This window comes from Triticum aestivum, chromosome 2B, assembly GCF_018294505.1.
Source record: "Triticum aestivum cultivar Chinese Spring chromosome 2B, IWGSC CS RefSeq v2.1, whole genome shotgun sequence".
Taxonomy (NCBI): domain Eukaryota; kingdom Viridiplantae; phylum Streptophyta; class Magnoliopsida; order Poales; family Poaceae; genus Triticum; species Triticum aestivum.
The window spans coordinates 442295502-442367590 of record NC_057798.1 but is presented as its reverse complement, the minus strand read 5'-3'; the positions used below and the strand labels follow the sequence as shown (position 1 = coordinate 442367590).

The following is a 72089-nucleotide window of genomic DNA, read 5'->3' as shown; positions in this document are numbered from 1 at the left end:
CAAACTATGAAGAAGCGATGATGAGCCCAGTTTCTGACAAACTTGAGGCCATGAAATCTGAGATAGGATCCATGTATGAGAACAAAGTGTGGACTTTGGTTGACTTGCCCGATGATCAGCGAGCCATAGAGAATAAATGGGTCTTCAAGAAGAAGACTAACGCTGATTGTAATGTTACTGTCTACAAAGCTCGACTTGTTGCAAAAGGTTTTCGACAAGTTCAAGGAGTTGACTACGATGAGACCTTCTCACCCATAGCAATGCTTAAGTATGTCTGAATCATGTTAGAAATTGCTGCATTTTATGATTATGAAATCTAGTAGATGGACGTCAAAACTGCATTCCTTAAGGATTTCTTAAAGAAGAGTTGTATATGATGCAACCAGAAGGTTTTGTCAATCCTAAAGGTGCTAACAAAGTGTGCAAGCTCTAGCGATCCAACTATGGACTGGTGCAACAATCTCGGAGTTGGAATATACACTTTGATGGGGTGATCAAAGCATATGGTTTTATACAGACTTTTGGAGAAGCTTGTATTTACAAGAAAGTGAGTGGGAGCTCTATAGCATTTCCAATATTATATGTGGATGACATATGTTTGATCGGAAATGATATGGAACTTCTGGATAGCATAAAAGGATACTTTAATAAGAGTTTTTCAATGAAAGACCTCAGTGAAGCTTCTTATATATTGGGCATCAAGATCTATAGAGATGGATCAAGACGCTTAATTGGACTTTCACAAAGCACATACCTTGATAAAGTTTTAAAGAAGTTCAAAATGGATCACTCAAAGAAAGGGTTCTTGCTTGTGTTACAAGGTGTGAAGTTGAGTCAAACTCAATGCCCGACCACTGCAGAAGATAGAGAGAAAATGGAAGTCATTCCCTATGCCTCCGCCATAGGTTCTATCATGTATGCTATGTTGTGTACCAGACCTGATGTGTGCCTTGCTATAAGTCTGGCAGGGCGGTACCAAAGTAATCTAGGAGTGGATCACTGGACAGTAGTGAAGAACATCCTGATGTATCTGAAAAGAACTAAGCATGTGTTTCTCGTTTATGGAGGTGACAAAGAGCTCGTCGTAAATGGTTACGTCGATGCTAGATTTGACACTGATCTGGATGACTCTAAGTCACAAACCGGATACGTATTTATATTGAATGGTGCAGCTATCAGTTGGTGCAGTTCCAACCAAAGCGTCGTGGCGGGATCTATGTGTGAAGCAGAGTACATAGCTGCTTCAGAAGCAGCAAATGAAGGAGTCTGGATGAAGGAGTTCATATCCGATCTAGGTGTAATACCTAGTGTATCGGGTCCAATGAAAATCTTTTGTGACAATACTGGAGCAATTGCCTTAACGAAGGAATCCAGATTTCACAAAAGAATCAAACACATCAAGAGACGCTTCAACTCCATCCGTGATCAAGTCAAGGAGGGAGACATAGAGATTTCCAAAATACATACGGATCTGAATGTGGCAGACCCATTGACTAAGCTTCTTCAACGAGTAAAACATGGTCAGCACCAAGACTCCATGGGTGTTAGAATCATTACAATGTAATCTATATTATAGACTCTAGTGCAAGTGGGAGACTGAAAGAAATATGCCCTAGAGGCTATAATAAAGTTGTTTATTTTATATTTTCTTATATCATGATAAATGTTTGTTATTCATGCTAGATTGTATTAACTGGAATCTTGATACATGTGTGGATACATAGACAAAACATTGTGCCCCTAGTAAGCCTCTACTAGACTAACTCATTAATCAAAGATGGTTAAGTTTCCTAACCATAGACATGAGTTGTCATTTGATGAATGGAATCACATCATTAGGATAATGATGTGATGGACAAGACCCATCTATTAGCTTAGCATATTGATCGTTCAGTTTTATTGCTATAGCTTTCTTCATGTCATATACATATTCCTTTGACTATGAGATTATGCAACTCTCAAATACCGGAGGAATACCTTGTGTGCTATCAAACGTCACAACGTAACTGGGTGATTATAAAGATGCTCTACAGGTACCTCCGAAGGTGTTTGTTGGGTTGACATAGATCGATATTAGGATTTGTCACACCGAGTATCGGAGAGGTCTCTCTGGGCCCTCTCGGTAATGCACATCATAAGAAGCCTTGCAAGCAAAGTGACTACTGAGTTAGTTTTAGGATGATGTATTATGGAATGAGTAAAGAGACTTGCCGGTAAGGATATTGAAGTAGGTATGAAGATACCGACGATCGAATCTCGGGAAAGTAACATACGGATGACAAAGGGAATAACGTATGTTGTCATTGCGGTTCGATCGATAAAGATCTTCGTAGAATATGTAGGAAACAATATGAGCATCCAAGTTCCTCTATTGGTTATTGATCGGAGATATGTCTCGGTCATGTCTACATAGTTCTCAAACTCGTAGGGTCCGCACGCTTAACGTTCGATGACGATTTTGTATTATATGAGTTATGTGATTTGGTGACTGAATGTTGTTCGGAGTCCCGGAAGAGATCACGAACATGACGAGTAGTCTCGAAATGGTCGATAGGTAAAGAATGATATATAGGACGATATTATTCGGACACCAGAAGTGTTCCGGAGGGTACCATGTACATATTGGGTCACCAGAAGGGGTTCCGGGTACTCCCCGGCAAAGATATGGGCCTAATGGGCCAAGAGGGGAAACGCAGCAGGCAGCAGGGGCTGTTGCGCTCCCCATATGGGCCGCACCGGAGGAGAAAGGAAAGAGGGGAAGATAGAAGGAAGGGGAGGGATTCGGCCTCCCCCTTCCTTCCCTCCTCCCTCCTCTTTCCTCCCCCCTCCGGTGAAAAAGGTGTTGGTGTACAGAAGTAGGGGTTCTACTTTGTACCCCTTTACCTGTGCACGGGCAGTCAGAGCCATGCCTGCGGCCACACTTAGCAGGACAGAGGAGGGAGGCTGTTGGGGATATTACCACTGGGCGTAAACCGGCTTACTTGGGCCGGGTTAACGTCATAGTGGTATAAGCAGGTGAAGGCCCAAGGCCTATAGTCGGTTTAGAATCTGTATCAGTAAAACCGACCTGATGTATAGCTTGTATTGTAAGTTAGGAATAGAGAGATACCGACCGGGATACGAATATGAACCGGCTGGGACTCTATGGACCGACGGGCGTCACCCGTGTATATAAGGGGACGACCCGGCGGCGGTTCAGGGGACAACGACAACTCGGGCCTAGGCGAAGCTTGTTTGCTCCCTAGCCATCGAGACCACATCAATTCTATCACAACTAGACGTAGGCTTTTACCCTCATCGAAAGGGGCCGAACTAGTATAAACCCACGTGTCTTTGTGTCCGCTTTAACCCCTTCAAGTAAACTCGTAGCGATGGCTCCACGACTAAGTCCTTTCGCTAGGACATCTGCCGTGACAAATCCACGACAGTTGGCGCCCACCGTGGGGCTATCGCATGATGGTTTGGCGATCTTGGAGGGCAAGCTCAAAGGACTCGAAGGCTATGTTGTGGGCCGGATGACCAAGAGTCGTCGGGGCAGGATCTACATCGATGATGCAGGATGGGGTCCGGAGGCCGATTCAATTGAGTATGGTTACCGGGTCCCCTTTGGCAGCGTACACATCTTCATCGGCAAGATCGGTGAGCCTGGGCCTGAGCCGGACATCTACACCAACCCCGTCGAGACGGCTCAGCAACACTCACCCAGTCCAATGGACAGGCAGAACGAGCTAATCAGGAAATCTTGCGAGGCATCAAACCCCGGCTTTTGGTCCCATTGCAAAGAACACCAGGATGTTGGGTTGAAGAGCTGCCATCTGTATTATGGAGTATCAATACTACGCCAAACCGGTCCACAGGATACACGCCGTTTTTCATGGTCTATGGAGCAGAGGCGGTTCTCCCTAGTGACATCCGGCACGATTCGCCTCGTGTGGCAGCTTATGTTGAGGTAGATAATGAGATAGCACGACACGATGCTTTGGACCTATTGGACGAAGAGCGTGATATAGCGGCTGCCCGTTCGGCGATTTACCAGCAAGATCTTCGTCGCTATCACAGTCGCCGGGTTAGAACCAGAACTTTTCAAGAAGGAGATTTGGTGCTTCGATTCATCCAAGATCAAACGGATATGCACAAGTTATCCCCACCTTGGGAGGGACCTTTCGTAGTCAGCAAGAATCTGCACAACGGGTCGTATTATTTGATTGATATTCGAGAGCATCAAGACTCACGTACATCATAAGAGGAGACCAACAGACCATGGAATATAGCTCATCTTCGGCCTTACTATACTTGAGCCATTGGCTCTATTTATGTACATATCATGACAATGTATATATTATCTTTGATATATCAAACCGGAGCCTCAGCCGAAGCGGGGTCTCTGTCTTTCTCATCATGCGAGGTTACACGGAGTGGTTCTGTCTAAAGCGGCCTCCGGTTTACCCTTTGACATTTGTTTTATATCACTGGGGGCTTTGGTCGTGTCCGAACCAACGAACACTCTTTGATAGGCGACAGCCACCAGATCATTTGGGGACTGAGTCAAGTTTGAACCAGTAATGCCTCTTGGTCGGCCTAAGGCCACAATATCACTGGGGGCTTTGGTCGTGTCCGAACCAACGAACACCCTTTGATAGGCGACAGCCACCAGATCATTTGGGGACTGAGTCAAGTTTGAACCAGTAATGCCTCTTGGTCGGCCTAAGGCCACAATATCACTGGGGGCTTTGGTCGTGTCCGAACCAACGAACACCCTTTGATAGGAGACAGCCACCAGATCATTTGGGGACTGTGTCATGTTTGAACCAGTAATGCCTTTTGGTCGGCCTAAGGCCACAAAATCACTTGGGAGCATGGTCGGGCCCGAGCCATTGCTATGCCTCCTGATTTGGCATATATGCCACGAGTCATTTGGGGACCTGGCTGACTTGAATCATTGTCACCCCTATTGGGGGCCTTGATCCTTTCTGACCATGGTAATGCCATCTGAACAGCTTAATAGCATATTTTTGCGAATGGTTTTTATCATTACTTTCATTTCCATCTTGTTTTCATGGTTTGTTCGTTTTTGTTTTTGCTGGATTTCTTTATGTCGACAAGTATATTTTTTCCGGTTCAGCCAATGATTTTTGATCCCCCTTCTAATCCGGAGGAGTCTCCCGGTTTACTTTTTCCCTGTTACACTCATGGAATAACCAGGGGGCTTGTATTAAGTCAGAACGGTTTGTACGGGGGCTACTTTCTCCCTTTTTTTTGACGGTATTGGTTTATAAAACCACCGCTTCAGGGTTGGGTAAACCAGCTTTATACCCAAACATGGAAGGTATTTGTGTATCATGTGTTTGTTATATTTCTGATACACATATCAAGATCATAATCCGGCTGCGGTATAACCGCTACCGAAGTTCAAATTTTTTCTGATTGCAGGAAATATGAATTAAAGTTTCCAAGCAAAAGCTTTAGTACTTATGCACGAAGGCATATCCCAGGCAGAAGTTTTCACTATCCTATTACAAGGCAGCATGGTGCCCAAACAAAATCGTTGTTTCTGTAGAAGGATGTTTCAAATAGCACTTCAAACCGGCTTCCGATTCAAGCTTGCTCCTCGTCCTCCGCCGCTTCAGCTTCCTCGTCTCTACCCATTGGCTGGAAATCAACAGTGGTCCAGTCGATTCCCATTAAAGCTTGGAAAACAGCTTCTTCATGGATCAGGGAAGACGGTTCAATATCAGGGGCGTAAGTGTGCTTACGGATTGGAGGAATCAGATTCTCCGCTTCAACAGTTGGGGCAGGCACTCGCTTGTTTTGATCATTGTATTGCGCTTGATAATGCGTCAAATCCGCCTCTTCAGCTAGCTGGCAAGCCAGAGGGCGCACTGCACGGTTTATAGCCCTTAAATCTTCTTCGTCGAACTCAGAGCCGTCTTCTTTCAGACTGGGATAGCCTTGAGCTGCTTCCACAGGATCAAAGTCGGGCACCCATGCCTTTGCCCGGATTAAGGCATTGATGGCTCCGGTTCGGGCAGCGGATTTTTTCAGCTCCTCAATCCGGGCTGGAAGCATTGACAACTTGCTAAGAGTGTCCTGGATTAAAGAGGGCGCCGGATTGTTGTGAGAAGCTGTGCTGATGATCCGTTGGGCTCCAGTGTACAATTGTTCTATCAAGGTGTAGGCAGCTTTCAGTTTCTTCCGAACATCATTTCCTAAGTGCCCAATACGTGTGCCTACAAAAGGATTGGAATGGTCTCAAACCGGACTTATGATACAGCAGATTCAAATTTATTACAGAAGTTATAAGGAGCTTACCAAAGATAGCAGCAGTCATGGAGTGTATTTGCCGCTGTACGGCCGTCAGTTCATCTACCACCGGTTTAAGGGCCGCTTCAGCATTTTCTGCTCTTTTGGTTAAACCGGCCTTATCAGTGGCCCAGTCAGCTCGCTCTTTCTTGAAATTTTTCTTCAGCCGTTCAGCAGTGTTCAAAGCGCTGGTTAATTCTTCCTTGGCTTTATCTGTTTCAGCTTGCTGGGTCTTCAGGGCCTCCTGCAAATCGGCAATTCGGTCCTCCTTGATTTTAATCTCAGCCTGCATACAGATGACATTTTAAAAATTTCACAGTCAAGACAAGAAATTGAAGTACCAACCACATAAACAAAGTTATATGCCTGATACTTGGGGGCTAATGTATCTTCAATTTTTTTTGTATATTGCTCAACTACAAAGTCCCAAGCTCAATACAAGTATTCAACTTGGCACTTGGGGGCTAATGGCTATTTGATCAAGTTCTGTTTTAAGGACAGCTTTTTAGCCCCGGTTTGATTATGCTAAACCGGCCCTCGAGGGTTATACCGATGGATTTCAATAATTATATATTCAGGATCAAGTCCCGGTTTGACCAAGGTCACAAACCGGCCCTTGGGGGCTACCGGGATGAATGCAAGAGCAGAAGAGAAAGAAGGAATTTACCTCAAATTTATCCCTCATCATTTTGACCAGGCCAGCTTCACAGTCACGGCTAGTGTAAAGCCGGTTTAAATAGCCAGAATGAAGATCTTGCGCATTCAGAGCGGCATATGTTTCCAATTCGACATCCCATTTTCCTTTGTTCAAAGAGGAAGAATCCTCTTTGATGGTATGCCTGGTAAGAGTGGCAGGATTCCCGGGTTCAGAACGGCCTACACCGGTAATCACAACATCATCATCTTTTGATTCGCCGGTTTGGGTTGGTGCGGCCGTTTTGTCAGCAGGAGTGTGGGATTTTTCAATCTGGACAGAACTGGCAGGCGGATCAGCAGACGCTGGAGCATTAGTAAGACCTTCTTCAGGGATAATGTCATCTTGCAGAGGAGGATCATTGGGGATATCTTCAGAAATAAACACTTCATGATCCGGCGCTTGGTCATGTTCCGGGGCCACATTTTCTTCAGCCGCTTTATCCAGGCGGGCTTTCTTGCTTGGTTTCGGTTTAGCCCTGGAAGAAAAGATAAAAATTAAGGAAAAGTGTAAACCATTGCGTAGCATACTGGAAGCATATGATCGGTTGAACTTACCCAGCAACTGTTTTCAAAGGTGGTAGCTGGGTGGCTGACGATTCACCAGATGAGGAATGAGAAGTGACCTGATAATCGGAGTCGGATGGATTAAGAGGTTGACGGAAGAAACCCGCTTTACAATTTAAATCAATAAAAAGGTCGGAGACCTCGGAGCGGCGTTTTCGAACCGGACTGTTTGGTAAACCGGCAGAGGTAACTACCTGGCCACTGTGCCGGGTTGTGCGGCGAGCTTCGTGTTGCTGGGTCTTCATAAGAAATTGGGAATCCAGATAAGCAAGAGGATGAGAAAATTTAACTTTCCGGTTTGCCCGGCGAAATTTTGGCAAAGGCAAGATTTCTTAATCGGAAGAGAGAATGGTTACCTCAACGAAAGCCGCATTGCTGGCTTCAGCATCATCCTGACAAACATCATCATCAATAAGGCGTGTAAAAAGTAAGCCAAGTGAATCAAGTTCTATCTCAAGATCCGGTTTACCCACATCATCATCAATGGCCGGGTCAGACGAAGCGGTGGTTTTTCTCTTATGAGCTGGTTTCTTGACAACCTTGGTCTTGGGCCGGGTTGGCCGTCCTGCCTTTTCCGTTTTGTCTTGAGGAAGTTTCTTACTCTAGAACGGATTATCACCCTAGATCAGCAGCAATTAAAATGTTGAACATATAAAATAGTAACTCGGATCAACAATAAAGCAATTGAAATATTACCGCTGGCGGTTTGTTGGTGGTGCAATACGGAAGCAGACCGGTTTGAGCACAGAGGTGCTCCGGTTCATTCAGCATCTTCTTCATAGATTCTGTGACTTCATCCTCAGGGAGTTGGATTTTAGTGTGTCGGAGTGGGTCATCGACACTATCAGTATACTCACACATCAAATTCGGGCGCCGGCTTAGAGGAAAAATACTCCATGATATCCAGCAGCGTGCACGGTCTATTCCTGTTAAACCGTTGGCCATGAAGGCCCGGAGCTTGGACAGTTGAGGAGCATATTTAATTCTCTCCTTGGCGTTTAGCCTTTGTGGAAAGGGGTGAGTGTTGCTGAGCCGTTCTGGATGGAAGCCAGGCAAGGGATTTTCGTTGTCAGGAGATGTATCCTTGCAATAAAACCAAGTTACGTTGTTAGGTGATTTCTTTCCTCTTCTGAATGGCCATACCGCCCAGTTCGGTATTAGGGCCGTCAGTGAATTCAGTACGACGGTTCAGATGAAAGAGGTCTCTGAATAACTCGACGGAAGGCTCCTCTTGAAGGTATGCCTCAGAAAGTACTTGAAAGTGACATAGGTTGGTGACGGAGTTGGGGCCAATATCCTGTGGACGGAGTTGAAAGTTGGCTAACACGTCCCGATAAAATTTGGAGCCGGGCGGTTTAAAGCCCCGGGCCATATGATCTGTGAAGACCACGACCTCTCCTTCCTGGGGTGTAGGAGGACATTCATCTCCAGGAACCCTCCAATGAATCGTGTCTTTGCTATCCAAAGCACCAATCAGGACTAGGTCGTTCAGCTGTGATTCTGTGACACGGGAGGGAACCCAATTGCACTCGTACACTTGTTTGGCCATGACAAGATCTACAAGGAATAAATGATTCGGTTCAAGCATATGCCGGATAAAACGGTGGTGATCTAATTACGGTAAACCGGGGGCAGTACCATAAACCGGTCTTCTACAACGCAGCATCAGATGGATTCTGGCGGTTTAACCAGGGGATTAATGACATATATACTAGTCTAGCTATTTTTTCTCTATGGTGAAGTTAAACCGCCTGGCCTAAGTATCGGAAGCAATCGAAACTATGGATAACTAGTTATGCAGAAACAAGTTTCACAAAGTTATGTTACAGCCACGGATCTACAGCAAGCTCATAAAAAAACAGGAAGTATTTTGAAGACTAAGACGGAAACAGAAGTGAACCATTGAGTGGATAGATGCGGGAGATCTATAAGTCTGGATGAGAAATGGTAAGCGGATGCTAAAGGGATCGCTACTAAACACAGCAAGAGTTCACGGATGCATTCAAGATCAGAGAGCAGCTATGAACGCGCGATGAACATAGCAGGAACATGGAACCCTAAGAATAGATCTAGGTTAAGAGGGAGAGAGAACTTACCAGGAACGGAGAGGATGCGGAAAGACGCCGCGACACTCTGGTACGTGCAGGTTGATGCAGCGGCCTGAGACGAGGCAGAGGTCGACGGTGGTGGCGGAGCTCCAAGGCCGGCGACGTAAGGAAGAAGAAGAAGAAGGGACGAAGGGGAAGAAGAAGGAAATGACCCTTCGGTCTTATTTATAAGGCAACTGAGCTAGGTCAAACGCGCGAATCCAGGAGCTGTCATTAAGAGGGCGTTATGAATTTCATAATGACGTCATGCCGGTTTATAGTAGCCAAAACTGATGACGTCATGCCGGTTTACAGTGACCAAAAATGATGACGACATGGAGATTTGCCAATTAACAGAAGACATCCAAGACGCAAGATGGTGTGAAGGATTGACATGAACCAGTTCAAATCAATCTAGGGCCTAATGTTGGGGATATTACCACTAGGCGTAAACCGGCTTACTTGGGCCGGGTTAACGTCATAGTGGTATAAGCAGGTGAAGGCCCAAGGCCTATAGTCGGTTTAGAATCTGTATCAGTAAAACCGACCTGATGTATAGCTTGTATTGTAAGTTAGGAATAGAGAGATACCGACCGGGATACGAATATGAACCGGCTGGGACTCTATGGACCGACGGGCGTCACCCGTGTATATAAGGGGACGACCCGGCGGCGGTTCAGGGGACAATGACAACTCGGGCCTAGGCGAAGCTTGTTTGCTCCCTAGCCATCGAGACCACATCAATTCTATCACAACTAGACGTAGGCTTTTACCTTCATCGAAAGGGGCCGAACTAGTATAAACCCACGTGTCTTTGTGTCCGCTTTAACCCCTTCAAGTAAACTCGTAGCGATGGCTCCACGACTAAGTCCTTTCGCTAGGACATCTGCCGTGACAAATCCACGACAGAGGCCGAAGCCACGACACGATCAAAGCAACGCCAAGACAGAGGCACAAAGAGCAAGAGGGCGAGGTGGACTCCCTGAGGGAGTCCTGGATTAGGGGGTATTCGGACAGCCGGACTGTGTACAACGTCCGGACTATTGAAGCGTGAAGATACAAGACTCAAGACTTTGGCCCGTGTCCGGATGGGACTTTCCTTGGCGTGGAAGGCAAGCTTGGCGGTCCGGATATTGTGTTTCCTTCCTTGTAACCGACTACATGTAAACCCTAGCCCTCTCCGGTGTCTATATAAACCGGAGAGGTTGGTCCTTAGAAGGCCGATCACAATTACATTCATACCATCATAGGCTAGCTCCTAGGGTTTAGCCTCTACGATCTCGTGGTAGATCGACTCTTGTACTACCCATATCATCAATATTAATCAAGCAGGAAGTAGGGCTTTACCTCCATTGAGAGGGCCCGAACCTGGGTAAACATCTGTGTCCCTTACTTCCTGTTACCATCAGCCTTGACGCACAGATCGGGACCCCCTACCGAGATCCGCCGGTTTTGACACCGACATTGGTGCTTTCATTGAGAGTTCCTCTGTGACGTCGCCGCAAGGCTTGATGGCTCGACTCGTCTTCAAGGACGATATTACTTCGGAGGGAGCTCTGGCTGTAGGCCAGACGCTCCAGCTCGGCGGCTTTATCATGGCCGCCCCGTCAGCGACGGAGCCGATGATGGCCTCTCAGGTCATCAATCATAACCTTCGGGTCAGTTTGGAACTTGCCGAACAGATGGATCCAATGGAGCTCTCCTCCTTTAATGAACTCTTGGATCGCATCGCGGCTCTGGGAGTCGCTACGAATTATGACCTGATTGGGCTTAAACCCGACCGAAGGGACATCAGATCCCCACCGGCCACCCATGAGATGGCGATTGTGGAAGAACCACACGCGGATCGTCCCCCCACTTTGAGGAAGAATTATGTTCGGATCGCCGAACTCCTTGAGCCGAAAATCTGCTCAGAGGACAACCTGCCCCAGGTCCCGGACATAGAATCGGGCATTGTGCCAAAGGAATTGGGTAACACTCCGGATTCCGAGTTGCTGGGCTCGGAACTGCCCGCGCCCTCGGGCGTTAGATCGGATCATAATCCAGATTCTGCTAACAATACCTATTTGGACTTAAACTGTCTCTCCCGCATCAGGCAAGAGCCCCAGGAGACGGTGCATCATTACTGGGCCAGATTCCTCCTTGCGCTTAACAAAGTTAAGGACTGCCGTGAGGAGAACATGGTCTCACTCTTCTGCAAAAACTACATGGACGAAGGGCTCCTCAATGCTATAGGCCACCACGAAATAATATGTTTCACGGGCCTGGCAGTCATAGTACGTAAGTGCTGTGCAATGGAGAGCGCTTGGAAGACCCAAACAGAATTTTGGGATAGTACCGCTCTCACCAAGACCTTTGTCCGAACCAAACGGAAGAAGTCTCGTAGGACGTCCGATCCAATCCCGAAGAAACTAAAGCCCACCCCTAGGCGGGGATCTGTATTGGAAGGATGGCTCGACGGGCCATGTAAGCTCTACGGTACGCTGGATACAATGCAACTCATAGCCTTAGGGCATGTTGGATACTCCGGCAGGTGGCAAAAAGCGGCGAGGATCTTCTTGCGAGCCATAAAACGGAACAATATCCTGCCCGCGGACACAATACGATGCTAACAGTCTTCGAGACTTTCGCCTCGAACAACAGGCACAAGCGGGCTCACCAAAGCTCTACAGAAATTTGCCGTGTGGCAAGATAAACCCCTGGAGCGACACGGCTATAACTTTCAATGCCAGTGACGAACCTCGATTCCAGACTGTTCAGGCACCGGCCGCTCTGGTCCTTAGCCCAATCGTGGACGGCTTCCGACTCACCAAAGTACTCATGGACGGCGGAAGCGGGTTAAACTTGATCTATGAAGAAATGCTCAACAAAATGGAGAGTGATAGAGGCCGCATTGAGCAAAGCGGCACCACCTTCAGGGGAATCATCCCTACTCGGGAAGCATGGTGCGCGGGAAAAATCACACTTGATGTGGTGCTCGCCACCCCGGAGAATTATAGGTCCGAAGAAATCACATTCCAAGTGGCTCCTTTCAGCAGTGGATACCACGCCCTTCTAGGGCGGGACGTATTCACGAGATTTCAAGCTGTACCCCATTACGGGTACATGAAGCTTAAAATGCCCGGGGCCAACGGAATCATCACTCTAGCCAGTGATCCAGACGTCGCGCTCCGCGCCGAAAACAAAACCGCAGCACTAGCCCTAGAAGCATTATATGAAGCCCTAGCAGCCGAAGAATTAACAACACCGCGGGCCACCATGGACAGGGACGACATGATACTCGTTAAACGACCCAAGTCCACCTCATTTAAACCTGCAGATGAGATAGTCAAATTCCAAGTCCACCCAACGGATCCCACGAAGACAGCATCCATCGGAACACAATTGAGCCCCGTGATGGACGCCGCACTACGAGATTTCTTACGCGAGAATTGGGACATTTTCGCCTGGCACCCTTCGGACATGTCGGGCATCCCATGCCGGCTAGCCAAACACAGCCTCAATATACTAAAGGGATACAAACCGGTCAAACAGACCCTAAGGCGGTTTTCAGAACCCAAGCGGCAAGCCATGGGGGAAGAGCTAGCCAAACTGCTTGAGGCCGGATTCATCAGAGATATTAAACATTCGGATTGGCTGGCGAATTTGGTAATGGTGCCAAAAAAGGACCAATCCTGGCGCCTATGCGTCGACTTCAAAGACCTCATCAAGGCTTTCCCCAAGGATCCCTTTCCCCTCCCTCGCATCGATCAAATCATCGATGCCACAGCTGGACATGAATCGCTGTGTTTTCTCGACGCATACTCTGGATACCATCAAATAAAGATGGCAGAGTCTGACCAAGCTGCAACAGCTTTTATAACGCCATATGGCCCTTTTTGCTTCAACACTATGCCCTTCGGGCTCAAGAATGCCGGTGCAACCTATCAATGCATGATTCAAACATGCCTGGAGAAACAAATCGGCAAAACAATGGAAGCATATGTGGACGACGTTGTCATAAAAACAAGACACGTCGAAACCCTGATAGATGACTTGAGGCTTACATTCGATAACCTCTGGACATACACATCAAGTTGAATCCAGAAAAATGTGTTTTTGGTGTCCCTTCGGGGAAGCTCCTGGGCTTCATTGCTTCCAATAGAGGAATAGAAGCGAATCCAGCAAAAATCCGAGCCCTGTCGTAGTTGGCCATACCAACCGACCTCAAGCACATCTAGAAGCTAGCAGGATGTGTGGCCGCTTTGAGCCGCTTTATATCCAGGCTAGGAGAAAAGGCGTTGCCTCTTTACCGCCTCCTTCGGCGCACCGAACATTTTGTATGGACGGATGCAGCCGCGGCCGGACTAGATGAGATAAAGACCTTATTGGCCAGTAATCTGGTCCTAACAGCGCCAAACATCGGCGAACCTATGCTGCTATACATAGCTGCAACACATCAAGTGGTAAGTGTAGTGCTCGTCGTCGAACGAGAGGTGAACGGATACAAATTCCCGCTTCATAAGCCGGTTTACTACGTATCCACGGTCCTCACCCCATGTAAATCCCGATACCCACACTATCATAAAATAGCATACACAGTCTTCATGGCATCTCGAAAGCTAAGACACTACTTTCAAGAGTGTTTGATTACCGTCGCCTCTGAAGTACCACTCAACGACATAATTAATAACCACGATGCTACGGGCCGGATTGCTAAATGGGCCATCAAGCTCCTGCCGTTCGACATAACATACAAACCGCGGCGAGCCATTAAGTTGCAAGTATTGGCTGACTTTATTGCCGAATGGACAGAAGCCGAACTCCCTAAAGAGTACGGCGCGTACTCCAACCGGATCATGCACTTTGACGGCTCCAAAATGCTGGCCGGACTGGGAGTAGGGGTAGTCCTAACGTCTCCCACCGGGGACACGGTCCGGTACATCCTACAAATATTATACACAGACTCCAACATTGCGGCCGAATATGAGGCCCTGTTACATGGTCTCCGGATGGCAGTCTCTATGAGCATCCAATGCCTGGAAGTGCGTGGGGACTCGAACCTCGCAATATCACAAATAAACGGAGACTTTGATTCCAAGGATCCGAAAATGGCGGCCTATCGTAATGTCGTCCTAAAGATGTCAGCTCGGTTCGAGGGGCTCAAATTCCACCATGTGGCTCGAGAAAACAATCAAGCGACGGACGTACTTGCCCGCATCGGCGCCAAACGCGACCCTGTCCCAGCTAATATATTCCTGGAAAGGCTGTTCAAGCCATCCATAGTATGGGAAGGGGAGTCCAGCAATATCAGCATGGATCCGAATACACCCCCAGACTCCGAACCATCCGACACAATCGGAGGCTCTGCCACCGAAATAACACCTTCGGCCCACGAAATCATGACCGTAATCACCCCGTGGACCGAGCTGTTCTTGGCCTACCTAAATAGGCAGGAGCTCCCCGAAGACCAAAATGAAGCATGCCGCATAGTCCGGTGTTCTAAAGCTTACAAGGTCCACGAAGGGGAACTCTACAAGAAAAGCGCGACCGGAGTGCTCCAAAGGTGCATCTCCGAAGAGGAAGGGCGGCAACTCCTGGCTGAAATTCACGCCGGACTGGGCGGACACCATGCAGCAGCTCAAGCGCTAGTCAGCAAAGCCTTCCGTACAGGCTTCTATTGGCCGACGGCCCGAGCAGACGCACAGGACCTTGTCCAACATTGCATCGGCTGCCAGCTCTTCGCCAATCAGAGTCATATGCCCCCTACGCTCTCCAAACAATCCCCATAACTTGGCCCTTCGTGGTTTGGGGGCTGGATATGGTCGGACCCCTTAAAGGGGGAAGCCATAATAAAAAAGACCTATTGGTCATGGTGGACAAATTCACCAAATGGATCGAAGCCAAACCAGTTAAAACGGCCGAATCCGGCCCAGTAATAGATTTCATATCCGGGGTTGTACACTGGTACGGTGTCCCCCATAGCATCATCACTGATAATGGCTCAAATTTCACAGCCGATGAAGTGAAAACTTGGTGCAGCAAAATGGGCATTAAGCTCGACTACGCTTCCGTCTACCACCCGCAAACAAACGGCCAGGTCGAACGGGCAAATGGTCTTATCATGAGCGGCATAAAACCCAGATTAGTGCGATCTTTAACAGAATCGGATACGCACTGGGTAGAGGAGGTCGACTCCGTACTTTGGGGGCTCCGGACCACACCGAATCGAACCACCGGATACACACCATTCTTTATGGTGTACGGTGCGGAAGCAGTACTGCCTTGCGACATAATACATGATTCGCCACGTGTACGCATGTACGAAGAGAAGGAAGCCGAGTTAGATCGACGGGATAACTTGGATGCCCTGGAGGAGGAGCACGATGTTGTAAAAGCTCGTTCCGCATTCTATCAGCAGCAGGCTTGGCGATATCAAAGCAGAGAAGTGCGGGCCAAAACTTAGAACATTGGCGAGCTCGTTCTACGCCTACCGGAGAAGAAGGACAAACTCAAACCCAGATGGGAAGGTCCCTTCGTCATCGACAAAGTTCTTACCGGAGGAGCGTACCGCCTACGTAATGCATCTGACAACAGACTCGAGCCGAACCCATGGAACGCGGCTAGACTCCGGAGATTCTACGCCTAACGCCGAACGCAGTGTTCGTCTCCTCACCCCTCCTTTTTAAATTATGCTCCACCACTGTTTCTCTCCTTCTCGACCCTCTTTCCGTTCACACAAAGTGTTTAATACAGTGTGGATTCCCGGATTATCCCGGTCATACCATGTGTGCAAGCTGTATCTGGGGGCTTCCTATTCGGAAGCTAGACATAATTACTTTGATGGCCTTTTTGCCCATCACATATGCGTTCTTTCTCCATATGTGCCTTTTCTTCACCATTATATGCATCGATATGACTTAAGATGTGACCAAGCTGGGTTGCCTGGCTCTTGTGTTTATGCCCTACGTTCCCGTTAATTCGGCTAGGGCATAAGGGGAGCACCTCTATGATTGTTACTGCCGGTTGAGCCGGATGTGTACCTCAGACTGGGTGAAGCCGAAAGCTAGTTTCCTTAAGAGAATATTCGATCGGTGAACAAAGGATGTATTCGTTTGTTACAACAAGGAACCCCAGAAGCTTTGTATCCTGCGCCATTGTGCGTAGTCCGGACATGTGCATCGACACATGGATACCTAGGGAAAGGAACCCTTAATGGAACTATTCTCCCTAGAAGATGTTTCTTGCTATCCATGCAATATAACATAACTAGTTGGGTACTTGTCTGTTCAAGCACCTATGACCCCTACGCCTGGTATCCACGCATGCCCCGATTTTCGCATAACCGAGCGGGTATTCGGACACACCCCGGACTATAGGATCCGGGGGCTGAAGCGAAAAGGTCCGCCATGACAAATGATTTCAACCCGGCTAGAGGCTACTTATGCCAATCAATCCGGGGGCTGAAGCGAAAAGGTCCGCCATGACAACTGAGAATGACTATATTCCTCTTCTATACCATCTAACAGGTTATCTAGCCTACAATCCTGCTGAGAATACTTAGCGGCTAATGCTACCTGGTCATACACCAGGCTCACGGGAATTTCTTGCCCATCGGGCCCCGCCGGTCCCACTTCGGCCATATGGTTAGGGTCCAGCTTGGTATAGCGCGTCTTTACCATCGCCCAGGTTTCTCTTGCTCCTTGCCGGCAGGCTGATATCTTCCCCAGATGGAAGCGCCGCCGGGCTCCTTGAAGCAGGTCCGCAAGCTCCCCCATGCCATTCGGCAGTAGGCTTGAGGGCCACAAGGTCTGAGCAACGCCTTGCAACACCTGCCGAGCACGATCGTGCATCTGCGACTGTTCTTGCAGCAAATCACCTACAGACGAGGGCATCTCCTCTTCAGGGTGACCCGTTAGCATTACTGCAAGGAAACAACTTTTTAATAAACTTTCTCGCCGAACTATCAAACAGTTCGCTTGAGTTCTTACCATAAATACCGCGACGAAGTTTTTTGTTCTCATTCACGGAGTCTGCCAGTTGTGCACGGGCGTCCTTTAATTCCACGTCCAGACGAATATTGGCATCATGAAACTTGTTCTTCTCTTGTGTCACCTGCGTAAGGATGCGCTCACCGGCCTTTAGTTGCCGTTGGAGATGCGAGTCGTCACCCACTGCGCCATCCGGATTCACTCCAGGATTGTCTGCAGAACTTACTGTTAGACTAACCGCACCAGCCATCTATTAACTAGCACATCTGTGTATAATGGAGACAAATATTACCGGCAGGGGCCTTTCAGGATCCCTCTAACTTGGCTACCGCATCAGATAATTGGGACTTGCAGGCCTCCAGCTCCCGTGCCAATTGTTCATTCTTGTCCACAAGGACCTGTGGATATATTGATCCTACAAACAGTTGTCCCAACTATTCTAAGTCTCAGGGGCTACTGCTAGGCATACTTATCAAAATCTCTTACCCGTATGTCTTTGGTATACTGGCTTGTCGCTTGGGCAAGCCCGCCTCGAGCGGCTCGGACATATGCGTCCGCCGAATTGAAGGCATGAAAAGCCTCTTCGGAAAAGATGTTGTGCCGGAGCACGGCCCTCCGGCGCCGGTGGTTCATGGCGCTCTCCACTTCGGAGTTCGTGGCCGAGCACATATCCGCACCCTCCGTCAGGGAGCTATGCGGTGCTGGCCCCGCATCCACCTCCGCCCCCGAAGCCGGTTCTGGAACCCGGCTGGTGGAGACGTGGTTGGTGGGGTTTCCGGATATAGCCCGGTTATTCCTCTTCCCGCCAAACGCAAAGGTCGTTGTCATATTTCAAATTCTATGATAGCGGGACAGGCTATGACTTTACCTCTGCAGCGGTGCGTCAGCCCGCACCGCCTTCCTCTTGAGCCTGCCCGATCCGGACGCCCGTGGTTGACGAGTCCCTAGGGGCTCAGCCCCTCGCTCCGGCCGTCATTTCTGCAAATAGAGCGACGCCTCAAAGGTAAACTACAATACCTGGAGAAAGTCCACTTCGGAGGATAGGGTTTTTCAGCTCAGCTTACACGCGATGTAGGAAGCAGTCCAGAGGAGTCGGCCGTAATGGCCACCAGGGCGCCGTCCCAGCTCGCCTGATAAAATACTCCATTGACAAGCTCCACGGTAATATCCGGATCTACTTTGAGTCCCGGATCTAGGGCCCTTCCAGGGTCCTCTGGTTGCGGGGAGGGGCTGAAGATTCCTTCCATGGCCCTCCTCAGTTCCTGCTCAGAGGCATTGATGCAAGTAATCTTAGCAGAAGTACGATAGAGTAAATGAAGCCGGGAAAAGAATGGCAACTTACCCACTCTGGGGGGTTGTACATGGAGAATCCGTCCCGTGTTTTTATGCAAAGGAACTCCTCCTCTTCCCCTTTGTACAAATCAGACAATATCCTTGCCAAAGCGGCAGCGGAGTCCGGACCCTTACGACCACAGCGGGTGGCGTCATCTTCCCTGTTGTAATGCCACATGGGCTTCCCCCGATATTGGAACGGCTGCACTCCTCGCTTTATGCATATTGCCATGACTTCAACAATCGTCGTCTGGACTTGGCCAGCAACTTTATCATGTTCATCAGGAGGAATATCTCCCTTGTGTCCTCTTCTTGAGGGCCCCGGGGACGCCAGCTTAGGCGTGCCCTCGGTGGGGCGTTGCTGAACTTGGGGAGACCCCTCCGGACTGGATCCGGAAGGGGAACGTCATTTATATAGAATCACTCTGAAGCCCAGTTTTCTGGTGCATTCTAAGGAGTGCCGGACAGGTATCCGGTATCGGCAATGCGCCATACTTCGGCCCCGCCCACTTGATACAGGGACTCCCCCTGCGTGTGGGGGACAAGGCAGAACAGCTTCCTCCACAATCCGAAGTGTGGTTCGCAGCCTAAAAACAGCTCACATAGGGCGACATACTCCGCTATGTGCAGAATGGAGGCTGGGGTAAGATTGTGTAACTGGAGGCCATAGAACTCCAAGAGCCCGCGGAGAAACGGGTGGATAGGAAACCCGACACCCCTCAGCAGATGCAAGATGAGGCATATTCGCTCCTCCGGAGACGGGTTGGGAGATCCCTCAGCTTGTTCCCCTCCGTCGTAAGTAGCTATTCTAGCTCGGACGGAGACCATGAATGCCGGTGGATGAAACCCTTGAGTTTGTAACATTACTAAGCGGCTGTGAGGAACTGAGCACTCTCCCCAATCCCCCGACTTAGAGCGAGGAGGGCAAGCAGAAGAGCTGCGACGGCCGGCCATGCTGGAATGGCTTTTCGCGAAGCGCTCTAGGATGCTAGCTCAAGGGAGGAGAGTGAGGTTTGGATCTGAGAATCCATGTCCCTTCAAATAGATGGTTGGCCCGGAGGATCGAGGGTGGCAAATGCAAAAATACCTTGACTCCTAGCATTCGCTCGACATGTGGAGATGGTCATTACTGAGGCGTTGAAGCCGAGGAGCACAAGATTGATTGGAGACCGGACACTATTCGTCGTAACAGGTACTTTGGAGTATTCGGAGGAGGAACCCGCCTTGCAATGCTGAAGACAATACTGCGCGCCGGACTCATCGTCATTGAAGCCTGGTTCAGGGGCTACTGAGGGAGTCCTGGATTAGGGGGTATCCGGACAGCCGGACTGTGTACAACATCCGGACTATTGAAGCGTGAAGATACAAGACTCAAGACTTCGGCCCGTGTCCGGATGGGACTTTCCTTGGCATGGAAGGCAAGCTTGGCGATCCGGATATTATGTTCCCTTCCTTGTAACCGACTCCATGTAAACCCTAGCCTTCTCCGGTGTCTATATAAACCGGAGAGGTTGGTCCTTAGAAGGCCGATCACAATTACATTCATACCATCATAGGCTAGCTCCTAGGGTTTAGCCTCTATGATCTCACGGTAGATCTACTCTTGTACTACCCATATCATGAATATTAATCAAGCAGGAAGTAGGGTTTTACCTCCATCGAGAGGGCCCGAACCTGGGTAAACATATGTGTCCCTTACTTCTTGTTACCATCAACCTTGACGCACAGATCGGGACCCCCTACCCGAGATCCGCCGGTTTTGACACCGACACTCCCCCGGCAAGACCCTTGCCGGGGAGGCCTCCACGGCCCCGGCAGGGGCCTTGCCGGGGCAACTTGCCCTACACCAGCGGAGCATGCCGCCCTTGAGCCCAAGGTTTCCAACACCATCAACCACATTGGAACCAAGGCTTGGGAGGAACCTCCATGGTGGCATGCAGATCTTTGTGAAGATCATTAAACACACATAATCTGATGAAGACCAGAAGACGAGACCTCCGACAACATCCTTGCCGGGGACGACCGCGGAGCCACGGCGAGACCCTTGCCAGGGACCCGGAAAGAACCTTGCCGAAGGCATCAAAGGGGCCACGGCCAGGCCCGCGCGCACAAGGACCCCACTGCCGTTCCCATGCAGCTGCCAGCCCAGCCATCTAGGCGGGCACCTGCGTGGCGATGTGTGGCCCCAAAGCCAACTCAGCAAGCACCTGCGTGGTGGCATGTAGATCTTCGTGAAGACGCCGCCATTGCGCCAGCTCAGCAGCCTGCTAGCCTACATGGCGCTGCCCACCTCGCTAGCCTGGACGCGTGTCGAAGCAGGGCGAGGCGGTAATAAAGCAAGGGGACACCTCAGGGGCGCATTTAATGTGTCTTGTCCCGTAATGATAAACGATAAGCATACCCAATGTACCCTTTCCACCTCCTGTGTGCCACTGTAGTGCCTCCTTTGACTATAAAAGGAGGCCGGAGGCATACAGCAGAGGGATTCGGCTCTTTGAGCAAGGGACGCACTGTAGCTAGCTCAAGAACATCCATATACACAACAAAGCAGGACTAGGGTATTACACGATCCCCGCGGCCCGAACCTGGGTAAACGACCTTTGTGCTAGATCTTAGACTCGCTCTTCTTACAACCTCGCGCCCGCCGACCACAGTTGGGATTCCGTTGATCCCATAGGTGTCGTTCCCACTAACAGAAGGAAAGGGGGGGCGAATTGGGGAGGAAACCCAAGTAGGATTGGGCCTACTTGGGGCGCCCCCCTTAGTTTCTCCCTCTCCCTTCCACCTATATATATGAGGCGGGGAGGCGCCTAGAACAGACAACAACATCTGTTAGCCGTGTGCGGTGCCCCCCTGTAACACCCCGGATTCGATGCGCCAGGTGTGTGCCAGTTATTCGCCGTCGTTGCCATGTCATTTGCTTGCGTGTTGCATTTCATCATGTCATCATGTGCATCTCATTTCGCATTCGTGTTCGTCTCATGCATCCGAGCATTTTCCCCGTTGTCCGTTTTGCAATTCGGCACTGCTATGTTCCCCCGGCGTCCCCCTTTTGTCTCTCGTTGTGAGCGGGTGTTAAACATTCTCGGAATGGACCGAAGTTTGTCAAGCGGCCTTGGTATAGCACCGATAGGCCGCCTGTCAAGTTTCGTGCCATTTGGAGTCCGTTTGATACTCCAACGGTTAACCGGGGTAACCGTAAAAGCCTCTTTTGTGTGCAGCCCAACACCCCTCCAAAGTGGCCCAATAACCCATCCAAACCCCCTCCATGCTCTCGGTCGTTCGATCACGATCACGTGGCCGAAAACCTCTCCCCATTTGGACTCTACTAGCTCCCTCTACCCATAAAAACACCTCCCCCTTCGAAATTCGGGCGAAACCCTAGTCTACTCCTCCCTCTCGCCCGGCGGACATGTCCGCCCGCCGCCGGACGAACCGCACCGCCGCCCCACGCCCAGTCAGTGCCCACCACCTGTCCTGGCCGCCGCCCTCGCTGCCTGGCCCGCGGAGCCCACGGCTGGCCCGCGCCGGGCCGCACCGGGCCCGACCGCGCCCGCAACGCCCCGCCTCGCCGGGCCTCCCCGAGCCCTCGAGCGCGCCGCCGCCTGGCTCCCTCGCCGCCGGTGAGCCTCCCCATCACCGGTGCGTGTCGCCGGCGCCGACCTCCGCCGTCGCTGACCTCCCGGCCCGAGCTGCCCTGCCCTGCCCGAGCGCCGCCCGCTCCGCCGCCCACCGTCCCGCTCCTTGCTCGCCGCCGCGCCGGACTCCGGCGACCTCGCCGGCCCGGCCACCGCAGCTCCCCGCCGCCGGCCTCCTCCTCCGCCTCCCCCCGGCCCGCTCCAGCCGCCGCGCCGCCCCAACTCCGGTGAGAGTCCGGCCCCGCCTCGAACCACACGCCAGATCCAGATCTGAAAACGAGGTTGACTTTCCCCCCTCGTTTTTCTACTAAGTCCCAGTAATTTTACATCATGTGTGCATCTTTGACCTGCCATATCTCCTCATCTGTAGATCCGTTTTGCATGTATAATATATCGAAATGTTCACCATGAGATTCTCTTCATTTTGTTCCATTGTGCCATGTTTCTTTTAGTCCATCTTGATGCCTGAATCATTGTTGCAAGAGTGCTATATGATGTTAACCTGCTGAAACTGTTATAACTTGGTGATTTGTCATTTTCGTTGCATTTGATATGTGCATCGTATGAGCATGAGCTCTACATGTGTTTTGTACTACATCATGCCATCTTCACAGTGGTGCCATCCATGTATTTTTGTGATTCTTATAGTGAGTGCATCGAGCTTGTTAAGTAGTGTACTTGTTGTTACTGTTTTGCTAGGCTGAATCTGCTATATTATGATGCTATGTAAACCTGCTGCTACAAGTCATTCTATGCATAATCTAGAGATGTTTACTAAGGATGTTTTGTTATACATGTCATACTATATCCATTCATGCCCCTTGTTGGATTTATAGCCAGCTGTAGATTGTTGTAATCTTGCTCTCAACTTGCTAAATAATGTTGCTGTCAGCCTGTTAACATTAAGTTCAATGTTACCATGATTGTTGTTAGTGATCCATGCACTCTATGAACTTGCTCTTGACATGCTTAGATTCATAAACATGTATTCTTACTATTGGTTACCTTGTCATGCCATTTATGGATCTGTGGTGAGTGTTATAAGCTCACCAACATGCCTACTTATTGTTGTTTCTGCCATTTATGAATCTGTCATATAACTTGCCATGTTTACATGGGTGCCATCATATCTTCTGATACTTTTTGGCCCATGGTCAGTAAGGGACTTTTTTTCTATGTAATTAGTAGATTCATGTCATTCCTTTGTTTGCCATGATAAGTTCCTGTAGCATGTTGTTTGATAGCTCTAAACATTGCAACCTGATGTTATTTCTGTTAAGTCTGAAACTGTTATTATTTGCAATCTTGCCATGTCCTTTTCAGCATGTTCTAGTGATTTCTGGAGATAGCTCAGTGTTCATGATTTGTTGTGCTTTACCTGTACTTCATGCCCATGCCTTTTGTTCTTATGTTAGGATGCTGTAGCATATTGTTTTGATGCTTGCTAGATGCTTAGTTGCTGTTTTGGACAGCTTGTCCTTTAAACTTGTATAGAGTGTATGTGTTGAACCATTGCTCCGTTTTGAGTGTGCTCTATATGAAACTTGCTTGATTTTGCATGAAGTTTCATATTATCATGTTGCATCCTTGTTTTGAGGTGTTTGCTTGATGTTTGGATGCATTTTGCATCAATGCCATGTTTGACTTGTTTTGCTCATATCTTCGGCCGTAGCTCCGAATTAAATGAACTTTATATGTAACTTGACTAGAATCTCGTGTAGATCATCTTGGTGCATCTTAACTTGTTGTTTAACAACTTGAACATAAGGTTTATTCAGTTCTGGACCAATTTCTAAATTTGCATATGAGGAGTTACCGGATTTGTTATATGTTGTTTCCGGCCTCATTTAAACTTGCTTTGATGTGTTGCTCTTGTTTGCGTCATCTCTTGCCATGAGTAGCTTCATGTAGTCTTGTCTTGCATCATGCTTGGTTGAGCATCATGCCTTGTTCATGTGTGGTGTGTTTACTATGTTGTGTGCTTCTTCTCGATAGTTCCCGTCCGTTGCGATCGTGAGGATTCGTTTGTCTACGCTTGGTTTGTCTTTGTGGCTTCATCTTCTTCATGGACTCGTTCTACTTCCTAGCGGGATTTTAGGCAAGATGACCGTCACCTTGGATCTCACCACTATCATTGCTATGCTAGTTGCTTCGTTCTATCGCTATGCTGCGCTGCCTATCTCTTGCTTATCAAGCCTCCCAAATTGCCATGTCAGCCTCTAACCTTTTCACCCTTCCTTTCAAACCGTTGTTTGGCTATGTTACGCGTTGCTCAGCCCCTCTTATAGCGTTGGTAGTTGCAGGTGAAGTTGAAGATTGCTCCATGGTGGACAGGATTATGTTGGGATATCACAATATCTCTTATTTAATTAGTGCATCTATATACTTGGTAAGGGGTGGAAGGCTCGGCCTTATGCCTGGTGTTTTGTTCCACTCTTGCCGCCCTAGTTTCCGTCATACCGGTGTTATGTTCCCGGATTTTGCATTCCTTACGCGGTTGGGTGATTTATGGGACCCCCTTGACAGTTCGCTTTGAATAAAACTCCTCCAGCAAGGCCCAACCTTGGTTTTACCATTTGCCTCACCTAGCCCTTTTTCCCTTGGGTTTCCGGAGCTCGAGGGTCATCTTTATTTACCCCCCCCCCCCGGGCCAGTGCTCGTTGTGAGTGTTGGTCCAACCTGTCAGCCGCCGGTGGCCACCAGGGGCAACTCTGGGATGGCCTAGCAGAAGTTTGGACAATCCGGTGTGTCCTAAGAACGAGATATGTGCAGCTCCTATCAGGATTTGTTGGCACATTCGGGCGGCTTTGCTGGTTTTGTTTTACCATTGTTGAAATGTCTTGTAAACCGGGATTCCGAGACTGATCGGGTCTTCCTGGGAGAAGGTATATCCTTCGTTGATCGCGAGAGCTTATCATGGGCTAAGTTGGGACACCCCTGCAGGGTATTAAACTTTCGAGAGCCGTGCCCGCGGTTATGTGGCAGATGGGAATTTGTTAATGTCCGGTTATAGATAACTTGACACCAGATCCGAATTAAAATGCATCAACCGCATGTGTAGCCGTGATGGTCTCTTCTCGGCGGAGTCCGGGAAGTGAACATGGTTTTGGGTTATGTCTGACGTAAGTAGGAGTTCAGGATCACTTCTTGATCATTACTAGTTGACGACCGTTCCATTTGTTCTCTTCTCGCTCTTATTTGCGTATGTTAGCCACCATATCATGCTTAGTCGCTGCTGCAACCTCACCACTTTACCCCGTCCTTTCCCATTAAGCTTTGCTAGTCTTGATACCCATGGTAATGGGATTGCTGAGTCCTCGTGGCTCACAGATTACTACAACAACAGTTGCAGGTACAGGTTATGCGATGATCATGATGCGAGAGTGATGTTTGCTTGTCTTGGAGTTCTTCTTCTGCTTCTTCTATGATCAGGGGATAGGTTCCAGGTCGGCAGCCTAGGCTAGCAGGGTGGATGTCATTTGAGTTTCTGTTTGTGTTTCATCCGTAGTCGGAGGGTGCTTTTATGTAAGATGTTGTATTCGTCTGGCATTGTATGCCTTATGTATGTATCCCCATCTATTATGTAATGTTGATGTAATGATATCCACCTTGCAAAAGCGTTTCATTATGCGGGGTCTATCCTTGGTCGGACCTTCGAGTTCCTTTTGGATACAGTCGCATATTGGGCGTGACACCCCCTCCACAGGTTACACCTTCAGTCATATTCTCGTGGTGCTTAGGCAAATCCCTGTGCAAATCGCTTCACCATCACCGTCACCACGCCGTCGTGCTAAAGGAACTCATCTACTTCCTCGACACTTTCTCGACCAAGAGTTCGAGGGACGTCATCAAGCTGAACGTGTGCAGAACTAGAAGGTGTCGTACGTTCGGTACTTGATCGGTCGGAATGAGAAGAAGTTCGACTACATCAACCGTGTTGTCAAATGCTTCCATTTTTGGTCTACAAGGGTACATAGACACATTCTCCCCCTCTCGTTGCTATGCATCTCCTAGATAGATCCTGCGTAGGATTTTTTTTTGAAATTGCATGCTATGTTTCCCAACACCTACAAAACTCTGCACTTGGAGGCCCAACACGAGTCTACAGGAATAAGGTTGCGTAGAAGACATCAATTACCCGGCAGATGCGCAATGCTTGAGTCAAGTCAATTTGCCTGAAGATGAAGTTAACAAGGCCACAAAGAAATTGCTGGGGGCCGGGAAAAGTGCAACAAGACCAGCTTAGCTCCCTTCTGCTTGACCAATCATGTGCCTCAAGTAAGTGCATTTGTACTTTCTTGCTCATTCTGTTTGGCTGATTTGCTATCTTAAGCTTAATTTCCGGCTCGTCATCTTTGTAGGTGGACTCCAGGTTTTGGAAAAAGAAGACTCGGAAGACTGCTCCGCCTCCCATTAAGCAAGTAGATGAGCCGGTCGATGCTGACGAGGCGGCTGCTGAAGAAGACTCTGATGTAGAGCTCGAATCACTAGGCCATCTCTTTATGTAACTTGTTGACACTCCTCCTTCTCAGGATAACACCGAGACCAGTAGAGACGACAACGTTGAGGTAATTTCAATTTCGTCAAACACTGAAACACTTTCCCGAAGAGAACGAGACGAGCCGTTAGAAAAGTATCATTTCCGCATCCAGATGCTCACTTGGACCAAATTTTATTTTTAAGAAAACTCAACAAGTTGCTACATCCAAAAGGAAGACCTGGAACAGCCCCGGGGAACTAACGGCTGGCTTATTTGATGAGCCGGCCGCTCGCAGGTGACAAACTGAGGTGCCACATAGTCCAACTCCATCTCTCTCATGAGTTGGTCTTATTAGGCAACCACTTAATCCTTCTAATTCGAATTATCAGGAATCGTCGCGCTCCTCTATTGAGTCGACTGCCTAAGAGCTCCCGGCTCTTATGATCAAGCTGGGGTAAGCATGTGTTGTAGCATACTTTTCCTTATCATCATAACTGTTTCTTTAATCTGATGTTACTCTTATGTCTTCAAGGCCAAAGCCATTTCAAAGAAGAAAGCTAGCGGGTCATCTCTTGCCACAGTAAACCTCGAGACTCGAAACCCGCCAATGGTGACTCTGGAGATCCAAGCTGAAACTATGGGCGAGGATAACCTGGACCAAAGTGTCGAGCCGGTTCAAGAAAATGAGCCGATACAAGTTGATGGTCCGGTGTGAAGAACTACCTGCGTTGAAGAGCAGGTCAACACAGATGACCTGGCTAACCTGCCAAGCCCTGCACATGCTTCCAGTCCTTTGCAAGAATAAAATGTCATCTCAACACATACAATGGACGATACAGAGGTGACCATCACTGGAGAGGCCCACAAGGCCCATGCAAAATTGTGGCCAAGGACGAGCCGGCCGTGTTGTTGAAGGGGAAAGCTAAACTAGAGCTCCCAAGTTTTTACAACTTTAGTGCCACTGAGCTCCATCAAGAATATCTGACCTGGCTGCATGGGAGCCGGGATGCTGAGATGTACATAGGAAATACACTCAAGCGCAAATATGAGGTACGAAGTATTCCCTTTCCTTTATCATGTATACTCTTGTAGCCCCCAAGGGTCGGCTCAGTAAACAGTACTGGGCTGGCACTTTAGATAAAAAATACCAAATGTGAAAGTAGACTGTAGCCCCGGGTCGTCATAGTAATGACAATCTGGTTCTTTTAAACGATCACTTAAACAATTATTTGTAGAAAAGCGACATGTAGCCCCCAAGGGCCATCTCATCTCCATGAGATAGCCAGGTCTTTCATTATATAGAAGTAAAAAGTGACTTGCATTAGCCCCCAAGTGTCACGGGCCCTGCTTGCAGCTGCATGAGACTTCTCTTGAAAATATAAAAGATATGCACTATAGCCCCCAAGTGTCGGGTCGTGAGACCTCGCCGGCTTGGGACTGTAGAATGATTTTAACTAGGTGTGCATCTGTGATGATAGGATATGCTAGATCTGGCCGAGTCAAAAGCTGACAGCTTGCAAAAATAATTAAAGACGGGGTGAAAGCTTAGTGAGAGGGCAGAAACATCCTCCTCATATTTGAAGGAATATGTTACTCTTTCCAAAGAGAACCTGCAAACCGTGAAAGCCGGCCATGAGGAAGAGAAGGCAATACTTCTGAAGCGCGCCGAGGAGGCGGAAGGCCAGGTTGGGCCGGTAACGCAGGAGCTGAACACTTTGAAGCGCCATATATCCAATATGACTGTGGCCATCTTTGGTAAGTAGTACTTCCATTGTAGTCAAAATCTGGGTTAAATATTAGCCGACTTATTCACACGCTTTCCTTCTTCTGTACGAAAGAGAAAGCTGAAGGCAATTTATACTTATCTTGAGCAGTTATACACGTGGGTTTCTTATGCAATAATGGCAGTGAAGAGTGCCACAAGACCCCCTCAATTGATCAAGGATATGCTCAATGACTTATCAACAGTGCCTCAGTGGATTCAAGAGCTGAAGAAATCGACGGCTCGTGCTAGTACTGGCATGGTTCTTGCTTGTGAAAAAGCTTTCCTTCCTGAGATGGATCCTTGTGAGATGGTTGGAGGCTTTCCTCAGTTCAAAATTGATGGCAGTGAATTTTCTCAAGAGGACTTTCCATGTTGTGTGAAGGACACTCGAGTAGCAGCGACTTAAATGGTAGAAGAGCTGGACCTATCAAAATGTCGAGCCGGCTACATGAAGGAAAACAAGTGTATTAACCTGCATGAGTTTAAGCCGTTTGTGCTGACACCACCTTGTTGTAAGAAAAATTTTGCGCCTGACGTCAACCTGTCTGCTATAATCACCAATGACTCAACATTCCAAGCTTTGTCGACTATCCAGTGGGCGCCAAGGGACCTTCAGACCGAGCAGGATGAGCCAGCACAAGCTGACCTCGCGGCGACTGATGCAGAAGGTCAACATGGGGACGTCCAGGAGAGCTCACAGGACAGCTTAAATGAGTAGCCATCTTTAAAAACTTGCTTGATAATCAGCCCCGAGAAGGCTTGTAATAGGTAGTAGTGAAAATACTTTGCTTATCTGCGGTGCCATCGTGCACTTTGATATTTTGAGAACATCTGTCTGAAGGAAAAGACGAGTTGATGTATCGATTGTTTGACCCGCCACTTAGCAATAAGCTTGTAGCATTCTTCCTTTAGAGATAAACCGGGGTTGTGTAGATGATAACCCGTATTGTATTGATACCTTGATCAACTAATAAGACGACATGATGAGGCCTAGCATATTTCTCAGTAATTGTTTGAAATATAGTACATATGCCAGTATCAACTTAATGGTTAATATGAGCACTATAAGCCGGTGTGTTTATGACCCGGCGACTCTTGGTCAATAATTCATGTGAAACAAAGAATACAAAGATATGTATGAAATTGTAAAGAAATTGTATAAGTGTTAAGCCGGTTTTCAAGGCACGACCAAAATACTGGTTTTTGAGGCTCGAGTCTTGCTTCAATGAAGCTGGCATAATAGCCCATGGTTTGTCCTAGCTTTCTGTAAGCCAGCCCTCACATGACTTAAGCCGGCGTTTTAACCTTGACCAGTTTAGGGTCATTATTGATTGACTGTCAAGAGTACACCGGGTCACCTTGGCGGAGTAGCATCGAGCAGACAGGCAGGTTTAACCAAGATTCATAATGGCATTGCTGGGTCAAGAGGGATGTTAATAGCTAAATACGATGAGTTGGAATCCCCCAAGTACCTATGATTAAAAACTAAAGTCACATGCACAATATATGAGATGAAACGATAGAGGCCCCAAATTTCGGTGATGCCGGCTTTATTATAATGGTCATAAAGATATATACAAAGGTATTTTACAATAAGTTGGAGCTAGTGGCTCTAAGTACAATAAGGCCGAAGATGAGCAATATTCCATGGCCTGTTGGTCTTTTCCTGGGAGGTATGTGACTTATTGTGTTCACGTATGTCCACCAGATAGTATGACCTGTTGTTGAGATTCTTGCTGATGACAAAAGGCCCATCCCATGGGGGTGAAAGCTTATGCATACCTGTCTGTTCTTGTATCATACGGAGCACTAAGTCACCCTCCTGGAAAGTATGGCTGCAAACTCTTCAGCTATAATAGAGACGTAACTCTTGCTGATAAATTGCAGATCGTGCTGCGGCAAAGTCACGTTCCTCCTCTAAGGCATCCAAAGTGTCCTGACGAGCTCGTTATTATCTGCTTTGACATAGGCTGCAACTCTTGGGGAATCATGACGGATGTCACTAGGTAACACGTCTTATGCACCGTAAACAATGAAGAAATGTGTATAGCCTGTTGATTTGTTGGGTGATCCATATAGAAGAAAGGACCGAGGGATCTCCTCAACCCAACAACTCGGAGTGCGTTCAAGAGGAACCATGAGTCTTGGCTTGATACCTCGTAAAATCTCCTAGTTAGCATGTTCTTCTTGGCCATTGGACTGTGGGTGCGACACTAAGGCTACGTCGAGCCGGATGTGTTCCCTTTGACAAAACTGCTTCATAACTCCTTTGGACGGGTTAGTTCCATTATCAGTGATGATACTGTGTGGGCAACTGAAGCGAAAAATGAATTTTTCCAAAAAGTTCACCGTTGTTGCTGCATCACAATTGCTGATTGGCTCTGCTTCGGCCCACTTTGTGAATTTGTCAACAACAACCAAAAGGTGGGTCTTTTTGTCCTTGAATTGTTTAAACGAACCGACCATATCAAGCCCCCAAACTGCAAAGGGCCAAGTGATGGGAATCATTTGTAGTTCCTAAGCCGACACATGAGCCTGACGTGCAAACTTCTAGCATTGGTCACACTTGTGAATGATATCCTTAGCATCTATGTGAGCCGTGAGCCAATAAAACCATGTCGAAAAGCCTTCGCCGCCAAGGACCTTGAGCCGGCATGATGACCACAGTCACCAGATTGAATCACATTAAGGATTTCTCACCCTTCTTGTGAGGAAACACAACACTAGAAAACACTTGTGATCCTTCTTCTGTGCAACTCGCCACTGACAATAGTCATGGACTTGGAGTGTCTAACAATCTGATGAGTAATGAGTTCATCCTCAAGGAGCTCACCTCGAGTCAGATAAGCCAGATAAGGAATCATCTAATCTAGTATAGCATGAAGAGCAGCCACCAATTGTGCCTCCAAGTCAGGTACAGTGAGATCTTCCTCGAACGACAACTTGACAGAAGGATTGTGGAGAATAGCAAGGAACACATTGGGAGGTACCGACTTATGCTGAGAGCCGAGTCATGACAATGCATCAGCCGCCTCATTGAGCCGCCGATCTATGTGATCAACCTGATGACCTTTAAAATGTCTCACGATGTTAGTTACTGCTTGTCGATAAGCTGCCATAAAGGGGTCCTTCGAGTCCCATTATCCGGAGACCTGCTGAGCGACCAGATCAGAGTTACCCAGACATCTAACCTAGCTGAGGTGCATCTCCTTAGCCATACATAGACCATGGAGGAGGGCCTCATAATCAGCTGCATGTTAGTACATGGAAACATGATTCTCAGAACATTACAAAATTTATCACCTCGTGGTGAGGCTATGATGACTCCAGCCCCCGAGCCTTCCAATTGTTTGGAACCGTCAAAGTGGATCGTTCAATACGTGTTGTCTGGCTTCTCCTCGGGGGCTTGAAGTTCAGTCCAATCATTGATGAAATCCACCAATGCTTGAGATTTGATAGCCGTCCGAGGCACATATTTCAAATGATATGGCCCAAGCCCGATTACCCACTTGGCAACCCGGCCAATGGCCTCCCTGTTCTGGATAATGTCTCTAAGAGGGCCTGAGCTGAAAACAGTTATGGGGTGTTCCTGGAAGTAATGCTTTAGCTTGTGACTAGCCATGAAAACACCAACAACCAACTTCTGCCAATGTGGATATCTCTGTTTGGACTCGTCAGAACCTCACTGACATAATAGACTCGCCTTTGGACTGGATATTCCTTCCCTGCCTCCTTGCACTCCATGACAACTGCCACACTTATTGCTTTGTTATTAGCAACAATGTACAAGAGCATAGGCTCTTTGTCAATAGGAGCAGCAAGGACGGGCAGCTCAGCCAATTGCTTCTTAAGGGCTTCAAAAGCCTTATCTGCAGCATCACTCCAGATGAAGCTGTTAGTCTTCTTCATCATTTGGTATAGTGGAATCGCGTTCTCACTAAGGCGGCTTATAAACCGGCTCAAGGATGCGATCCGACCCACCATGCACTGGACGTCATTGATGTTGGCCGGCTTGTCAAGCGAGGTTACTACTTTGATCTTGTCAGGGTTAGCCTCTATGTCCCATTCTAACACTAGAAAACCCAGCAACTTGCTGGCGGGAACACCAAAAACACACTTTGCTAGGTTCAGCTTCATCTGATAAACCCGAAGATTGTCGAAAGTCTCCTTGAGGTCGTCCAATAAAGTGTCCTTCTTCTGAGACTTGACCACAATATCATCAACATAAGCATGAACATTATGCCCAATCTGCTATGGAAACAATTCTTTACACGGCGTTGATAAGGAGCCCCCGTGCTCTTAAGCCCAAAAGGCATAGAGACATAGCAGAAGGCCCCAAAGGTTGTGAAGAATGATGTCTTCTCTTGATCCTTGACGGCCATCTTAATCTGATGATAGCCGGAGTAAGCATCCAGGAAACATAAGCACTCAAAACCAGCAGTACAGTCAATGATCTTGTCGATGCGGGTGAGGGTAAACGGGTCTTTTGGACAAGCCTTGTTAAGATCTGTATAATCAACACACATGCGCCAAGTGCCTTTTTTCTTTAAGACAAGCACTGGGTTCGACAACCACTTAGGGTGAAATACTTCAACAATGAACACCGGCAACTAGGAGCCGGGCCACTTCTCCCCAATAGCCTTGCGTCTCTCCTTGTTAAAATCACGAAGGTATTGTCTAACAGGTTTCATCTCAGAATCCACATTGAGGTGGTGCTTAGCGAGTTCTCTCGGTACACCCGACATGTCAGAAGGTTTCCATGCGAAGAAGTTCTGATTCTCACGGATGAACTCGATGAGCGCACTTTCCTCTTTGGGATCCATACCAGTCCCAATGGTGAACTGCTGGGATGAGTCTCCAGGGATGTAATCAACATGTTTCGTGTCTTCGGCCAACATAAACTTGAGCAGGGGGGTGGACTCTGTGGTGGGCTTCTTCAAGGGGGTCATGTATGCCGGGTCAACATTGGATGTATAAAACTTGAGCTCCTCTGCTGCACAGGCCGACTCAGCATAAGCCGCATCCCACTCCTCACACTCACGTGTGATTTTGCTGTCACCATCATACATGATAGTGCCCTCTGGCTGGGCATTTTGAGCTTGAGATAAACATAACAGGGCCGAGCCATGAAGCGGGCCTAAGCCGGTCGTCTGAAGAGGGCATCATATGGACTCTTGATTTTGACCACCTCAAATGTCAGGAACTCCGATATGTAGTTATACTCATCATCAAATGCAACTTCCAGCTTGACCCGCCCAATAGGATAAGCAGATTTTCTAGGAACGATCCCATGAAAGACGGCTGAGGAAGCCTGGAGTTGCTTTTCTGATAGGTTCATGCGTCTGAAGGTTAGTATAGGATGTTGATGTTGCTTTCTCCGTCCATAAGCACCTTGGTGAGCTTATAACCATTGACTTGAGGTGCCACCACCAAGGCTAAACAACCTGGATTCTCAATCCGAGGAGGATGATCCTCCCTATTCCATGTGCTGGTTGCTCTGACCAATTCAAGTACTCAGGAACAACCGGCTCAACCATGTTGACAACACATTTTTGGAGCTTGCCATCCCGCATGCAAGTACTAGTCGTGAAAACATGGTACTGCCTGCTATTCAATTGCTTGGGGTTGCCCTAAAAACCTGCCTGGTTTCCCTCTATTGAACGACTTGGCCCGATCGCTGATTTCCTTCATTATTGCCACATCCCTGGTAACCAGACCTTGAGACACCCGAGCGTTGATACCGAGATTTAGGAAACTACCAGATGAGCCGGCTCCTGGGAAACCAGACCCTGAGCTGGCTGCTCCAGGCTGCCCTGGGTTTCTGCCGCCGCTACCCTAGTTATTCAAGTATGACTGATTGGGGAAATCCTGCATGATGTAGCAATTCTCCCAGGAATGATTCGCTGGCTTATCAGGGAGGCTGTGTTTGGGACACATGACTTTGAGGGCTTCCTCGAAATTATGAGTTTTATGTCCATTGAAAGATCTCCCAGAGTTGTTTTTTCATCTCTGGACCTTGAAGCCAGTGTTGGTGTTCGCAACAAAATCAGAGCCGCCCTCCCGGTGCTTACGTTTTCCACCATTGTCTTGATTGCTATGGTTGTCGTTGTACCCAGGGTTATTGTGCTGCTGCCCTTTGCCGCCATCATTTTTCTTGCCTTTATCAGACTTGTCATCATCTGAGCCAGGATCTTTCGTGTTGTCTGACTCAGCGTACCTAGTGACGACGTCCATGAGATCGGTCATGTCCTGAACCTTCCGCTTGAGTTGCCGAGCTTCTGGACTAGGAGGTCAAAATGACAGCTCTTCTCTAGGATCAAGACGGCTTGAGCAGCCGATATGCTATCAGAGGAGTGAACAATGTCTACGACAAGGCAAGCCTAGTGATGGGCTGATTCATCCTCACACTGGATGCAATGCTGCAAACCAACAATCATCATTGGGCACTTGCAAGTTCCGTGGAAGTTCTTGATGAAGTGATCCTTCAATTCTGCCCAAGTGTTGATGCAGTTGGGGGCAGGTTCTTTAGCCAAGTACGAGTCGGCCCCTCCAACATCATAGTTAGATACTTGGCACAAACTGCATCGCTAACATCCAGCATGTCCATGGCGATCTCGTAGGTCTCAATCCAAGCAGGTTGCTCTAGATCAGCCTTGTAATTGGGAACCATCCGGGGGCCTTTGAAGTCCTTGGGCATGCGCTCATTATGTAGAGCTGGTGCTAGGCAGGGAATCCCAATGGTCTTGGTGCTTGATCCCATACCTTGTGAAGCCAATGGGGCTATGGCAGGTGACATTTGAGCCACCATGTTTGTTGCTTCCACTTCTCCCCTAGCCCGAGTTATGTCAACAATTTCCGCAGCGTCTAAAGCCTCATGTTGAGGCGGGAGCGGGGCTGCTCGCGATGCCGATGCGCACTACTGGAGACGACCGGTGACTCAACATGTTGGCTCCTATTGTGGCTCGAATGCGGGGTGGAGTGGAGTCACTGCTGACTGTAGGAGTAGTTTTCTTGTTGGGCAACTGCAGTCTTCAATATCTTGATGGTGTTATGGGCCTCGATCTCAACTGGGGTATTCCCTATTAGCAGAAGTGCGGTGAGGTTGGTGGCCGCTGCCAACATGTTGTTAACAGGGTTGGAGAAATGATCCGCCGGTGTTAAAAACGGAGTGGAGGTGTCTGAACAGGCGACAAACATGGGGCCAGCTTAGACTGGCACTGCTGAGCCGGCTAGCGAGGCTGAGCCATCGGTAGCTGTTCGTCTCCATTGTGAGGTACAACCCGGGTTTACTGGGGTATAACTGGTGCCTCTGGGGCACTCGTCCCAGCCCCCGGAATGGGCATGTCTTGCGGCGTGTTGAACAAATGCATGGGCTCAAAATTGGAGGGCAGACGGCTCGTGTGCCTCCTCTAATGAACCACATCCTATGAGTTCTATTGTAGGCCCATATGCCAGGCTTCTGTCTTCAGGCACTCCACCTCATCATGAATCTAGGCTTGCAGCTCCACCATGTGAGCGTTCTCAGGGTTGATATCCCCCAGAGCCTTATCCATGTGCTCACAAAGTTATCTCCATGTTGCATTCTGCCTGGTTTCCGTAGTCATCAGTGTCTCCAGGAGCATTGTAAATGGGGCGAGCAACTCTGCGAGAACTTGAGCGACATTTCGATCGGGTCGGCCGCGTTCGGAGCTGGTGCTGAAGTGCCTGCCATGTAGATGGTGGTTCAATGGAGTGGCTCGTGGTCGAATGGAGCCGGCTCATCATCGGTGTAGCTGCCAAGCATACCATCATACAATGGGAGGATCGACTGAGTGTCCACGACTGAAGACTCACTGTCGGAGTAGACTAGGGTGTCCCCTCCAGACGCGGAGTTGTCCGTGAGATTGACTCCCTAGGTGAAGCCAACGAAGATGTGACTGCGACCGGCTTGAGCCCGTGTGGGTTGCGTGCGCCAAGCCGGCTTGACGATGTCGGTGCAGATGTCTAGCTCGGGTCCTGATTCGCCGATTTTGCCGATGAAGACGTAGATCTTGCTGAAGGGGACCCGGTACGCGTACTCAATTGAGTCGGCCTCGGGGCCCCAGCCGGAATCATCAACGTAGAGCTTGCCTTGATGACTCTTGATCATGCGACTGACCGCATATCCCTCTATCCCCGTTACAGCTCCGTCCGAGAACTCAACAGCACCGAGCGATATCCCTATGATGGGCGCCAACTGTTGTGGTTTTCTCACGACAAATATCCTCAAGAAAGGACTTTGTCGTGAGGCCATCACAGCTAGGTAGTAGCTTGAATGGGGTTGGTCGGAATTGAGAGACACAGGTTTACCCAGGTTCGGCTCCTCACGGTGGAGGTAATAGCCTACTTCCTGCTTGATTGGTTATCGCTTTAGATCTCGATTACAAGGGTGCGACTTGTCTAACCTAGTACTCGAGATCTTGTAACCTATCTCTCTATCTCAGGGGCTCCCTTTATATATAGGTTGAGTCCCCGAGATTACAACAGATTTGGGGTCTGATGTCTACTACGCAACTTCATTCTTGTAGACTCGTTTTGGGCCTCCAAGCGCAGAGTTTTGTAGGACAGTAGAAATTTTCCCTCAAGTGGATGACCTAAAGTTTATCAATCTGTGGAGGCGTAGGATGAAGATGGTCTCTCTCAAACAACCCTACAACCTAATAACAAAAAGTCTCTTTTTTCCCCAACACACCAAATACAATGGTAAATTGTATATGTGCACTAGTTCGGCGAAAGGATGCTAATACAAGTGTAGTAATGATAGTAGATACTGATTTTTGTAATAGTAACAATAAAAAACAGCAAGGTAGCAAGTAACAAAAGTGAGCACAAATGGTATTGCAATGCTTGAAAATGAGGCCTAGGGTTCATACTTTCACTAGTGCAATCTCTCATCAATGCTGATATAATTGGATCGTATAACCATCCCTCAACGTGCGATGAAGAATCACTCCAAAGTTCTTTTCTAGTGGAGAACATAAGAAGAATTTTTTTGTAGGGTACGAAACCACCTCAAATTAACCTTTCTGATCGATCTATCGAGCTATCCCTATAAGTGTCACAAACATCCCAAATGTTCATACTAAAATAACACCATATGATACACATCAACCAATTCTACTCTCACCTAGATACTCCAATTTCACCACGAGTATCCGTGAGTTAATTATACGACATGCATAAAAAAATCAGATTCATAATACTCAATCCAACACAAGGAACTTCAAAGAGTGCCCCAAGATTTCTACCAGAGAAACAAGGACGAAAACGTGCATCAACCCCCCTGCATAGATTACCACAATGTCACATCAGGAATCCGCGAGTTGAGTGCCAAAACATATATCAAGTGAATCAATATGATACCCCATTGTCAGCATGGGTATTCATAGCAAGACATACACCAAGTGCTCTCAAATTCATAGAAGTATTCAATCAGATAATAACGGAATCTCAAAGGAAAAACTCAATTCAGCATAAAAAGATAGAGAGGGACAAACACCCTATGATTCAAATATATTAACAAAGCTCGTGATACATCAAGATCGTGCCAAATCAAGAACACAAGAGAGAGAGAGAGAGAGAGAGAAAGAGAGAGAGAGAGAGAGAGAGAGAGATCAAACACATAGCTACTAGTACAAACCCTCAGCCCCGAGGGTGGACTACTCCCTCCTAATCATGGTTGCCGCCGGGATGATGAAGATGGCCTCCGGTGATGACTTCCCCCTCCGGCAGGGTGCCGGAACATGGTTTAGATGGATTTTTCATGGCTACTGTAGCGACCCGACCTCAGACGGTCAAGCCTCTGTGTTACTGTGCCATCCCTGGATCAGTATGCTGGCACACACAGTACATCAATGTATATATCAAAGTGCAATCACATGTATAAATAACGTAAAATGATATATACCTCATAATGCTCAGCGGAAACAATCAAACGGGTGTGGAGTCCCATCAACGCCATCGGCAGGTTGAGTGTAGACCGTAACCCTGTATCGTAATTCTTACTCGTCGAGGAAATATCTGCAACATGATACGTTGCAGCCGTGTAGGTCAGTACATTGAATGTACCGGCAAGATCACAATAAAAAGAACAGATGATAAAACTATACTATATGCATTATGGCTTTGTGGCTCTGTATCTGAATTTTGTTTGCGTAAAAGCTGATTTGTTTTCCCTACATCAAAGGAATAAATGAAGTCTGTACTATGGAGTTTTCTATCATGACATGGTTCCGCCAACCGATGTCTCATAGCCCAAAATCATCATAAGTTGCCCACAATTAAGTTATCAGTCCGGTGTTGAGAGTTCCGAGATAGATCCAAGTCCAGATGCTCAAATTGTCCGTAACCGGGGACACGGCTAATCGATTAGGTTATAACCCTCTGCAGAGGTTTGTACACTTTACCCGCAAGATTCGATCCCTCTCTTTACGTTCTCGCACTTCAGGGTGTTTGAGAACAAGATGACCGAAACATGGTCTTCCAAAGAGTTCCTCTGACCACTGTCCGGTACCCATCCGTCCTACCGTAGTTCTACATCTGCTAGTACCGTCCCAGCCAGAGTCACAACTAAGGTCAACCAAGCCAGAGCCCATAATGACTTGCGGTTGCACAGGTAAGCTTCCGGGCGTGAAGTATTCTTCCGTCTCTTTGAGTCTGGGTGAAGCTTTCCGCAAGATGTCATGGCGCTTCTCCATGCATCCCGGCCAACCACTGGGTTCTCCAGGGTGCCCGTCAACCGTCCTTCACCCAGTAGTGTGTATTGAAATCCTGTCTCGAGTCTTGAAGTCTTGAGGTCTTGAAGAGGCAGTCCTTGCAGATTCCATCATGGAGTTGTCGTCATTGACGTAGAATCCTCCCTTCTCACATCACTCCCGAGCACTCATACCAAACCCCGTCTACTATAGCGTAGCATTAAAAATAAATAACGTCCCGGGCTTGGTAACAGGGTGATGGGTTCCTACCTCATGCATACTACTCAACTACAAGAATTTCAATAACACTACTGAGGGGTGGTTGCAATGGTGCCACTAAATGCAATAAAACATAGGTAAGAAAAGCATGGTCAAAGTGAACTTGCCTGGTTGACGATCTTCGAAAAAAACTAGGGTTTCGTAGTAGCAATCTTCGCACTCCGGAAATTCTACCGAGGCAAACAATAACTATAATAAGCACATAGCAATAGGATCACATAACACAACATAACAAAAGTAACATAACACAACAAACAACCAAAACTCAAATCCAAAAGAAAAACTCAAATAAAGGCCACTCAAAGTTTTCCCTACTTCAAACAATAACAAAAATAGTTTTATATAATAAAAATTTCTTAATATAACCTAATCATGGTTTTAGGTTAACTTAACAGAAAAGGTTTCACTAAGCAACTAGGAGCAAAAAGAATTAATTAAAAAGCTATTATAAAACTCATTTTAGGCCTAATCCAATTTCTATTAAGAAAAAATAATTTAAAACTTTTATTAGTTATAAATAAAAGTTCATCTACTAGAATGACAGAAACTAACCTAGAATAACTAATCACAAGTTAAAAATAAATTAATTTACTAATTAATTAATTAGGAAAACAGGAACTAGTTAATTAATTAGGATTAATAGGATTCTGTCTAAAACTAATTATTTATTAATCCTAAAATACCCAAGTTAATTTCTAGGGTTTGGCAATGTCAAAATAAAGTGATGACAAAAAGAATCATGCAAAAAATAATTTTTTTGTTAACTAAAGTTATAGCAGATTTACTATTCTGACTAAAACTAAAATAAAGCAATTTTAATTATTTTTGACATAGCTAAATATATATTTTACAGAAACTACATAAAATTTGCAATCCAACAAAAAAAGAATCACTCAAAAATATTAAACAGAATAAAAGATATACATTTTTGAAAACAGAAACTATTCGGCTAAAACAGAAAATCAAAATAAAAAGAAAAAGGCCTAATGGGCCTATACTGTGCCCTGTGCGTTAGATAGCCTAAACGGGCCCTAGGTTTAAACTAAACGAACCGGGCCTAAAATAAAAACCTAAACTAAAAAAACTAAACCGATCGGAACCGGCCGGTTTTCTAAATAAAACCTAACCCTTCGGGGTTCTAATCCTAGCCCTAGATCTAGGATCGGACGGTGGGGGGTGATGCCGGTGACTTACCGGACTCCGGTGACGGCGGCGGCGGCGGCGAAAGTGCGTCGGGGCGTCTGGGCGTCGGGGAGCTCCGGCGACTCGTCGGGAAGATGCGCACGAGGTCGGGGAGGGGTTCGGTGGTGTTGGGGGGGGGTCGGGGTGGACCAGGGGGTCGACGGCGGCAACAATGGCGGTGGGGAGGGCTCGGGTCTCCGGCGACGTCGAGCGGGAGAAAGAGGGGGTGCGGCGAGCTCTCGGGGGGGGAAATGGGGTGCGGGGGCTCGGCTCTTTATAGCCAGGGCCTCGGCTTCGCTTCGGAAGGGCATCGGGGGCGGTCGGGGGATCCCGGATCCTTCGGGATCCGGTCGATCTCCGGCGAGGTCGGTGGCGTGGGCGAGGGGGGAAGGAGAGGGGCGGGGCCCACGGGTCAGCGAGAGGGAGAGAGGGGCGAGGGGGTCGGGTGGCCGATGCCAACGGGTTTCGGCGAGCGGGCGAGGGGGAAAGGCGAGCTGGGCTGGCTCGGCTGGCGCTGGGGCTGGGCCTGGGGTGGCCTGGCTGGCGCCCCTGGGGTTTTTTTTTATTTTTTTTTATAAAACTAAAACAAAAATAACACCAAATCTATAAATATTTTATATAGGGTATATATATACCCAAATGATCAGGGGAATATTCCCTTTCATTCGAACATTTTTCCAAAGGCAAAATCCAAACTTCATAAAAATCTATTTTTTTTCAAATTCAAATAAATTTCAGATTTGAATCCAAATCTTTTGGCATTGTTTCCTCTGATATTTTTGGAGTGTCATGTTTGCTCCTCTCATACTTTTGATCAAGTATTTATCAGGCATAGTTTTTTTTTGAAATGTTTCCCACATGCCAAAGTTTGAAATTCAAATTCAAAACTCAAAATTTGAAAGAGGGTTACAAAGCACTTTCAAATGATTTTCAACTTGATTCATTATAACTTCCAACTCCTATTTCACATAATTGAAGAAGTCATCTTATCTTCCCTCATGAATATCATTGAGTTGCATAAAGCTTTGAATTTGAAATCTTCCCAAATGAAATTCAAATCTTTTTCCAAAACCCTATTCATTTAAAAATGAAGGAAGTCATGTCATCCTCACTCTAGGCTTTGGTGTTGGTATGAATTTGAATCCATTGGGATCAAAAGGCAAAAGGGGAAAGTTTTGGGAAAGTCATTTCATTCCCTCTCATTCAACTTTCAAAAGTTTCAAATTTCACTCAGTTTCACTCAATCCATCAAACCAACAATCAGACAATCAAGCATAGTTATTTATTTAATATAACATTCCAAAATTTAGAATTTTGGGATGTTACAAACCTACCACACTTAAAATGAATCTCGTCCTCGAGATTCGAAGAGGCTAGCAAGAAAAGGGTAGGGGTTGGGGGTCTTCTAGCAAGAGTTTTGGTCAGAAAGGTCAGGGGTGCTACCACACTTAAAAACAAGGTCATGGTTCCAATAAACTCAGATATTTCCTCTGGAGGGCTGACAATGTATGTCTCTTCACATATCTTACAATAGCTCCTTCATTAAAGCTCTTCTGTCAGAAGCATAGAGTTTTCCTCAAAAGCTTGGGTCGGTTCGTCAAAGTTGAAGTTCGTCCGAGACTGGATCTTCTTAGCTGATAGGTCTGTGTCCACCCTAAACAACTATCGAAACACTCATGGTGGTATTCCATTAATGGTTTCTCCTGCAGAAAACGGGTCTGGGTTGAACTTCACCGTTTATCCTACGATTTGCAACGGTTGCCTGTAAAGGGTTCCATCGTCCTACCATTTTATGGTTTAAGCAAGACTTCAACGAGCGTCGTCACTTTACTATGGGTAAGTCACTCATATTTTACCATCCCATATAGCAAAGCGAACAATAAGGGTAAGTCGGTATGGTGATCAATCCATCCCGCACCCAAATCATTACCTTGTACATGGTTTAGCGAATCTCGCATTCTAACACTCGGTCATCCTCACAAGCATTGCAGAATTTCTCTTGTCGACGAACCAAGTTCGAAAAAAAATCCATTGATTCTGCAGGCCAAAACAAACATCTATTGTTCCTTATCAACTCTCAGGTTTTGCGTAAACTCCTACGAAACGTATGCTGATTGGATCACTGATTCTTCCAAATGTACTCCTTTATCAAGGGTACATCTGTTCCTTCTCAAAATCCTGGGCCTGTGGTTTATGGCCCACTTCAGCACTAGTGCAGCTTTAACTCATCCTTGGAGTAACTCTCATGTTACACCTCCTTTGAATCCAGTAGTATTCTGTTTTCTTCATACCATCATATCAAAACAAATCTCCAACTCATTTTGTTCAGCTTCCTTCTATGGACCGTCATGAATAACACATTTCTTTCTTCATTGATCTTGTGGCTTTACAGAGTACTATGACCAAAATAAAGTGCACATAAAATCTCATTAATCTCATATCAAATTTTCGTAAATCCAAATTCCAAAAAGTACTTGTTACAAATGCTGCCACCCACATGATTTGGTATGGTCAGACATTACTTCCACTTTATTTATTTATCCTCCTCGAGGATTCTTCAGTCCCACTGGAATTGTGCGACATGAGCCTTGAAATCTTCAATCTTCTGTTTCATCATGGTGGCCTTGAGCTTCACCTCCATCATCTCCGTATGCACTTCGCTTAGGTATTCCTGAGTATGACGGAGTCTTGCTTCTAGTATTTCTCCGATCTGACGTATGGCTTCCATGGCTGCTTCACGAACAGCATCGAAGAAAGTTGCTTGTGGCACACGTGAAATGAAGAAGTAATGCCCCATCCTCTTTGGGCAAACTCCTTTCAAACGGTGGAGGTGTACCTCCACATACCAAAGTTCCACTCCCTTTTGCAGGAAGGGGTAGCCTTTGTAGACTGCATCTCCTTCAAGGTGAATATGCTTCATCATGTCCTTCAAGATCTTCGGGTAATCATGATCACTTGTCAGGGTCATGATCGTTTCAGGACCCTTAAGGAAAGACTCGTAAAGTGTCGTCATCTGCAGTTTGTGAAACAAAAATGATGCTCAGAGTAAGGTACTTATCTCCTGGGCACTCATTCATATCATCCAAACAAAACGTCAATCTTAATTCCAATTTCCTGTTTATGCATCACAACTCACTTTCTTCCATGTTCATCTCGAATATTAATTTCCAAGATAAAATATGACAACTCCTTGAAGTTTTTCAGCATGTGACATTACAACTTTATTGAGTCATGAACTATTACAATCTCAGGGTAATCTATTACATAACTCAACTTATTGAGCTCATGAAAATGAAATTGCTTTCTACTACTCTTATTATCCATAATCAAAATTCCAACTACTCAACTCCAGCTTTCGTCTTGTCGGAACATTTAGTAGCATAATGTCCTGCTGCCTTGCAGCGAAAACAAATGACTTTCGATAAGTCTTTGGGCGTCTTGGAGGTGGTGCCTGCTCCTTGAGTTCCTTGCTTCCTTTCGGGACAATGATTGGCATAATGCCCTACGTCCTTACATTCAAAACAGGTGATATGGCTCTTGTCCCTATTTGCAGAAATTGGGTTGTTCTGAGGGTGTCTTTGTTTTCTCTTCCTGGTTTTCTTCGTTCTGATCAAACCTTCTATTCCTTGTGGGTCAAACTCTATTGCTTCTGTCGGGAAGTATCCCGGATACTCTTTTCTTTCCTTGGTGCAATACTGTGAAAAATGTCCTTCTTCTCCACATGAATAGCAGGCATTGGAGTAAAATCTGTTGAGAACTTCTCCATCCAGGTCTTCAACACTTTCATTCATTACTGGTTCTTCTAGGTCTTCCTTGAGGGCTTCTTTCATTCCATCTTCCTGCTTCGGAATAGTTCGTTGCACCGTGGAGTAAAAGTGACACTGCACCGGGTAGTGGGTGGTTCCTTCACACAGGAAGCAAGTCACCTGGCTAGTTGGGCATTCCTCAGCTGGGTGTTTCTCCTCACAATGAGGGCATCCATCCTTGTGTTCCTCCTGGGTGTGTCCTATTTCTCCGCAAATCCTGCAGGCACAAGGTTTATTTCCTGGTGTATCATGGTGCTTCCGGATAAGACGTGATCTCAACAGGGTCTTCTTGAAATCCTCCCAAGTTCTTGCTCCATTAAATCCCTGTATGGCTTGATGCATGTTCCACCAGGTTGCAGCACTTTCTGTAAAGTACTGAAGAGCATATTGAACCTCATACTTCCTTGAAACCAAATTGCTCCCGAAGTGATTTTCCATGTTCTGCATCCATAGCTCTGCCTCGGGCTGAGTCTTCGGTCCAGAGAATATCAGTCCAACTTCATTCATCATCTATGGGGTTCAAGGGTTTTAGGGTGAGATGAGAGAGAGGTGGGGAGGGATATACACACAATACAAACAATAATTTTTGAAGAAACAAGTTTTATTTTGGGGCTGTCGGAAAACATCAAACAAGTGACAGCTCACAAATCATCGCTTCCAACGTAGGTGTATAACAGGGGTTTGGTCTTCTAAAGGTCTAATAATTCTTCAGATCCTTTCAAGTCTTCGGAGTCTTCAACTGTTCTAGCTTCTAATACATGGTGAATTACTCTGAAGAGGTCATCAGTTCTCCGATATCAAATCCTTCTTGGAGCGTCTTCAGTTGATCTTCCGTGTGGTCAAAAGGGAAAGGTGTATATTCTAACTATCTGAGGTCAGAGGGACTATTTGATAAAATCAGAAAAGACGAGAAGTAAAGGATCCTTTTGAAAATAAAGTTTTAGAGATTTCCTGTCCTAGGGCTTTTCCGGTTTCTAGGGTCACGTCCTACAGTCAACATGTGCTCTGATACCATCTCTGTAGCGACCCGACCTCAGACGGTCAAGCCTCTGTGTTACTGTGCCATCCCTGGATCAGTATGCTGGCACACACAGTACATCAATGTATATATCAAAGTGCAATCACATGTATAAATAACGTAAAATGATATATACCTCATAATACTCAGCGGAAACAATCAAACGGGTGTGGAGTCCCATCAACGCCATCGGCAGGTTGAGTGTAGACCGTAACCCTGTATCGTAATTCTTACTCGTCGAGGAAATATCTGCAACATGATACGTTGCAGCCGTGTAGGTCAGTACATTGAATGTACCGGCAAGATCACAATAAAAAGAACAGATGATAAAACTATACTATATGCATTATGGCTTTGTGGCTCTGTATCTGAATTTTGTTTGCGTAAAAGCTGATTTTATTTTACCTACATCAAAGGAATAAATGAAGTCTGTACTATGGAGTTTTCTATCATGACATGGTTCCGCCAACCGATGTCTCATAGCCCAAAATCATCATAAGTTGCCCACAATTAAGTTATCAGTCCGGTGTTGAGAGTTCCGAGATAGATCCAAGTCCAGATGCTCAAATTGTCCGTAACCGGGGACACGGCTAATCGATTAGGTTATAACCCTCTGCAGAGGTTTGTACACTTTACCCGCAAGATTCGATCCCTCTCTTTACGTTCTCGCACTTCAGGGTGTTTGAGAACAAGATGACCGAAACATGGTCTTCCAAAGAGTTCCTCTGACCACTGTCCGGTACCCATCCGTCCTACCGTAGTTCTACATCTGCTAGTACCGTCCCAGCCAGAGTCACAACTAAGGTCAACCAAGCCAGAGCCCATAATGACTTGCGGTTGCACAGGTAAGCTTCCGGGCGTGAAGTATTCTTCCGTCTCTTTGAGTCTGGGTGAAGCTTTCCGCAAGATGTCATGGCGCTTCTCCATGCATCCCGGCCAACCACTGGGTTCTCCAGGGTGCCCGTCAACCGTCCTTCACCCAGTAGTGTGTATTGAAATCCTGTCTCGAGTCTTGAAGTCTTGAGGTCTTGAAGAGGCAGTCCTTGCAGATTCCATCATGGAGTTGTCGTCATTGACGTAGAATCCTCCCTTCTCACATCACTCCCGAGCACTCATACCAAACCCCGTCTACTATAGCGTAGCATTAAAAATAAATAACGTCCCGGGCTTGGTAACAGGGTGATGGGTTCCTACCTCATGCATACTACTCAACTACAAGAATTTCAATAACACTACTGAGGGGTGGTTGCAATGGTGCCACTAAATGCAATAAAACATAGGTAAGAAAAGCATGGTCAAAGTGAACTTGCCTGGTTGACGATCTTCGAAAAAAACTAGGGTTTCGTAGTAGCAATCTTCGCACTCCGGAAATTCTACCGAGGCAAACAATAACTATAATAAGCACATAGCAATAGGATCACATAACACAACATAACAAAAGTAACATAACACAACAAACAACCAAAACTCAAATCCAAAAGAAAAACTCAAATAAAGGCCACTCAAAGTTTTCCCTACTTCAAACAATAACAAAAATAGTTTTATATAATAAAAATTTCTTAATATAACCTAATCATGGTTTTAGGTTAACTTAACAGAAAAGGTTTCACTAAGCAACTAGGAGCAAAAAGAATTAATTAAAAAGCTATTATAAAACTCATTTTAGGCCTAATCCAATTTCTATTAAGAAAAAATAATTTAAAACTTTTATTAGTTATAAATAAAAGTTCATCTACTAGAATGACAGAAACTAACCTAGAATAACTAATCACAAGTTAAAAATAAATTAATTTACTAATTAATTAATTAGGAAAACAGGAACTAGTTAATTAATTAGGATTAATAGGATTCTGTCTAAAACTAATTATTTATTAATCCTAAAATACCCAAGTTAATTTCTAGGGTTTGGCAATGTCAAAATAAAGTGATGACAAAAAGAATCATGCAAAAAATAATTTTTTTGTTAACTAAAGTTATAGCAGATTTACTATTCTGACTAAAACTAAAATAAAGCAATTTTAATTATTTTTGACATAGCTAAATATATATTTTACAGAAACTACATAAAATTTGCAATCCAACAAAAAAAGAATCACTCAAAATATTAAACAGAATAAAAGATATACATTTTTGAAAACAGAAACTATTCGGCTAAAACAGAAAATCAAAATAAAAAGAAAAAGGCCTAATGGGCCTATACTGTGCCCTGTGCGTTAGATAGCCTAAACGGGCCCTAGGTTTAAACTAAACGAACCGGGCCTAAAATAAAAACCTAAACTAAAAAAACTAAACCGATCGGAACCGGCCGGTTTTCTAAATAAAACCTAACCCTTCGGGGTTCTAATCCTAGCCCTAGATCTAGGATCGGACGGTGGGGGGTGATGCCGGTGACTTACCGGACTCCGGCGACGGCGGCGGCGGCGGCGAAAGTGCGTCGGGGCGTCTGGGCGTCGGGGAGCTCCGGCGACTCGTCGGGAAGATGCGCACGAGGTCGGGGAGGGGTTCGGTGGTGTTGGGGGGGGGGTCGGGGTGGACCAGGGGGTCGACGGCGGCAACAATGGCGGCGGGGAGGGCTCGGGTCTCCGGCGACGTCGAGCGGGAGAAAGAGGGGGTGCGGCGAGCTCTCGGGGGGGGGGAAATGGGGTGCGGGGGCTCGGCTCTTTATAGCCAGGGCCTCGGCTTCGCTTCGGAAGGGCATCGGGGGCGGTCGGGGGATCCCGGATCCTTCGGGATCCGGTCGATCTCCGGCGAGGTCGGTGGCGTGGGCGAGGGGGGAAGGAGAGGGGCGGGGCCCACGGGTCAGCGAGAGGGAGAGAGGGGCGAGGGGGTCGGGTGGCCGATGCCAACGGGTTTCGGCGAGCGGGCGAGGGGGAAAGGCGAGCTGGGCTGGCTCGGCTGGCGCTGGGCTGGGCCTGGGGTGGCCTGGCTGGCGCCCCTGGGGTTTTTTTTTTTTTTTTTTTTTACTAAAACAAAAATAACACCAAATCTATAAATATTTTATATAGGGTATATATATACCCAAATGATCAGGGGAATACTCCCTTTCATTCGAACATTTTTCCAAAGGCAAAATCCAAACTTCATAAAAATCTATTTTTTTTCAAATTCAAATAAATTTCAGATTTGAATCCAAATCTTTTGGCATTGTTTCCTCTGATATTTTTGGAGTGTCATGTTTGCTCCTCTCATACTTTTGATCAAGTATTTATCAGGCATAGTTTTTTTTTTGAAATGTTTCCCACATGCCAAAGTTTGAAATTCAAATTCAAAACTCAAAATTTGAAAGAGGGTTACAAAGCACTTTCAAATGATTTTCAACTTGATTCATTATAACTTCCAACTCCTATTTCACATAATTGAAGAAGTCATCTTATCTTCCCTCATGAATATCATTGAGTTGCATAAAGCTTTGAATTTGAAATCTTCCCAAATGAAATTCAAATCTTTTTCCAAAACCCTATTCATTTAAAAATGAAGGAAGTCATGTCATCCTCACTCTAGGCTTTGGTGTTGGTATGAATTTGAATCCATTGGGATCAAAAGGCAAAAGGGGAAAGTTTTGGGAAAGTCATTTCATTCCCTCTCATTCAACTTTCAAAAGTTTCAAATTTCACTCAGTTTCACTCAATCCATCAAACCAACAATCAGACAATCAAGCATAGTTATTTATTTAATATAACATTCCAAAATTTAGAATTTTGGGATGTTACAGCTATAGAGGCTTGCGGCGGCAGAACTTCTGATCTAGGGTTATTTCTGGGGGGGGTTGTATTTATATGATTTTTTGGCATTGGCTTCACGCTAAGATGGGCCATGAGGTGCCCACTACCCACCAGTCCACCACTTTGGCACCTGGCGTGCCCTGGTGGGTAGTGGCCATCTCGTGGCTCTTCTGGTCCTCCCACGAAGCATCGGGGGTCTCTTTTGTTCCAAAAAACTGTCAAAAAAGTTTCGCTGCATTTGGACTTAATTTGATATGGATTTTTTGGAAAACCAAAAACAAGGAGAAAACAACAACTAGCACTGGGCACTAGGTCAATATATTAGTCGATAAAAATCATACAAAAGCCTTATAAAAGTGCACCAAAATCATACAAAACTATAATAAACATGGCATGAATACATCATAAATTATAGATATGTTGGAGACATATCAACATACCCAATCTTAATTCATGCTCGTCCTCGAGTAGGTAAATGATAAAAGAAATAATTCATGAAGTGTGAATGCTAGCATAGTGCATAAGTTTGATCAATGATAATTTCAATCACCTTTCCTAGCATCATAACAGCAACTCTTTCTCATAAAACTCATCATGATAAAGTAGCAATCAATTCACATGTTATGGTTCAAACAATGCATTCTCTTGAAACTTGAAGCTATATTCTTAGTCACCAAACAATTGCAATTCAACTTATTCTCAACAAAGTCTAAGTAAGAGCTCCACATACTCAATCATCATATAGTCTTCTATGATTGCTAGTACTCAAATCATATTATCAGAAAAAATGGCATCCATCAAACACAAAGAAAGATAGGGGCTTAATGTTTCGCCTCCCAACTCATTTATCATAGAGATAATTGTCAAAAATAATAACTCATAATCAGATATATTTCATTGGACATATGTGCCCAGATCTTTCCCCACCACATGATGCTTTCCAACTAGAGAATAATTGAGGTTGAAATGAGAATGGATACTATTGACTCTTGCATAAAAGTAAATACTCAAAACTAGAAGATATGCCCTTTAGAGGGAAGCATAGGTTGTCATGCGCTTTTTATTTTTGGATGTGCAATCTCTTAATGCAAAGGAACGTTATGTTATATTGCGCCTTATGATAGCAACCTTTATTATGCAGCCTATCGCTTTTATTATTTTGCCATCACAAGTTTGTCCAACGCTTATTTTCTCTTACAATAAAAGATCAAACATATTTAGGAGCAATTTTTATTGCTTTATGCACCGATGACAACTTACTTGAAGGATCTTATTCAATCCATAGGCGGTATGGTGTACACTGGGTTTAGGGCTTTCTGGATTCACAAGTAGTATCTCTACTTAGTACGAATTTTTGGCTAGCAAATGATCCTAATCAAACACCACATGTTGGAGGATCCATAACAATATAACTTCTATGCAAATATACACAACCATAACTCATTATGTTGTCTTCCTTGTCCAACTTCAACTAATTTTCCCAAGTTTCAATAATTAATGGGTATTCACAATCATAAAAGATGTCTAAGATAATATATTTGTATGTGAAAGTTCTCTTCCTTATACTAATCCTTCATGAATTGCTTGTTTGACCAATATTGTGATTGTCAAGCTTCAAAAGATTTCACTTTCTAAAACCAATGTGAAGCTACTACTAGGCATGATATGAACATATAATTTCAACTTCATGATATTCAATTCATTCAACAATTTACTTATAGGATATAAGTGAAGCACAAGAGTAAATGACAAGCTACACCAAAAAGATATAAATGAAGATCAAGCGAGTATTTAAGTAAATGGGTAGCTATTTGAGGACTCTCTCTCTCATTAAAAACTTTCAGATCTAAGTATCTATTATCTAATTAAAACGATAGGCAAACAAGCCAGCACGTGCGTCCACATAGATTAAATTATCTTGATCCTTGATTTTATGTCTTGACGGCTGAGATTAAAATATGAAAGCGTTACGTAAGAATATAATACGTGTACATATAGCAGAACATGCCACGTTGAAGTACTCCACATAGGTTCCAAAAAAAATATAGTAGAAAAAGAACTTCCCGTCGATGGATCAATGATAAGCAAAAAAAAAATTATTACTCTAACCTAAACAAATAAGGAGCCTATTATTAACAAACAAGGACAACCACCTCACGTGAGGAAAGTTCCAGATCAGGAACAAATACATGCAAATAAAACAAGTTTGACTTGCACACGGTGCATAAGTCTGATTTGCACACGGTGTTGGCGTCTGATTTGCAGCCGGTCTCAGCCACCACAATCCAAGACACCTAAAAGTATATAAATAAGTACACACGGACGCACAAGTACCCACCAAACAATTAGAAGCCAACGACCACGATGACTTGAACACATCACACGCGACTCAACGTCCAGACGAAAAAGCCACCTCCAGCCGCTTCACTCGACGCCCGACATAGTCACGCGAAAGCACGCTCAGCGCCCGACGAAGCGACGCCTGCTCCAATCTAAGTCGAAAGAATTGAAGCCAAAGCAAATCTAGCCTGAATCATCAGATTTGGTAATTGTTATTTCACAAGCTTACTTTTGATGGATAGAATCTTCATAAATACTATATCAATTGATAAATTGTTCCCTGTTAGTTTTGAAGATATAGGAATATGGCATACAAGAAGTTGAGTGACTTAACTACAAGGGGATAGAATTGGAATATTCAAGTGAAAGTAATGAGAATGTGGGATTCAGTGAATCCTACGACCGATGAGCTTATTAGCCTAGATATGATACTGATGGATGAGCAGGTCTGTTTTCTAATATATTAAATTAGAATTTTTCTATCGGATGAAGCAACTTACTAACCCTATTTGATTCTTTTAATAGGGTGAAACAATCCATGCTACTATCTACAATCCATGCTACTATCTGGAAGAATCTTATAGACACTTTTAGATCAAAGATCAATGAAAAGTCTATTTATGGATTCAACAATTTTAAGGTCGTGGAATCCACAAAATATAGGCCAGTGAGCAATGAAATTAAAATATATTTTGCATACAATACAAAGTTAAAGGAAATAAAAGGATCTTCGGAAGTTTTCCCGGAATATTACTTTGAGTTTGCTACCATGGACACACTAGAAGAAAGGGCGGAAAAAGATACACAATGCTCAGGTATGTTTATGGATGTAATTACGACCTCCAAATAATGGATATTTCTAATTTTTATATCACTATAATCTCCAAATATGCAGATGTCATTGGACTACTAACTCAAATGAAGCCAGTGGAGACAAGAATAACAAAAAGGAACCCACAACCTTCATATATCCGCAAGATTGAAATCCTAATGCCAGAGTAAGTGCATATGCATGTCTCAAATTTAACTAAACCTCCCCCATGTGGTTAGCACTAACTTCTTAGATTATATTCTTTAGGGGTGATAAAATCAGAATCACGTTGTGGGGAAAGTTTGCTTATTTTTTGACCGAGGATGTAATCGGCAGCCAAACTGTCCTTATTATCACATCAACGATGGTGCAGAGATTCAATGGTAAGTGCATAAATCTTACATGCTATTCGTATCATTTACAAATTCTAACTGAATGATTAAATAGGTTTGTGCCTAAAGTCAACGAGTGCCACAAGGATATATATAGATCTGGATATACCAGAAATACAAGAACTTCTTGATAGGTATGAAACACCACCGATTTATATTTTTTCACTCATAATTACTAAGTCAGGTTGATTAAAGGTTGTATATTCTTATTTACTTCATACATGTGCAGGAACTCAGCCGAAGAAACCTTACCAAAGATGGGCAGTATAGATAGAAGTAATCAAGGAACACTAGAAGAACAGATGTTTTATAGGAGGAGAACATTAGAAGAACTTACTGCAATGAGGCACGGAAACCAGCCAGACCAGGTAACGCATCAAAATTCCAATAAATGATATCATCAATCTCCGTGATACGCGATAAGACCTGCATGGACAATTCATTTAATATTAGTTACAATGAAACCATATTGTGCTTATATATGCCTCTTAATCCCACACCCCACCCAAATGCTAATGTTGTTTTCTTTAGGATTTTGTGTTCACTGTCATAGCTACAGTGGATCGTTTGCAAGAAAATATTCAATGGTGGTACATGTCATGTGATAAGTGCCACAAATTAGTGACCATTATTATTGCAAGAGTTGTGGTATATATCCAGAAAAGGTCACACCATGGTAAGCATATTATATTACTAAAATATGAAAAAAATGTTATATTATATTTACTCTCCACTACCAGGAATCATGTGTTAGGTACCCTGTTCGACTCCAAATTAGTGACCATACATCTACTACAAGTTGCACTTTATTTGATGAGGAGGCTACAAGATTGCTTAATACATCTGCATCTAATCTGCTGGACACACAGGATGGGAAATCGGAAGAAGCGCCAAAGATTATTCAACAATTATGTGGAAAAAGACTCATATTTAGATTCAAGCTCAATGATAATAATCTAACATTTGGCACACAAAACTATGCCGTAAAAAGAACATTTGTGCCTGATGATAGGCTTGAGATGCTCTATTTGGACAATAAAGCCGAGGAGGTAAAGCTGCATTAACTTTTTACCATTTTTAGAATTCCTTAATGGATGATGAGGTGGACACTGTGTTAATGAAGAAGCAAAACATGCCAGATAGAAAGGTGATTGTTTTTTTAACAATGTACACACTTCAGATTTTAGAGATGTGTCTAATTTTCAAAATGTTTATCTTTGCAGTCATAGAATAATAAAGTTTCATCTGGCAAACTTTCATGTGAACTGGTGCCTGTGAAAGAGGAGCCACATGACAGCAATGGGACTACATTAAATAAAGATAAGCGTCAAGACAAAATACCATCATCATCACGTGAGCTCCGCAGTGGCACTAAAAGGAGACTGAGATCTGTTGTAATATCAGATGAGTCAGAGGATGAATGCACTAAGACGAATATGCCTAAAAAAAGGGAAAAGGTGTTTGCGGGAACAAGAAACATGTTAAAGCAAAAGCCAAAAATACATTGCTTGAAGATGAAGATGAAGTACCGAAATCAAAGGTCAGGAGAAAAAGGATGTTATCCAAATAATTAGTGGATCAGTAGCTTATGAAATAAATAGTGCGACAGTCTATTTGTATCGACCAAGATAAGTAATAGTATTTGAGTGACATCAACCATGATAAGAAGGATACTTATTAGATTCAGGGTGTGGACGTTACCAATGTTCTTAGTTTAAAATAGATTGATAACTTTCTTCATGTAGTTTCCTTTATGCACATGCTATTTTAGGAAAATCTTTACGAGGCCAACGCAATAGACAAGAACATACTACAAGACCAGACTTCCGCACATTAGGATTTACTTCACAATTTGAAGAAACTATACTTTAGCAAACCTATATAACACCAGCACAATAGAAAGGAACATACCTTGCTTCATCAGTAACTTAATAGCACGACTGGATATAAGCAAATCAATGGCGTCTTGCTGGCACAAGTGAACTACTCAACAAACCTATAACAAAATTTATATCCAAGGTGACAGATTAGCACAAAGAAGGCAAGGACTTTGCAGTTTAAGAAAATAATTTACACATATGAACCAACTTGCGGTTCATAAGGCCTTTATTAAGAGAAAAGGCATAATTTCTTGCAAAGAAAAAATTAAAAATACATGGAGTACAATACTGCTATGGATAAAGTACAAGAAATAATTTTTAGTTGGCACTTACAGTTAGTAGTAGCCTGACCGCAAGAACAATGAGTTAGTATTGGCCTGACAACAAGAACAATGAGGAGGCCAGCATCTCATGGTCGTCAGCTGCTATTTGTATTCTTTAGATGTCAGATCTAATAACTCACTCAGTAGTTGACTCGGTGATTTCCCTCGCAGCCTCCTCCACTGGGCCAAACTACAACACCTCTGCCATAGACCTCTAGCTGTAAGCCAAGAAGAGGCCATCAACTTGGCCGAAACTTGAGAACGCACTGCCGGACTCAACGAGGTTGTCGAGGATCCACATCATCGAGAATGCGACGAACGCATCCATGCACCCTGCTCAACGGCAAACTGCGCCAGTACCTACACGAAAAGAAATAGGAAGGAATGAATCAGCCATAATGGTTTGGGAATCAATTTGGTGATGGCAAGCGGCCTCCGTTTCTTTTTTCCCAAAATCTAAAAAGTGGCCGTGCGCTTTTTGGTGTTTCCGAGCGGCCGCGTCTGTCACACACATGCATGCGTATTTTTTTGTCTCGTAGCGCATGTGGGTGCTGGCATTAAATATGTTCACACTAGTCTCATCAGTTAGAGAAAACAGATCCACGTACTTTTATTTCGGGATTTCAAATTCTTTTAAAGTCATATCTTTTAAACCACATGTCGGAATTCAGTTCCGTTTTCATCGTTAGATTCATCGCGACGAGATCTTTAAAACTAGATCCCGCATGGATATGTTTCGACGAATTTTTTTTGATGCCAATTTTGATGCTATATGGTGCAACTAAAGTATTGCATTGTGCAACTTTAGTACTATATCGTGCAACTTTTTTTAAAATCAGTTGGCTTGTAATTTAGTCTAGTTTGTACACACATTAATGTTTAGTTGGCTTATAATGTAGTCTAGTTGCACACACATTGATGTTTAGTTGCTAGAAGGACTAGTTGCACGTGCATATGCTCAGTTGGCTTGTAATTTAGTCTAGTTGCACATATATTGATGTTTAGTTGGCAGGACACTAGTTGCACACACATATGCGTAATTGACGCGGCAATGTAGTCTAGTTGCACACACATTGATATTTAGTTGACAGGACTAGTTACACACATATATGCTCAGTTGGCGCGGGAATGTAGTCTAGTTGCACACACATTGATATTTAGTTGGCAAGACTATTGACACACACATGCTCAGTTGGCGCGGGAATGTAGTCTAGTTGTACACACATTAATATTTAGTTGACAGAAGGACTATTGACACACATATGCTCAGTTGGCGCAGCATGTAGTCTAGTTGCACACATATTGATGTTTAGTTGGCAGGAAGACTAGCTCGTGGAAACATCCCCATGCGGGATCTACTTTTGAAGAGCACGTCGCGTGGGTTTCAATGGTGAAAACGGATCTGAATTTCGACACGCGGTTTAGAAGATATGTCTTTTATAATTTTGAAAACCAAAAATTAATGCACAAGAGACGAACGTTAGGAACATTAATGCATCGGCATGCAAACACTAGACGCATGCATGCAATGGCTGCCCAAACAGTAGGACGGGTGGTTGTTTCCTTTGTTTTCTTTTTCTGACAATGAAAGGGACAGATACTTACCTTATTTGACCAACCGCTGGATCGCTCTACTGGGCAGCCGGCCGCCCAGTAGACGCGCCCTTCTTTTTTTCCCATTAAGGACGAAGGAAAGAAGGAACTATGTTTTTCCCCTCTGCTAGAAACTAAGGAGAGGCGTACATTCAGCAAAAAAAATTGGTAAATGAAATTACGATGAACATTATGCAAAGCAAGAGGCGAATGGGAGAGCACAAAGCGACTCATACCTGTCAGCATGTCCGCACCCTAAGATGACAGGAACGACACACAGAAGATGGGCCCCAAACCCAACGACACAGCCATATGTCTCAGCGGCAATGAACTACATAGGCAAAAGTGAGACGCCGCATCGCTGGTGGGAGACGCCAGATCCGCAGCGCATGTCCTGGCCTCGGCAAAAAATGGCCACAAAGATCACCTCCTCCAAGATTTGGCCATGGATGGGCAAGCAAATCAAACTGCTACAATAGCTACACTTGCGAATTGGTAGAGCATCTCCCCATGGACGGGCAGGGTACTCAGATTTGGAGCAGCAGCTTCAATTTCTTTTTCCCCTTGCGATTTGGTACAGCATCGCCCCATGGATGGGTAGGGCACTCAGATTTGGGGCAGAATCACCCATGGAAGGGCCGCCTCAGTTTCTTTCAACTACCCTTCAAAGGCAAAGAAGAAATGTGCGCATTCTTTTCCTCTAGCACAACTAAGAAGGAGCAGCGTACATCCCTTCAAAAAAAAGACGTGCACATTTCTTCTAAAAAAACATGGTGGGATGGGAAGCACGTTACACAGTTTCTTTTTTAAATTATGAAAGACGTGTTACATAGTTTTGACTAAATAAACTGAGACGGGTAAAAAATAAAGATGCAACTTCATATTTCGTTTCTGATACAATTGGGTCCATTTGCTTCATAAATTTATAAAAAAATAAAACAATCATTACCATATATTTTTACAAGAAATAAAAAATAAATGGACTAAAGATCAAACATATAACACATACATAATTTAAAAAACAACGCATATGTAAAGCTAAATAAAATACATGAGAACCTTAAAAAAACAATACTCATCCATTCACTTTTATAAGTCGTTTCAAACAAGTGAAATTGAGTTATTTTGCATAATGTGTGAAACAATCTACAAAGCCTTATAAAAATGAACAGAGGGAGTAATTTAAATATTACGTGAATGTCACAAGAAAAAATAAACATGTTTTACAAAAACTATATGCAGATCATTTATCAAAAATATAAAATAGATCAAATCTACATTACATTGCCAACACCATTCACAATTTTCTATTTCTTCATCAATCTAATTAATATTAGTTAACTGGTGTACCATCAACTTAAAATAAGGTGTGTGTCAATAACTATAGGGCTCTCATCACATATGACCTTATGCCAATGAAATAAAACCAAACCTGACTGATTAGTTATTTTCCGTGATAAAGCTCAAATCACCCTATTAAGTGTGCATGTCATATCTCAAGGAAGCAAGATGAATGTCATAATAAACATATCTATTTTCGGGGATGATAATAGTTATTTAAAATGCACCAAACGGTGTATTTTCCTAAAAAAATAAGACTAGCATATGTCATCCTGTTATGCTAAGTACCTTTAAATAAACAAAATAAAATGGGAAAACAACAAATATTAAAAAACAAAAAAATAACATTAAAACTTTATAAAAACATTAAACAAGTGTTTAAAAAACAAGAAAAATACAGAATATATAAAAGTTAATCTAGCCGCGCAAATGCGCGGGTACACCCGCTAGTTTTATTAAAACAGCAAGCAAAACATAATAAAATTACATTCCAAGAATAGCACACATCATGTGAAGAAGCAAAAACTTAGGCTCAACCAAGGCTAACCGATAATTGTTGATGAAGAAAGGTGAGATGCCTACTAGGGCATCCCCAAGCTTAGATGCTTGAGACTTCTTCAAATAGTATCTTGGGATGCCTTGGGCATCGCCAAGCTTGAGCCGTTTTGTCTCCTTAATTTCTTTTATATCACGGTTTCCCTAAATCTTAAAAACTTCATCCACACAAAACTCAGCAAGAACTTGTGAGATAAGTTAGTATAAATCAATGCAATAACCTTGTCATTCTATATTGTAGCAAGTCAGTAAAATTATTATTTAGCATTACATAGTAAATTCCTCTGCATATTTAGTACTCCTATCCTCAAATAGAATCATTAAACAAGCAAACATGTGCAAACAATGCAAACATAACAACAATCTGTGTAAACAGGACTGCCTATAAAGAATGCAAGAAGATTCATACTTCCCTAACTCCAAAAATTAAAAAATTACCACACTGTAGAAAACTTGTTTTATCTTAGTGTGTAAAAATTTAAAGATTTTATCACGTTCTGACTTTCCAGAAGAATTCAGACAATGATATAAAACTTCCTGTTTTTAAACAGCAACATGTAGACTTGCAAAATAAGCATGGTAAAGGCTATACTTGACATTTTTATTGAAATGAAAGATGCAAAACATTACTCTAAATAATAGAAACTAAATCCTAATAAAATAAAATGACGCTCCAAGAAAAACACATACCATGTGACGGATAAAAATATAGCTTCAAGTGAGGTTACCGATAATGTTGAAGACGAAAGAGGGGATGCCTTCCGGGGCATCCCCAAGATTAGTTGCTTGGATCTTCCTTGAGTATTACCTTGGAGTGCCTTGGGAATCCCCAATCTTTGGGTCTTGCCACTGCTTATTCTCCTCATATTGATATCTCACCCAAAACTTGAAAACTTCAATCACACAAAACTTAGCGGAACTTCGTGAGATGGGTTAACATAGTAAAACAAATCATCCACTTGTGTACTGTCAAAGACAAGATTTATAATTTTTTACACATAATGCCTACTGCACTCTATAATTTCTACAATTTGTATTAAGAAATATAAGCCATAGAAACCATAAAACAAGCAAACTATCATTGCAAACAGAATCTATAAAAAATAGAACAGTCTATAATGATCTGAACAATGACCATACTTCTATAACTCCAATAATTCTTAAAAATTAGGAAAACGTAAAATTTGTAGGTCATTAATGTGTAAAATATTCAGAACTTTTTGACTCTCCACTGATATTTAACAATTTTGTCATTGGGTGCAAAAGTTTCTGTTTTTGCATAGAATCAAATCAACTATCATCCACACTATCCCAAAGGCTTTACTTGCCGCTTTATTGAAACAAAACCTAAAAACATGATTACTACAATAGACTAATCATCTGAACACACAAAAATAGTAGGGGTAACTATTGGGCTGTCTCCCAACAAGCGCTTTCTTTAATGCCTTTTTAGCTAGGCATGATGATTTCAATGATGCTCACATAAAAGATAAGAATTGAACATAACGGGAGCATCATGAAGCTTATGACTAGCACATTTAAGCCTAACGCACTTCCTATGCATAGGGATTTTGTGAGAAAATAATTCATGGATCAAGAATCAACTAGCATAGGAAGGCAAAACAAGTAATACTTCAAAACTTTCAACACATAGAGAGGAAACTTGAGATTATTGAGATATGTAAAAGCATTTGTTCCCCTCTCATAATAATTTTCAGTATCATCATGAATGAATTCAACAATATAACTATCACAGAAAGTATTCTTTTCATGACCTACAAGCATGGAAATTTTATTACTCTCCACATAAGAAAATTTATTCTCATGAATAGTAGTGGGAGCAAACTCAACACAATAACTATCATGTGATACTTGATTTACATAATCAATTTGAGCATTAAAATGATGATGACATGTTTCATGGATATCATTACTCTTTATAGCATACTTATCATCACAATAATAACCATAGATAGCAAGTTTTCTATCATAGTCAATTGAAACCTCTTCCAAAGTAGTGGATTCATCACTAAATAAAGTTATGACCTCTCCAAATCTACTTTCATAGTTATTGGAATAAGATTCAACACCCTCCAAAATAGTGGGATCCTCATTACCTAGACTTAACACACTACAAAAAAATACACTTCCGTGATGATACGTGTTTGTTACAATAGGTCGCTTTTTTTGTCATGCATGTACATCCATGACAAATTTATGACAGAATCAAGATAGTCATACCTGTGCTGTCGTAGAAGTGTTCCATGACATTACTAAAATTATCATCACGGAAGTGTCCACTTCCATGATGATAAGTCGCGCGTCACATAAGGGCTTTCGTCAAGGGTGACTGACACGTGGCATCCACCGTAACGAAATGCCGTTAAGCTATCGGGTTGGGTTTTGGATCCGGTAACCCGTTAACAGCCCGGCCAATGGGGATTTTCCATGTGTAAAATCATCATTGGCTGGAGGAAACACGTGTCGGCTCACCGTTGGGACAGATGTCATCCGTTCATTGGACCGAAGTCGCCTATGATACGACGACATGTGGCACAGCCCAACAGAGGCCCATCCTGTGAAAAGGCCGGCCCATTTGACTTGGTCAAAAGGTGGCGGCCCGGCCCATGAAAAGCCTGTTAATGGCCTGTTCGCGTATAGCCCATTTACAGACCACTAACCCAGGGCCCGTTATGCCCTATCCGAATTAGGCCCAACAGCGTCATCTGGGCCGTCCAATATGATTCAGCCCGTTTTAACTTCCGGCTCATGTGTGGCCCATGACTTCTTTCGGCCCATATGAGGACATTTGTAACTCTTCTCCCATTAACGGCCCGTGGTGAAACTGGCCCGTAATGAACAATGTATCACTTTATACCCATTAATGGCCCGTTATTCTATTGGGGCGTTTCCAGCCCAAGTTATCTTTCGGCCTTATCAGGGCCCATTGATTCTTGGGCTCATTTGCAGCACTCGATTACATACGGCCCGTTACAGTCATTTTCTGCTTGTGGGCCAAATTCAGCCCGTCGTTACAGTCGGTCCGTTTGCGGACCATTAATATGTTGGGCCGTTTTCATGTAAAAAAACCGTTGGGTTGTTTTCATAGAGTTATCAAATACGGCCTATTAACGGCCCGTTATGGTCCATGAATAGTACGGCCCATGATTGGCGAAATGATGATACTCCCCGTATAAGGCCCATGGATCCTACAACCCGTATGAGGCCCATAGATAGTACAACCCGTAGAAGGCCCATGGATCGTATGGCCCGTAGAAGGCCCATGGACCCTAAGGCCCGTAGAAGGCCCATGGACCCTAAGGCCCGTATAGAAGGCCGATGGATCCCACGACCCGTATAGAAGGCCAATGGATCCTACGGCCGGATGAAGGCCCATGGATCATACAGCCTGTAGGAGGCCCATGGTTACAACAGTCCGTGTGTTGCCATGATTATTTTGGCCTAGTTACCAAAAATAGGCTATTGTGGCCACTAGAAAAACACAGAAAAAGAACTGCAATGACTACAAGCAAACAACTAAACAAGACAATAAGGAAATAAATAAGCAAGCAATTAAGGCTAGTCTATTACCGCTATTACACATATTACATCCACGGGGCATCAAAGTTCGCCACCAGTGCAAATATAGGGAACAAAGTAGCATATTACATACACTGGCCATCAAAATTGGCCACCAGTGCAAACAAACGCGGCAGCAAAACAAGAGCATAACTGAAACAACTTCAGAAGAGCTCAAGAAACGTTATCCTGGGTATCCACCATGTTGGCAATAAGCTTAGCAAGCTGATTAGCTTTGTCCTGTTTGGCGCTAAAATCCTCCAACGCTTGCTGTTGCACCAGAAATTATGCATCTGAATGCTCCAGGGACTTCCGCAGTCCTTTCGCTTCTTGTCGCAGCACAACTGATCGATGTCTTTCAGCTTGTAGTTGAGACTCAAGAAACCGAACAGATTCAGACAGTGAGTTTGAATAGCTTGTGCAGGCGGTAGTGGCTAGTAACTCGAACACTAAACCAAGACAGGACTTTGGGGTTGTCTCGATGTCTTCAAGATAGTCTTCCTTAGCTGTTTTATCAGCTTTGTTGGAGACAAACAAGGATGTGTCACTATCATGAACCTTATCTGCATTACTTCCTTTACCATTGCTTAATAATGTAGCGACCAGACCTCAAACAGTCCGATCTCTGTGCATCAGTGTCATCCCTGGATCAGTAATGCTGACATGCACAATACTTGAAGGATTTATAACAGAGTAGCAATCACACACTTATTACATCGAATGTCTCAAAAGAGAACTCATTACAATAAATATGGCTTAAGGACTTCTAATAACGATAACAGTGGAAGGCTTGGAAGACAAGTGAGTCCATCAACTCCAACGGCATCACTAAGTATAGAACCACGACCTAAAGGCACCTTACTCGTTGTCTGAAAAGTCTACAACATGAACGTTGCAGCCCGAAACGGGTCAGCACATGGAATATGCTGGCAAAATAACACATACAGAGTAATGAAAGAATAAAGCTATACTACATGCATATATGGCTGGTGGAAAGCTCTATGGTTATAGTTTTTGCATAAAGCCAGTTTTTCCCTACTTCAAAGGAATAAAAAAATTTAACTATCATGGTGGTTGTTAAACATTGAGAGTGTAGACACCCTGTCAATCCCAATTAAACATCATCATTAAAACCCAACAATATTAATTAAAAAGTAACATGATGAGATTTACATGATAATCCAAGTACTAGATACTCAAAACGTCCATAACCGGGGACACGACTAATCATGATTAGTTTATACACTCTGCAGAGGTTTGTGCACTTTTCCCCACAAGACTCGATCTCCTTCGTTGGGATTCTCGCACTACATGGTGTTTGAGAAACGGATGACCGAGACATAGTCTTTCAGAAGCGCTAGCACCTTACGATCCGGTAGACCGTTACACCAACTTTCCCCTTCATCTGCTAGTCTACCACTGTAAGAGTTCGCACGACTTAATCAACTATGCTAGAGCCCATAGTGGCTTGTGGCTGCACACGGAAGTTTCTAGCATGAATAATCTCATGATCCCTTTGAGCCTGGGTGGCAGTCCATAAAGAAAAACAGGCAATCCTGGAATACCCAGGTACCTCAATCCACCCAGATGTGTGTTAAAGTTGCCACCTTAAATAAACCATTAATTAAACAAACTCACATCTGTCATGGATACACTCACCCAATCCACGTCTACTAGCATAGCATGGCATAATAAGCAAACGTAGAGTAACTCCCAAGGGTTTGATAATAAAAAAGGTAATAGGTACTACCTCATCTACTTCCCAAAACCCACATATTAATCAGATCCTAATCATGCAATTGTTTGAGGATTGATCTAATGCAATAAAACTAGGTAGTAAAGAGGTATGATCAAAGTGTTACTTGCCTTGCTGAAGATCCGTGAAACCTAGAGATTCAAAGTACCAAGCGGCGCACTCCGGGTACTCTATCGCAAACAAACAAGCATACAATAAGTACTCATGTAATGCACGGCTAAATCTCAAATAAGAGATCTAACCAGAAAGTTCAACTTAAGAACTCCTGTTTGCAAAAAGAATAAAATCAAACGAAGCAACGAAAGTCAAATGGCGAAAGAAACAAGCTTCGTTTACTAATCTGGACTTAAGTCAAATTTTACAGTAGCAAAAACTTGTTTGAGTTGGTTAAACAGAAAGAGGGTTTCGAGACGAAACTCTAGGCGCTTGAATCGCCTGATTCTGATAAACGAGCGAAAAGATATACTAAAACGAAAAATAGATCGAAAATCGCGATCAGAAATAATCGCGGAAAATCCGAGAAAAAGAAAACTGACGAACAGGCTAACGAACGAACGTTCGCTGTCTGTGGCTAAGTGAAGAAAACCGTTCGTTAAAACAAACGTACGGACGAACGTCCGCTAAATAAACTAAACCGAAAAAACAGATCTAGTTTTTTTTAAAAGCTCAACGAAAAACCGACGGAAAACCGAACGGTTTTCTCGAGGAAAACCCGGCGGCGAAGCGGCGGCTACCTCCGGCGAGGGTGGCGGCAGGGTCCGGCAGGGTCGGCGGCGGCGTCCGGGGCGGCGGCGGCGTCGGTGGCGGCGGGCGGCGGCGTCGGCGGCGGCGGGCGGCGGCGGCGCGGGATCCGGCAGGGTTGGCGTGGCAGCGGCGGTGGCGGCGGCGGCGGCGGCGGCTTAGGGATAGGGTTTGGGCGCGGGGCGGGCTGGTGGCTCGTGGGCTCGGGCGGTGCATTATAAAGGCCCCGCCTACGCGGAGTCCTAGCCGAACACGGCCCAAAGTCGGTTTCGTTTTTTTAAACATTACGCGCAGAAAAACAAATAAAAGAAATACTAAACGGACTCCAAAAATCCCAAAATAAAATTTCCCCGACTTCTAAAATCAAGCTGGTTCAAATGAACATTTATTTGGGGCCTAAATGCAATTTTGAAAAATGCGCATTTTTCCTAAATTCAAATAAAATAGCAATAAACTCCAAAATAAAATCTTATTTGATTTTATTATTAAATCATCAGTATTTCTTTATTTTCGGAAAGTCATTTTATTCCCTCTCTCATATTTTCATAATAGAAATAATTGAAGATAAAATAAATAAAATCAAATAATCCTATTTTCAAAATTTGATAAAACTCAAATATGAAAATAACAAAATTCCCAACTCTCTCTATGGGTCCTTGAGTTGTGTGAAATTTCTAGGATCAAGCCAAAATGCAATAAAATATGATATGCAACGATGATCTATGTATAACATTCCAAATTGAAAATTTGGGATGTTACAAACCTACCCCCCTTAAGATGAATCTCGCCCTCGAGATTCGGGTTGGCTAGAAAATAGGTGAGGGTGGTCCTTCAGCAGATCTTCCTCTCGCTCCCAGGTGGCTTCATCCTCGGTGTGGTGGCTCCACTGAACTTTGCAAAACTTGATAACCTTGCTACGGGTGACTCGGCTGGCATATTCGAGGATCTTGACTGGTTTCTCCTCATAGGTCAAATCACTATCCAACTGAATCGCTTCCAGCGGTATTCTATCTCTCAGCGGTATATCAGCCATCTCTACGTGGCACTTCTTCAACTGGGAAATGTGGAACACATCGTGAACTCCTGACAATCCTTCGGGCAATTCCAATTTGTAAGCAACTTCTCCCATTCGCTCCAGAACTTTGTATGGTCCCACAAAACCTGGCGCTAACTTTCCCTTAACTCCAAAGCGCTTAACTCCCCGAAGTGGAGATACACGAAGATAAACTCTGTCTCCGACTTCGTAAACTGTCTCCTTGCGTTTAGAATCTGCGTAGCTCTTCTGCCTGGATTGGGCTACCTTGAGCCTATCGTGAATCAACTTCACCTTCTGTTCAGACTCCTTAATCAAATCCGGTCCAAACAACTAGCGGTCTCCAACTTCATCCCACGATAACGGGGTCCTGCACCTCCTTTCGTACAAAGCTTCGAAAGGGGCCATCTTCAAACTAGATTGATAATTGTTGTTGTAGGAGAATTCTGCATATGGTAAATTATCGTCCCAACTAGATCCATAATCTAGGGCACAAGCTCTTAGCATATCTTCCAAAATCTGATTGACTCTCTCGGTCTGTCCATCTGTCTGCGGGTGAAAAGTTGTACTGAACTCTAGCCTGGTACCCAAGGTTTTGTGCAACTGATTCCAGAACTTTGAGGTAAACTGGGTTCCTCTATCTGATACAATACTCCTCGGAACTCCATGCAGACATACGATCCTAGTCATGTAGATCTTAGCCAACTTAGCACTGGTGTAAGTGGTCTTCACTGGGATGAAATGAGCTACCTTCATCAAACGATCAACTATAACCCAAATCGAATCATAGTCTGAACGAGTCCTGGGCAATCTTGTGATAAAATCCATTCCTATCTTATCCCACTTCCATTCGGGTATTGGCGTAGCAATCCTGCTGGCTTCTAATGCTCTGCCTTCACTCTCTGACAGACATCACATACTGCTAAATACTCCGCTATATCCTTCTTCATTCCGGTCCACCAGAAAGTATCCTTCAAATCCAAATAGATCTTGGTATTTCCTGGGTGAATCGAATATGGCGAATCATGGGCCTCCTGTAGAATCAACTTCCTGATTTCCGGGTCATTGGGCACATAAACGCGGTCCTCAAACCATAAGGTATCGTGCTCATCCTCACGAAATCCTTTAGCTTTTCCTTTGCTCATCTTCTCCTTTATAGAGGCAATCTCCTTGTCAGTCTTCTGAGCTTCTCTGATCTTATCCATCAGGGTGGACTGAATCTCCAATGCTGCTACATAGCCTCTCGGGACTATCTCCAAACATAGCTCACGAAGCTCCTCGGCTAACTCCTTTGGTAAATCTCCGGTCATTAGTGTGTTGACATGGCTCTTACGGCTCAATGCATCGGCTACTACGTTAGCCTTTCCGGGGTGATAATGCAATCTCATATCATAATCCTTAATGAGTTCCAACCATCTCCTTTGCCTGAGATTCAATTCCTTCTGTGTGAAAATGTACTTCAAACTCTTGTGATCCGTATACACCTCTCAATGGTTTCCGATGAGAAAGTGTCTCCATGTCTTCAAAGCATGCACTACGGCTGCTAACTCCAAATCATGTGTGGCATAATTCAGCTCATGAGGCTTAAGCTATCGAGAAGCATATGAAACAACTCTTCCCTCCTGCATAAGTACTGCTCCAAGTCCTCGACGTGAAGCATCGCAATATACTTCGTAATCTTTATGCTGATCAGGCAGAATCAACGCTGGTGATGTAACCAAACATTTCTTCAACACCTGGAAACTGGCCTCACATTCCTCAGTCCATTTGAACTTGGTATCCTTCTTTAACAATTCCGTCATAGGCTTCGCAATCTTCGAGAAATTCTCAATGAAACTCCGGTAGTATCCTGCCAGCCCAAGAAAACTCCGGATCTCTCCAACTGTTGTTGGTGCTACCCAATTTGTCACAGTGACAACCTTGGTGGGATATACTGTTATTCCTTCTCTGGATATAACATGTCCGAGGAATCCGACTTCCTTCAACCAAAACTCACATTTGCTGAACTTGGCATATAACTGATGTTCTCTGAGCTTCTCCAGTACCAAACGCAAATGCTCCTTATGCTCTTCCTCATTCTTCGAGTAAACCAAAATATCATCAATGAACACCACGACGAACTTATCCAAAAATTCCACAAACACCTTGTTCATCATGTTCATGAAATACGCAGGTGCGTTAGTCAGACCAAATGACATAACGGTATACTCATATAGCCCATACCTGGTGGTAAAAGTTGTCTTAGGTATATCCTGCTCTCGAATCTTCAACTAATGGTACCCTGATCGCAAATCGATCTTGGAAAATACCTTAGCTCCTTGCAATTGGTCAAACAAATCATTGATCATCGACAGTGGGTACTTGTTCTTGATGGTCACTTCATTTAGTCCTCGATAATCAACAACCATCCACAAAGATCCATCCTTTTTCTCCACTAGAAGCACCGGTGATCCCCAAGGTGAAGAACTTGGGTGAATATAGCCTTTATCCAATAAATCCTTAATTTGCTTCTTAGTCTCCTCCAAATCTTGTGCGGGCATCCGGTACGGTCTTTTTGATATCGGCCCTGTGCTTGGCAAAAGCTCAATCAAAAACTCAATGTCTCTATCCGGTGGCATGCCTGGCAATTCTTCGGGAAATACATCAGAGAAATCCTTCACCACTGGTACTTCCTCCTGCACAACTCCTGATAAGGATATTACTTGTGTCCTCTTCGGCTCATGCCGTGATACATACTTGATCCTTCTTCCTTCTGGGGTGGTAAGCAAAATTGACTTACTGACGCAATCGATGTTTCCTCCATACATCGACAGCCAATCCATACCCAAAATTACATCCAAGCCTTGGGATTCCAAAATGATCAAATCCGAGGGGAAAACATGCCTACCTATACTCAATGTCACTTGAAAACATCCTCGACTGGCCATATACTCCGCTCCTGGTGAGCTTACTAACATAGGTGTTCTAAGAACCTTGGTGGGCAGTTTATACTTATCCACAAATCCCTTGATATGTATGAATGCGATGCACCAGTATCAAAAAGAACGATTGCAGTAAATGACTTAACCAAAAACTTACCTATTACTGCATCTGACTGGGCTTCAACCTCCTCCACATTAATGTGGTTCACCTGTCCCCTGTTGAAAGGGTTTGGCTTCTTTCTTGAACATCCATTGCCATTCCCATTCTGGGCTTTAGGACATTCATTGGCATAATGTCTAGTCTTCTGGCACTTAAAGCAAGTGACTTGGCTCAGGTCTCTCTTGGCTAGGGTTGACGGGTTGGTACGGTTCTGGCCGTTGCTTCCTCCATTCCCGTTACCATTCTTGGAACCATTATGGTTGTGCGAGCTACCTCCTCCATGGGTATGCTGGAAATGTCCTCCCGATTACGGGGTAAAACGTGGCTTCTGCTGAGCTCCAGAATTGTACTTCCCTTTTCCATACTTTCTCTTGCGGTTCTCAATCCGCTGCTGCTTCCCTTCAATCATAAGAGCATGATCTACCAACTCTTGGTAGTTGTTGAAAGTTGCTACCATCAACTGCATGCTCAGCTCATCATTCAGTCCTTCCAAAAAGTTCTCCTGCTTAGCTACATCCGTAGCGACGTCATCTGGGGCATAACGTGCTAGCTTACAAAAGTCATCCACATATTGGCCAACTGTCCGTCCTCCTTGGCGCAAGTTGCGAAACTCACACTTCTTCATGGCCATACCTCCTGTTGAAACATGGGCAATACGGAAAAGCCTGCTGAAACTGATCCCATGTGACAGTGTTGATAGGATAAGTGGCTGTGAAATTTTCCCACCATGATGCTGCGGGTCCTTCCAGCTGATGTGCGGCAAAACGCACCCTCTCCGCATCTGTGCATCCTGTAGTGGTTAACTCCCTTGCTGTCTTGCGGAGCCAATCATCTGCAACTATCGGCTCGGTGCTACTGGAGAACACCGGCGGATTCAGTCTAAGGAAACGGGTTAAGTGATCAACAGGTGGTGGTGGTGGTGGGTTGTTGTTGTTGTTCCCCTGATTCTGATTCTGGACAAACAATTGCATCAACGCATTCTGCTGCTAGATCAACTGCGTGAGCTCCGGTGGGAAAGCAAATCCATTGTCACGTCTCGGAGGCATCTGAGGGTTTAGAAAAGGTGAGAATGTAGAATAGAATGAGGTCTAGAGAGAAAACACTACCCATATGAACATGAGACAAATGCAAACAAAATCACTTCATTCAATTAAACAAGGGCATACAACGGTCTAACTATCATTACAAAAGTGCTCGGACTATACTAGATACATGGGGGAATACTACTACTCTTATGGTGGTCGACTAGAAAAACTTCTCCGATCAAGATTCCATGATATCTGCTCCGGCTTCGTCAACATAGTCATCATCTCTATAGTCTAGGTCCGAGTCGGTGTCGTTGATGATGATGTAGTTCTCTGGACAAGTGCAATCATCTTCTCCTCCAGTTGCGGGAGCTTCTTCTTCAGATCATCATTCTTCCCTACTAGTGTTGCTATTTCATCCTCATATCCATCGCGTGTAGACTTGAGTTCTTCCTCTAGCTTTGTGATCCTGGTCATGGCCTTCTTCAAGTCTAACATGCCTGCGCACATATGGTTCTCCTAACGTCGAATGTGTTGGTTCAACTCCTGGATGAAGGCTGCGACTGATCTATCCTTCCTGGTGCTAATCATCTCCCATTGCTCATCTTGGCGCCCACAAATCTGGTAGATTGTATCCTTGAGATCCTTTTGGTAAACTTCTCCAATGCGTCCCATTGTGATGTGGGCTGCCATGCTCTTTCCTAGACTCCAGGTTGGTGCATCAAAGGAAAACTCTATGGGCTCAGTGACTGGCATGAACGTTCTTCCTGGAACTTGAACTTGAATCATCCAGCGCTCCTCTTCAGGTAAAGTGGCGTTGTAGGTCCCGGTGAAGCTTGGTACTCCGATGTTCAGGTATCAAGTGACTTCCTTCAAGTGGCGTCCAAAGGGTGTATCTTCATCCCGTTGCGTGAACTTGTTCCTTGCATCCACCATCCTAAAAGAGTAGAAAAGATGAGGAGTCAGAAATGAGAAGAGAGTGTAGTGATTTAGGGCTTTTAGCTTAGTGGTCGTGTCCTACAGTCAGTGTGTGCTCTGATACCATCTTGTAGCGACCAGACCTCAAACAGTCTAATCTCTGTGCATTAGTGTCATCCCTGGATCAGTAAACGCACAGTACTTGAAGGATTTATAACAGAGTAGCAATCACACACTTATTACATCGAATATCTCAAAAGAGAACTCATTACAATAAATATGGCTTAAGGCCATCTAATAACAATAACAGCGGAAGGCTTGGAAGATAAGTGAGTCCATCAACTCCAACGACATCACTGAGTATAGAACCACGACCTAAAGGCACCTTACTCGTTGTCTGAAAAGTCTGCAACATGAACGTTGTAGCCCGAAACGGGTCAGCACATGGAATATGCTGGCAAAATAACACATACAGAGTAATGAAAGAATAAAGCTATACTACATGCATATATGGCTAGTGGAAAGCTCTATGGTTAGAGTTTTTGCATAAAGCCAGTTTTTTCCTACTGCAAAGGAATAATTTTTTTTTAACTATCATGGTGGTTGTTAAACATTGAGAGTGTAGACACCCTGTCAATCCCAATTAAACATCATCAGTAAAACCCAACAATATTAATTAAAAAGTAACATGATGAGATTCACATGATAATCCAAGTACTAGATACTCAAAACGTCCATAACCGGGGACACGGCTAACCATGATTAGTTTATACACTCTGCAGAGGTTTGCGCACTTTTCCCCACAAGACTCGATCTCCTCCGTTGGGATTCTCGCACTACATGGTGTTTGAGAAATGGATGACCGAGACATAGTCTTTCAGAAGAGCTAGCACCTTACGATCCGGTAGACCATTACACCTACTTTCCCCTACATTTGCGAGTCTACCACTGTAAGAGTTCGCATGACTTAATCAACTATGCTAGAGCCCATAGTAGCTTGTGGCTGCACACGGAAGTTTCTAGCATGAATAATCTCATGATCCCTTTAAGCCTGGGTGGCGGTCCATAAAGAAAAACAGGCAATCCTGGAATACCCAGGTACCTCAATCCACCAAGATGTGTGTTAAAGTTGCCACCTTAAATAAACCATTAATTAAACAAACTCACATC

The 72089-nt window shown here is 44.8% G+C and overlaps 2 long non-coding RNA genes across 2 annotated transcripts; both read right to left on the bottom strand.

Moving 5' to 3' along the window:
* Positions 1–51710: 51710 nt before the first annotated feature.
* LOC123041355 (uncharacterized) lies at positions 51711–53802 on the bottom strand. The gene is made up of 2 exons (XR_006418482.1): positions 53432–53802; positions 51711–52079 (listed from the first exon to the last, which is right to left on the bottom strand). It is a non-coding gene; the product is annotated as an uncharacterized lncRNA (long non-coding RNA).
* A 628-nt stretch (positions 53803–54430) lies between these two features.
* On the bottom strand, positions 54431–55611 carry LOC123041354 (uncharacterized). Its single transcript, XR_006418481.1, has 3 exons — positions 55308–55611; positions 55006–55090; positions 54431–54483 (listed from the first exon to the last, which is right to left on the bottom strand). It is a non-coding gene; the product is annotated as an uncharacterized lncRNA (long non-coding RNA).
* Positions 55612–72089: the final 16478 nt, after the last annotated feature.